Source organism: Homo sapiens, chromosome 13, assembly GCF_000001405.40.
Source record: "Homo sapiens chromosome 13, GRCh38.p14 Primary Assembly".
In the NCBI taxonomy this organism is placed as follows: Eukaryota; Metazoa; Chordata; class Mammalia; order Primates; family Hominidae; genus Homo; species Homo sapiens.
This window is the reverse complement of record NC_000013.11, coordinates 82,343,526-82,415,614: the sequence shown is the minus strand read 5'-3', so window position 1 is coordinate 82,415,614 and position 72,089 is coordinate 82,343,526. Positions and strand designations below refer to the sequence as shown.

At 34.3% G+C, this 72,089-nt stretch overlaps 1 long non-coding RNA gene across 1 annotated transcript, besides 1 other annotated feature; it reads left to right on the top strand.

The window, feature by feature from the left end:
• Nucleotides 254-454: a silencer, noted in NCBI's record as "peak2090 fragment used in MPRA reporter construct". NCBI's record gives its function as "represses an SCP1 promoter by STARR-seq MPRAs in K562 erythroleukemia cells {active_cell/tissue: K562}" and the evidence as "EXISTENCE:reporter gene assay evidence [ECO:0000049][PMID:32103011]".
• On the top strand, nucleotides 18,907-58,577 carry LOC105370285 (uncharacterized). The gene is made up of 4 exons (XR_001750062.1): nucleotides 18,907-18,930; nucleotides 29,430-29,522; nucleotides 43,923-44,000; nucleotides 58,474-58,577. It is a non-coding gene; the product is annotated as an uncharacterized LOC105370285 (long non-coding RNA).
• Nucleotides 58,578-72,089: the final 13,512 nt, after the last annotated feature.

The following is a 72,089-nucleotide window of genomic DNA, read 5'->3' as shown; positions in this document are numbered from 1 at the left end:
GACCATCTCCACACCACTTCAGCCTTTCCTCTTAGACTGTCTCCAAAAGTGCCTTTTGTTTAAATGTTTAAAGAAAAATGTTTAAAGAAAAATATACTACAGTTTTTTTTAAATTTTTATTTTTTATAAAGACAAGATCTCACTATTTTGCTCAAGCTGATCACAAACTCCTGGCCTGGAGCAACCCTCTTCTTTCTACAGTACTTAGTTTCAAATTGTTTTCTTGCATTTTTTCCAAACGCCCTTTCCTTTTACTTTCTTATTGATCTGATCCTTCAGGCCTTGTTTATACTTTGAGCTGTTTCCACTGTGGCAGGAGTCTTATCTTTGTGAGAATGGACTCTAGGTGAAGTCTTACAGCTTCTTCTCAATGCTATGGAGGCTCTGCTTTCTCTGTTCATCCATCACCTTTTGCCAGGATGAAATAAATAATACATGGAATGAAATAAATTGTGACTTTTAGTTTTTTCTGACATCTATGTATGTTTTAATTTTTCTCTGTATCTCTCTGTATTCTTGTTAGAAAGAGTGTATAGGAGACTTGGATGCGAACTGCCATTATTGGGCTCACACCAAAGGACGACTGCGGGAGGCCAGTTATGGCACCCTAAAATATACATTTGAAGCTTATTTACAGCACATTATATTGAGAAACTACAGACACAGGAGTAGCTCTGAAAAGCTGTCCTTTCACAAAGAGAATGAACTTGTGTAAAGAAAATCTAGGTAAGTAACCGTATCTGTATCAGAAAGAAGTTTGCTCCAGACAACTTTTATTACCGGATAGACTTTTTATCTGTATAACAAGATTAACTTTATTCCCCATACATTTCCTCTCCTTCTTGACCCCATAACTTGTCTCCACTCTGACCCCTCAGAAGCCCAAATCCCCTTTTCCTTCCTGCAACTTAGGATACTACATAAGCTTCAATCATCTGGTTGTTCTTTGAGTCTCATATTCTGTGGGACTATCAGGGGTACTTAGGAAATTAATTGTGGGTTTTCTCCTGTTGATCTGTCTTATGTCAATTTAATTTGTAGATCAGCCAAAGAACCTAGGAGGTTGGAGGAAAGAAATTTTTCTCTTGCCTACACCATCATCCTCTAGAATTGATTCCACTCACGAAGACTGAAATGGATCCATGCTTGGAGAAATTAATTGTGTGAGAGAAGTTGTAACGAGCAGAGTTTGCCAGCTGACCATAACAATAGAATAGAATCTGCTCTGAAAATAAATGTTGCTATCACCCACTGCTCATCACTGTGAGTAAAAAGGATATCAAGTAGTTGAATATAATGACCTATTATTGAGAAAATTGTTGTTTTTCAGATATCTACATGGGCCACACATCGTTCAGGCCTATGAAAGTGGAGCCCTCTAGCTAACTCTAGCCACAAGTGACAAGAAGTGGACATACATGAACATTTAAGAAGACAATGAGAAGTAAAAGTAAATATTTCAGGAAAAATAATTTTAAAATTCAAAATCAAATCAATAAGAAAAAAATTATAATAAATACTTGGCTCACATATGTATAGTTCAATTCTTAACTATGTTAGCTAAAATATATATCTTCATAACTGGTAGACTATATCCACTGCACAAGTGAGACTAATTCCAATAATGTAAGCAAGTTTCAGTATTGGAAATCATATTTACTATATTAATAGAGCCGAGGAGGAATAGCATATACCTATTAACAAACTCTGAAAAAAAAATTTTATAAGATTCCAATCCTTTTCTAAGTAAATGTCTCAGTTAATCAGAATTAAATTATTATTTTTCTAACATTCCACAGAACAAAATCTCAACAATGGAGTCATATATTTTTCTCTGCTGTGTTTAAGAAAAGAAAGCATATAAATTGTGATTCTTAATATTAAGTACTATATTGAAGCAGTAGTCAATGCATTTAGTTAAGACCAGCTATTGGAGTAATAAGGCTTAGAAAAGGAGGCAGAACTATCTCTGTTCACTTATGACAAAACAGAATGTTCAGGAAAAAAAAGACAAAATCAATAAGTAAAATATTAAATACCATAAGAACATTCATTAAGGTAATAGGATGTAAAATCTACATACAGAAATGAATCATATGTATGTATACAAATGATGTGGTAAGACATAAAATAAGGCACATAACAAAATGTGAAAGTCTTAGCAATAAAATGAAGTAGAAAGTGCAAAGTCTACACACCTAAAACTTTAAAGTACTTATGAGACACACCAAAGTACATTTGAATGATGGGAAATTCATACCAGGTGCAACAACATAGAGATGTCTCTTTTTCCAAGATTAATTTATACATTAAATTAAATCTGAACAAAATCTCAAATTATTTCTTTCTAAAGCTATCCAAGTTAGCTAAAGAATTTATATACAAGTGATAGCTATGAGTAGCCAAAAAAAAAAAACTGAAAAATAACAATAGAGTGGGGGTCAGCCTCTTGAGATACTAAAGCATACTAGAAAGTATTTGGATTACATGATATTACAATACACCACATGTACAATAGAAATAAAGGTGTCTAATGCATAAAGTAAAACTGACTGAAATGTCAGCGTAACCGAATAAATGAATATGGAGAAAAGAAGACCTGATAAATTCAGCTTGCATCACTGGAGTCGATAGAGAAGCCAGAGGTCAAAGGGTGAGTACTAGAATCCACATGTGGCAACTGTCACCACACAGAGAAAGTCAAAGACACTCTGGAAACTGCCATATCTTATTGTCACCAACACGGAGAGGTCTGTGAAGCTGCTATATCTGGCCACCACATCAGTTCAAGAATAAACACGTTTAACTTTGGCCTTCCAAAGTTCATTCAGAGTTCCTCTCATTTAACAACTCTAAACCAAAAAGAGGAACATCAAAAAGATTCTAATAAACATGTTAGCAAAATTATAAGGGATTGTTTCTAGTGTAAAGTTGACAGCAGAAAATCCACCAAAGTAGATAGTTATGTGAAAGAGTGAGGCATTAGCTTATGAATATGTATGTGTGTGCCTACATGGACATACATATGTGTGCACACTGTGTACGTTTGTGCGCATACACACTAATGGATCAGAAAATAGTCCAGTATATAGAGAAACTTTCTATATATTAATGAAAAGCATCTAAAAGTATCAGGTAACAAAGTGGAATTTAAAAATAATGTTGAAAAAAGGATACTGGCTTTAAAAAATTCCATCAAGTAATCTTCAATTGAATATTAGTTAAAAATTTTAAAAGAAATTGCAAAGGAAAAAAATTACAAAGTAAAGAAAGAGATTTTGTTTAAATGAAATTCAATGTCAATAAAGTATTTATAACTTTTCCATATAAAGGCTAAAAGTACTGATATGGCAACAACACTCCAATCAGACTCAAAATGCAAAGGAAAAATTAGTAAATGTTTTTCACTAATATCACTAAAAATAATACCTGTAGGGATCAAAACATAAAAGACCAATAACTCAATAAAAATTGACCAAAATTTATGAACAGATTAGTTCAGAGATAAATGAAAGCAGCTATTAGCATATTTAATCTCACGCATAATTATATAAATCCAAATTATTATTACCTTTAGGTAATATTTCATTTATAATATCTACAAATTTCTATATGTTTGACAATGTGCCATTGTTATCAGCCTACAGAAAAACAAAACACTGATACTAAAACATGCCATATCATCAAAGTGCATTGCTCTGCAGCTATTTAAAAGATACAGAATTAAAGATAACTCTATATTTTGAAAATAAAATGAAATCAATAATTTATTGTTAGTAAGCACAACAAAATAGAAAATATTTTCTATAGCTTTGCTTTAAGAAAGTCTGTGTGTGTGTGTGTGTGTGTGTGTGTATAATTAGTTTCTTCGGGGTGCTGTAACCTGTCTGTAAAAACGTGGCTTAAAACAGAATTTTTTTTTCATATTCTGGAGGCCAGAAGTTTAAAATTCAATTGTTGGCAGGGCTAGTCTCCCTTCAAAAGCCGTAAGTATTAATCATTTCTTGTTTCTTTCACCTTCTGGAAGCCCGTGGCATTTCTTGGCTTGTGGCAGTATGTCTCCAGTCTCTGTCTCTCTCTTCACGTGTGTCTTCAGATAGGCTTCTTCTCTGTGCTCCTGTGTCTCAAATCTCCCTCTCCTGTCTCATAAAAGGACAACAGTCATAGGAATCAAGGCCTATCCAAAATGCACTATGCTCTTATCTTGAGATCTTTTTTTTTTTTTTTTTTTTGAGACGGAGTCTCGCTCTGTCGCCCAGGCTGGAGTGCAGTGGCACGATCTCGGCTCACTGCAAGCTCTGCCTCCTGGGTTCACGACATTCTCCTGCCTCAGCCTCCCGAGAAGCTGGGACTACAGGCACCCGCCACCACGCCCAGCTAATTTTTTGTATTTTTAGTAGAGACAGGGTTTCACCGCGTTAGCCAGGATGGTCTCGATTTCCCGACCTCGTGATCCACCTGCCTCGGCCTCCCAAAGTGCTGGGATTACAGGCGTGAGCCACCGCGCCCAGCTGGAAATCTTTAAATTAAAGATCTTATGTCTACATAAGGTCACATTCACAGACACCAGATGTTAGGACTTGGACATACATTTTTGGTGAATACAATTCAACTATGTATATGCATACGCCAAGTTAAAATAATGTCAGTTTCTATCTATCCATCTATCTGTCTATCTCTCTATATCTTTATCTATCTATCATTTATCTATCCAACCATTCATCTAAAAAAATCACTTGAAGAGTAAAGGAGAAGCCATTAAAATCAGATATTTTGGGGAGTAGGTTTTAGAAATGAAGTAGGAGACAAGACTTGCAAAAAAATCTACTTGTAGTATAACCACTTACATGAATTTTCATCTAAACCTTGTAAGTTGTTTTTATATTCAAATATAAAATTCACTATACAACAAGTGATAATTAAAATTTAAAGTAAACTAAAACAAATGACACTAACTACATTAAATTGGCTTTATAACTGTAATGAAAAAAGAATAATTTTAAGTAGTTTTATAATACAGTATTTTGACTACATGCCCAATGTGACATAAATTTAATGTGTTCCAAGCTCCTTGCAGAGATTACTGAATCTATATTTGAGTCAGAAAATATGCAGATGGATACATATATATCTTGTGCCAGTAAGGAAAACTAATGTGCACTTTTCAACATAGTAAAAGAAGAAGCTTAAATGTCTCTCAAAGGTCAAATTAGGGGAAATTTTATATTGAAAAAAGTAAGCATTTGAAATACATCAAATGTACAAAAATCCATGAATCTACAATGATACTACAAAAGGAGAAAGAAAAATTGAAAAATCTCACCTTCCAATATTGGAAGTAGATTTTATACCAACTCCTTAATACTGGGAAGTGGTGGGGAGGTATTTCGTCTTTATCTTGTGTTTCTAAGAATTCTACAAGATGATGACAAAATAGTCCCAGATAATGAACAAAAGGTATTCTTTACCAGAAGAATTACAGATAATACATGTGGAAAGATAATGTTTCAATTATAATTTTACTCATAACTTTTGTGAAGGTAAAGCAGAGTTTAAAACAAACAAAAGTTATGTTGTTACATCATTTACAACAACTCTAATTACACTTTCAAATTTCTTTTTCACCTATCTAAAATTTTTAATACTGAAATAAGTTGCAAAATATGTTCAGTGTTTATTTTTTAATCATTCATACGTGGCCCTCAAATGAATTTAATCTGGGATAAGGATGTAAGCCAAAAAACAAACAAAACACCGCTTGACTCACAGAGATAAACCAATGAATCTGAGGTTATCAGAATATGCATGTGGTTTAATGAACTCAAAGAGAATGAAAGTTTAAAATTTAATGGGGTTCTGTGTATCATAATAATAAAGCTGAACATGAGAGCAATATCTTCCAAATTGCTACATCAAAATGGAATATATATATATGAATAGTACTCATTTTTACTTAACAAGAATTATGCTGGCTAGAAAGCATACCCCATGTCATTTATTTTAACATAGTTCAGGTAGTCTTAAAACTTATAAAAGTCAAACAAAGCAAAAAACACTTTTTGTGATATTTAGGAAAATCTTCTTGAAACCTTAGAATCCCATAAACATAAAAGTTTAAATTTTTATAGAAGTGCTCAGAGTAGAATGAATGTCATAAAAGATTAATGAGTTTTTATGCCTTTTCCCAGATGAGCAACTATGGCTAGAAAGAGTGAAAATTATTTTATTTTAAGAGGATATTGGTTTAAATCTTAAGTATGTTTTGGGATGTTTTCTTTGTTAGAATATATAATCAAAATGATCACAGAGTAAATCTCTTAATATATTTAATAGGCCATATGTTAACTTTTACATTTCTATTACCTAATTATGTTTGCAATTCATGATAAAATATATTTTCCTTTAAATTCAATCTTTATGCAACCAATTCTATTTTTTCAGAAATCACTTATATTTGACTATCTTATTAAACATGCAAAGAACAAAAATTGATAAAATTTCTTATGAATTTTTATGAAGGGTTCTGTGTCAATAATTAAGCAATGCCTGAAAGCTTCCGTACTGCCAAAAATTATGGCAATAGAATCCAAGTAAAAAATATGGTGAATAAAATACTGTCATAATTAATGTTTGAATTTTTAAATGAAAATGTCATTGAAAAATATTTAATTTTAAACAGTTTTGTCTTGTTAAGATAGTAAGTCACTGATACAAAATTAACATAGGGAATAGTTTTTTTCTTAAATAATTATTAAAAAAGAAAATATCAGCTTTATTTACCAGTCTGGTATACAAAAAAATGACAATGTTACACATGAAATTTCAAATAAAACTAAGTGGCCAAAAGAATCTGTTGCAAAATTTCTCTCCCAACTCCACTAGGTGCTAACAGATGATATATAATTATTTCAAGATATTTAATACATCTGCCATTTCATGTTAGTGCAATTAAAGGTAACAATACTATAGCCCAAGCAGATGCCTTTCATAGAATTTGATTAATGGCACAAGAAAGAAACTTTGGATGCAAAGTATGCCAAATATGTTTTTATTAAGTAAAAAACAGTGATTCTGTCCTGAGCTAAAAGAACTACTTGATTCAGAAAGAAAAAGGGGAAAAATGAAGTATAACATTTGAATGGATATGAAAACATGTAGAAGGTTCATGGAATTTTATTTATTGTGGTTAAGACAGGTGAGTTGGGGGTACAATTCGGACTTTATAAGATTTTAAAAGGTTTTTTTTAAAGCCTTAGTATTTATAGCATGTTGATAAAAAATAGAATTTGGTTTTTCTCTGTTAAAATGATAACATTTTCTTGGATTATTGGTCTGCTTTTGATAAGAGGTTATGAATGATTTTCCTTTACCTTCTGAGTGATCTGTTTCTAAGTAGAAGTTTCTATGTCATTAGAATAATTTTGTGTACTTTATATTAACTTTATCATATCTTTGGTTATTTAAGAGAACCAAGTCTTCTCATTTTTAAAAGCACTAAAGGATTTTTACAATCATATACGTCTTATATTTACTTTAATTTTTTTGTCACTTTGATTAAATAAAAAACAAAGTATTGTTTTACAACAATACATAATCCTCTATAGCCAAGTGTTCAAACCTGGCAACTTGGAAATTTTGTCTTCCAAAAATGCTAATTGGCCTTATCCAGAGGAAAAGTAAACTTCCTTGTATCTACGTGTCATTCCATGTATATACCATGGAATACTACACGGCCATAAAAAGAGCAAAATCCTGTCTTTTGAAGCAACATGGGTGCAGCTGGAAGCCTTTATCCTAAGCAAGTTAATGTTGGAACAAAAAAACAAATATTGCATATTCTCACTTCTAAGTGTGAGCTAAACGTTGAGTACACGTGGACATAAAGATGGGGACAACAGAGGACTACTAGAAGGGGAAAGAGAGGAAGGAGGTGGTGGTAGTGTTTGAAGCTAGGAATCTATTAAGTCAGACTTCTACTACAGAGCCCTGGCGATAGAGGCTCTATCTTTCTCGACTATTACATTTCAAAAGGATAGCTCCCAAGTATTTGAGATAGGCATTCCTGGGATGTGAGCTGGAAAATGCCTTTATATCTCACAGGAGCAGCAGGAGGAAAGATCATTGCGGTTAGGCTGTCTTAATTCAGTAACAGAAGGAGGTCCGAGACCTAGAGGCAGAGAGAAGCCTCTCCAATATTGAACCAAGCTTTGGGAAGCATTAAGGTCCTCTTGATCTTGATAAACCCTCAGCCCTGTTTGCCCTCCAGTCCTGTGCTGAGTAACACCAACTGTTCCCATATAAAAAGATAACTGGCCAACCCAGAAAAATTCCCTATTTTGCTTGGGCTCTCATAGATTCTAACCTAACCATTCAGACATCTTAAAATATTGCAAGAGACTTATTAATTATACCCGCACTTATCATCAACAGATCAAGGCTGTTTAATCAACCAGTGTTAGAGACTTAGGTTATCTGGAAGTGACATCACTGGGAAACTAATCTTAAAACTCTCTAAAAAGGCCCTTACCTCATCTGCCTTACCACTATTACTGCTGCCAGACTCTAAGAACCAAACCCTGAATTAAATGGAAAAGGCACAAAAGCTACTCTAAATAAATGGCTACCCCAATTAGACACCTTCAACTGAAGCTCTGTCAAGAGTTCCCAGAAGCAGATTGTACTATCAGTAAATAGGTTTACCAAGAAATTTAGTCTTAGTAATTGACATGAAGCAGTCAGCTTCTACCCAAAATGTTGAAACAAAGCTCTCCAGGATTCCCCAACCTAGTTCCTATCCTAACCATATTTATTATTCTGCTTTGCTGCATTCTTTTTCTCTATTTCCTCCTACGTAATTTTTGCTACTCATATAACTTCCCTCGTTGCAGCTTCTCGTTTTTTCATTTCTTTTTTATTTGCATTTCCATTTTTAAAGTTTTTATTGACATTTAGTCAAGCTCACTGATTCTTTCCTAAGCAGCTGTATTCAGTCAGTTGATGAGACCATTAAGTAAATCCTTCACTTTTTGTTACAGGATTTTACATTTCGAACATTTTTTTGTTTCTTTCTTGGATTTTCTGTTTTCTTGCTACCATTGCCCATTTATTCTTACATGTTGACCGCTTTTTTCATTAGAGCTTTTAGCCTATAGTTGTTTAAAGTTCTAGGCTGACAATTCCAAAATCTCTGCCACATCTGAGTCTTGTTCTGATGTTTGCTCAGTAGGTGTTCAAATTTTGTTTTTTGCCTTTTAGTGTGACTTGTAATTTTTGGTTGAAAGCTGGACATGTTTTATTGGGTACAAGGAGCTGAGGTAAAGTGAAGGTTTGTGTTTATCTGGGTAGAGATTAGGCTGTGCTTACCATTTTCTGTAGCTATAAGTTTCAGAGGCTAACATCTTCTCTGGTGACCTTGGTTTTGTTTCCCTTGTTGTCTTTGATGTTCTGTAAACTTATTAAGTAAAGTCTGAGATTTGCAGGTTTTTCTGTCATATTTCCCTGTTATTATTTATACAACAGGTGAACTATTATGGTAGTAAGTTGAGGAGAAAGCAAGGTGTTCTATAATCTTATGATTAGGTCTTAGGGAGCTACTGCCCCTGGACTGTGAACATCATAAGTACTTTTTAAGTCCTTCCACACCCTTAGTTGAGGCAGGAAGGCTAGAGTAGGCTCAAGTTGGGTATTCCCCTTCCCCTATATAAAAGGCTAGTGGGGAATGTGTTGGAGAGCCCAGGATAGGTTGGACTCTGGTAAAATTCTAGTAGGTTAGGATCTGGTGAAATAGGTTTTCTTGAGGGATACAAGTAGAACAGAATGTTCTAGGCATACACTTTAAAATGGCTGTTTTACCCTCTTCCTACTATAAGCACAAGGGGATTTTTCTCCAATATTCATTGTGAGAACCTGATAAAGTTCTTACAGGTAAAACCTACCATAATTTGAATGTTCCTTAAGTCTGTAATCCCAGGAGATTTCCTTTTATATTTCATTTTATTTCTTTTATTTCCTTTTTTATTTTAGGTCAGAGGGTATCTATGCAAGTTTGTCACATGGGCATATTGCATGAAACTGAGGTTTGGGGTATGAATGATCCTGTAACCCAGGTAGTGAACATCGTACTCAACAGGTAGTTTTCATTATTTATTTATTTATTTATTTATTTATTTATTTATTTATTTACTTACTTACTTATTTTTACTTAAATTTACTTTAAGTTCTGTGATACATGAGCAGAATGTGCAGCTACATAGGTATACATGTGCCATGGTCGTTTGCTGCACCTATCAACCCATCATCTAGGTTTTAAACCCCACATGCATTAGGTATTTCTCTTAATGCTATCCCTCCCCTAGCCCCCCACCTCCCAACAGGCTCAGGTGTGTGATGTTCCCCTCCCTGTGTCCACGTGTTCTCATCGTTCAGCTCCCACTTATGAGTGAGAACATGCAGTGTTTGGTTTTCTGTTCCCGTATTAGTTTGCTGAGAATAATGGTTTCCAACTTCATCAATGTCCCAGCAAAGGACATGAACTCATTCTTTTTTATGGCTGCATAGTATTCCATGGTGTATATGTGCCATATTTTCTTTATCTGGTCTATCATTGATGGGCATTTGAGTTGGTTCCAAGTCTTTGCTATTGTAAATAGTGCTGCATTAAACATATGTGTGCATATGTCTCTATTGTAGAATGATTTATAATCCTTTGGATATATACCTAGTAATAGGATTGCTGGGTCGAATAGTATTTATGGTTCTAAATCCTTGAGGCATTTCCACACTGTCTTCCACAATGGTTGAACTAATTTATATTCCCACCAACAGTGTAAAAGCATTCCTTCTTCTCCGCATCCTCTCCAGCATCTGTTGTTTCCTAACTTTTTAATAACTGCCATTCCAACTGGTGTGAGATGGTATCTCATTGTGGTTTTAATTTGCATTTCTCTAATGACCAGTGATGATGAGCCTTTTTTCATATGATTGTTGGCCGCATAAATGTCTTTGAGAAATGTCTGTTCATATCCTTTGCCCACTTTTTGATGCAGTTGTTTGTTTTTTTCTTGTAAATTTGTTTAAGTTCCTTGTAGATTCTGGATATTAGCCCTTTGTCAGGTGGATAGATTGCAAAAATTTTCTCCCATTCTGTAGGTTGCCTGTTCACTCTGATGACACTTTATATTGCTGAGCAGAAGGTCTTTAGTTTAATTAGATCCCATTTGTCAATTTTGGCTTTTGTTGCCATTGATTTTGGTGTCTTAATCATGAAGTCTTTGCCCATGCCTGTGTCTTGAATGGTATTGCCTAGGTTTTCTTCTAGTGTTTTTTATAATTTCAGATTTTATGTTTAAATCTTTAATCCATCTTGAGTATTAATTCCTGTATAAGGTGTAAGGAAGGGGTCCAGTTTCTGTTTTCTGCATATGGCTAGCCAGTTTTCCCAGAACCATTTATTAGATAGGGAATCCTTTCCCCATTACTTGTTTTTGTCAGTTTTGTCAAAGATTAGATGGTTGTAGATGTATAGTGTTATTTCTGAGCCCTCTGTTCTGTTCCATTGGTCTATATATCTGTTTTGGTACCAGTACTATGCTGTTTTGGTTACTGTAGCTTTGTAATATAGGCTGAAGTCAGGTAGTGTGATGCCTCCAGCTTTGTTCTTTTTGCTTAGGATTGTCTTGGCTATATGGGCTCTTTTTTTGTTACATATGAAATTTAAAGTAGTTAAATTTGACTTTCTAGTTCTGTGAAGAAAGTCAGTGGTAGCGTGGTGGGAATAGCATTGAATCTACACATTCCTTTGGGCAGTATGGCCATTTTCATGATATTAATTCTTCCTATCATGAGCATGGAATTTTTTTTTCACTTGTTTGTGTCTCTCTTATTTCCTTGAGCAGTGGTTTGTAGTTCTCCTTGAAGAGGTCCTTCACATCCCTTGTAAGTTGTATTCCTAGGTATTTTTTTCTCTTTGTAGCATTTGTGAATGTGAGTTCACTCATGGTTTGGCTCTCTGCTTCTCTGTTTTTGGTGTATATGAATGCTTGTCATTTTTGCACATTGATTTTGTATCCTGAGACTGCTGAAGTTGCTTATCAGCTTAAGGAGATTTTGGGCTGAGACGATGGGGTTTTCTAAATATACAATAAGGTCATCTGCAAACAGGGACAATTTGACTTCCTTTCATTCTATTTGAATACACTTTATTTGTTTCTCTTGCCTGATTGCCCTGGCTAGAAATTCCAATACTATGTTGAATAAGAGTGGTGAGAGAAGGCATCCTTGTCTTGTCTTGGTTTTCAAAGGGAATGCTTCTAGCTTTTGCCCATTCAGTATGATATTGGCTATGGGTTTGTTATAAATAGCTCTTATTATTTTGAGATATGTTCCATGAATACCTAGTTTATTGAGAGATGTTAGCATGAAGGGGTATTGAATTTTATCAAAGGCCTTTTCTGCATCTATGGAGATAATCATGTGGTTTTTGTCATTGGTTCTGTTTATATGATGGATTACATTTATTGATTTGCCTATGTTGAACCAGCCTTGCATCCTAGGGATAAAGCTGACTTGATTGTGGTGGATACTCTTTTGATGTGCTGCTAGATTCGGTTGGCAGTCTATCCCTTGATAGAGCTTGAGTGCTGTGCTGGGAGAATCTTTTTTGTCAGGATCTGCTGCTTTCTTCAGAGCCAGCAGACAGGAACATTTAAGTCCACTGAACTGCGTCCACAGCCACCCTTTCCCCCAGGTGCCCTGACCTAGGGTGATGGGAGTTTTATCTATAAACACCTGACTGGGGCTGCTGGATTTCTTTCAGAGATGCTCTTCACAGTGAGGAGGAATTTAGGGAGGCAGTCTGGCCACAGCCACTTTGCCGCACTGTGGTGAGTTCTACCCAGTCGAAGCTTCCTGGCCTCCTTCGTACTGTCAGGGAAAAACCTCCTATTCAAGCCTCAGTAATGGCAGATGGCCCTCCCCAAACCAAGCTCAATCGTCCCAGGTTGACTTCAGACTGCTTTGCTGGCAGCGAGAATTTCAAGCCAGTGATTCTTAGCTTGCTGGGCTCCACGGTAGTGGGACCTGCTGAGTGACACCACTTAGCTCCTTAGCTTCAGCCCCCTTTCCAGGGGAATGAACGGTTCTGTCTCACTGGGGTTCCAGGTGCCACTGGAGTATGAAAACAAAAACAAAAACAAACAAACAAGCAAGCAAAAAACTCCTGCCACTAGTTTAGTGTCTGCCCAAACAGCTGCTCAGTTTTGTGCTTGATACCCAGGGCCCTGGCGGTATCAGCACACGACGGAATCTCCTGGTCTGTGGATTGCAAAAACCTCGGGAAAAGCATAATATCTGGGCCGGATAGCACAGTCCCTCATGGCTTCCCTTCTCAATAGATAGTTTTTCAACCTTCACCTCCTCTCTCTTGCCCTCTAGTAGTCCCCAGTATTTTTTCCATTTTTAGTGTTCTCAAAGTTTAGCTCACAGTTAGAAGTGACAATATGCAATATTTGGTTTTCTGTTTCCGTGGTGGCTTGCTTAGGATAAAGGCCTCCAGCTGCATTCATGTTGCTTCAAAGGAGAGGATTTTATTCTTTTATGGCTATGTAGTGTCTCCTGGTGTATAAGAACCACATTTTCTCTATACAACTCACCATTGGTGAGCATCTAGGTTGATTCCTTGCTTTTGCTATTGTGAATAGTGCTGCAATGAACATATAAGTGCATGTCTCTTTTTGTTAGAACAAATTATATTCCTTTAGGTCTATATTCTGTAATTGATTTAATGGATTAAATGGTAGTTCTATTTTAAGTTCTTTGAGATTCTCCAACTGCTTGAAAGAGTGGTTTAAGTGATTTATATTCTCACAAACAGTGTGTAAGCACTCACTTCTCTCTACAGTCTTGCCAACATACTATATTTTTCTATTTTTTAGTAATACCCATTCTGACTGGTGTGAGATGATATCTCATTGTAGTTTTGATTCACATTTCTCTAATGTTCAGTGATGTTGAACATTTTTTAATACATTTGTTGGCCATGTGTATGTTTTCTTTTGAGAAGTATCTGTTCGTGTCCTTTGCTCACACTTTTTAATGGGGCTATTTGTTTCTTGCTTGTTAAACTCCTTGTAGACTCTGGATATTAGGCCTTTGTTGGATTCATAGTTTGTGAATAATTTATTCCATTCTGTATGTTGTCTGTTTGTTCATACTTTCTTTTGCTGTGCAGATGCTCTTTAATTTAATTAGATCCCACTTGTCAATTTTTGTTTTTGTTGCAATTGCCTTTGAGAACTTAGCCAGAACGGTGTTTCCTAGGTTTTCTTCTTGGATTTTTATAGTTTTAGATCTTACATTTAAGTCTTTAAACTATCTTGGTTAATTTTTGAGTATGGTGAAAAGTAGGAGTCTAGTTTCCTTCTTCTGCAGGTGGCTAGCCAGTTATCTCACAACCACTTACTGAATAGGGGGTCATTTTCCCCCTTGCTTATTTTTGTTGACTTTGTCAAAGACTAGATGGTGGCGGGCGTGTGGCTTTATTTCTGGGTTCTCTATTCTATTCAGTTTGTCTATGTGTCTGTTTTTTGTACAAGTACCATGCTGTTTTGATTACTTTAACCTTGTAGTATAGCTTGGTATCGGGTAATGTGATGACTCCAGCTTTGTTCATTAGAATGCCCACTCTCACCACTCCTATTCAACATAGTACTGGAAGTCCTAGCTGGAGCAATTAGGCAAGAGAAAGTAATAAAAGGCATCCAAATTGGAAAAGAAATAGTCTCTTCACTGATTTCATTCCTGAGATACCCTAAAGACTCTGCCAAAAGGTTCCTAGCACTGACAAATGACTTCAATAATGTTTCAGGATACAAAATCAGTGTGCAAAAATCAGAAGCATTTCTATATACAAATAACGTTTAAGCTGAGATCAAAATCAAGAACATAATCCCATTTACCATAGGTACACACACACACATGCAAAAAATCTAGGAATACATTTAACCAAGAAGGTAAAAAATCTCTATAAGGAAAAGTAAAAAACACTGCGGAAAGACATCATGGATGACAAAATCAAATGGAAAAATCATTCCATGCTTGTGGATAGAAAGAATCAATGTCATTTAAATGGGCATACTGCCCAAAGCAATATACAGCTTCAATGCTGTTCCTATCAAACTACCAATGTCATTTTTCACAGAAATAGAAAATTTAAAATTCATATGGAACCAAAAAAAGTGCCTGAATATCCAAAGCAATGTTAATCAAAAAGGAAAAATCCATTAGTTTTTAATTCTCAAATTGCCAAAACTCAGCCTCCTGAAATTAGCTAATTACAGTTTAGGTTGGTATCCATTATCAGTAAGGTTTCTGTTTATGGATTTTGCTCTAGTAAGTTGTGATTCTCTGTATCTGTCTGTTTTTCCAACTTGTGGCAGGCAGCAGTTTGGTCTGTGACCTCAATTTTCTGATGGATCAGAAAGCATTGTTCATTTTAAGTGTGTTGAGCTTTTTCATGTTGTGTTGACAGAATAACTTCCAATCTCCTTACATGCCAGACCAAAAACTGAAAGATGAACTGGGCTTTTTATTACATTTCTTCCTAATCCAAGTTGTTTCCCCTTAACTAATTACTTCATACTTAGGAGAAATCCAGATTCTATGTAGTTCCTTCACCCAACACATAGCACAATCTCATGACACATCTTTTCACTGGTTCTGTTTTCTCTTTCTTTTGGAAGCCTCTAGGTTCCCCCCAAATTTCTATATAACTGTGTCAGAGATAAGAATTTCCTTTTAGGGACTTTTTGGCTTTTCCTCATAAACTTTAAAAGAATCCTCCTCAAGCTCTATACTTTTCAAAAAGGGCTTATATACACTCAAACACAAAAAATCTGTGGGATGATCATTTCCATGAAGCCCAAATAGCTTCCAATAAAACATATTCAACTTGTGGCAGCTCTCCCTGCTATGGGGTGGGTTCTATTGCCTCGCTACTCTTATTACGTCTTAACAAGTGTTTAACCAGACTTCCTTTTTTTTTTTTAACTACTCATTTATCTCTGATTTAAATTTTTCTGGGTGTAGACTACTGAACATGTCTATAGAAACATGTAATAGTTAAAAGCTTAGTCACATAATCTTGGCCCCAGCAGGATGCAGTTATCTTTCTTTCTTGCCCAGTTCTCAGGAACCCTGAGAACAAGAGACTAAAAGTATATTGGGTGGAATAAGCCAAAAAAACTTGAGCACTACTGCTATAACCTGTCACATAAGAACATCATCATGCCAGCAGCTGTTGCTATGTTGTGCATTCAGGAATTTTGCTGAAACTTCTCCATGTGTCATCTCTGATACAGAAAATAACCAGGAGTGTGAACAATCTTACCAAAACTACCAATCATCACCAGAGAACTACAGAAACTCTGTTGATAGATTCTGTACAATGCCATGCCTGGCACTGAAAAAGATTCCTGCTTCCTAAAGAACTACTTTTGTAGTGGTTAGAAGCAAGTGATGGTCATATATTCCTTGAAACCTCTCTGGTGTACAAGCCATCACAAAAACAATTCAACTGAAACCTGGTAAATGCATCAAATTGCCACTGCTGCCCTCATCCCACCATATAAAGATGTTTTTCAACTGGCCCTGTAAATCTCAAACCCTGGTTTTACTCCTTCCATCAATGTTTAATTGTTATTATTTTATTTTATTTCTCACTAAATGCCTGATCTTTAAGACCTTCGAAAGCTGACTTTTATTCTGGTGTAAAGAACAGAGTTTATTTACCTTGAGCTACGGGGGAACTGACCAGATGTTCACAATTATACATTTTTTATCCTTTGCTCTGTCTCTACCAAAGGCTAGTCAGGCTTCTTTCCTTCCTAACATTCTGCTTGCCTCCAAGCCTGAGCAAGCACTCAAATGGGGAACATGCCACTTACCAGGTTACCCTGAAAATTGGATGACTACAGTGAGACACTTTTTCTGTTGGACTTCACTAGTCATTTCCTCTTGCTTGTCCAGCTTTCCCTTTAAAGGGAAAGCTCCTAAACATTTACTTACTCCTCCCTACCCTATAAAAGGAAAGCTTTATCTGTTTGATTATGAGATTCTTGCAGATTTCTGAGATTAGAACATTTTCCCTATTGCAGTAGTCTTTGTAATTAAAATTTCTCCTTTTCTAGTTTTCATTTGTTTTTATTTGAAACAAGTTAAGTCTACTTTTATTTTTTAATAAAAATAGGTGATGAGAGATAACCACTATAACAATGTGAAAACCACCCACTTTTTATATTATTCTGCTAAAACATAGCCTCTAAAGGAATAGAATTGACAAGCTGTGTAAAAAACAAAACTTTTCTGGAAGGACGTTTAGTGACTATCAGACACACTTTTCTTTGCCCAATAATTTAAAAATACTTTGTGCAGATGTAAATTTTCTTTATTAGAGGTTCCATTTCCCCACATTAAAACACAGATCTCATATTACCTTAGCACTAAGGCAAAGCCAACTTCAATCAACCTCAACCAAATGATACTTAAATCATGAAGAAACAACACTAAAAAGAAGTTGCTCAGAGAATCCTTTCTTGAAGTACTAGTTCTCTTTAGGGGCACCATTTGGTAGGGTCCCAAGAGTCACCAGAGTTTGCGGACTCTTCATGCTGCAGCATTAGCTCTGAGTGGTGGTGACAAAGGCATTTTGGCTGGAGAAACTCCTTTCTTGGTTTGGGCAGACAGTATTCTTAGCTTGTCAGCCTGCAGTAATTTATCCTGGAAATTTGGTGAACTAAAATCATATTTTAAATGTATTTTCTGCTAAAGTTAGGCAAAGGATACTTTGCAGATTGCAGCTAGGAATCCTGAGTCCACAGGGTTAAAGCTGTGTAGCGTATGGATGGGAAAAATAAGTAAGTTGATTTTCAAAACTATAGCTAAATAACATTTATTAAGAAGTAGTAAAATTTCAACGGCTGGGGCAGAATAAAAGTTTAAATTAAGAAAATAGAAAACCTCGAAAGAGGAAAGACCAAGGACACATCCCTATGCCAGTGGGTGAAGGAGGTAGGTATTGATCAGAAAAATGACAAAGTACTCTGAATTGAAAAATAAACAGTAGAAAATATTTCTTTTTTTTTAAAAAAAAAAAAAAGAGGTGAAAAAAAAAAAGACAGGCGCAAATAGGAAAGATTCGTGGTTGTGCTTCTGTAACGTCTAAGGTTCTTGCCTAGCCACGCCAAAGAATTGGTGTGGCAGCTGACCATGGCGAGTGATAGAGACACAGACCGAGAGAGAGAAAAAGCTGTAGGCTTTATTGAGCAGAGTTGAAGTACAAAGCTTCCACAGCATGGAAGGGGTCCCAAACGGGTAGCCACTGCTGGTTTTGGGTAATTGCCTTTTAAACTCTTTAAGGAGGGAAATATGTGTGGCAGGAAGTTGTTACCAGAGCGAGAAACAAAGGCAGTAAGTTATTTTGTGACATGTCTTAGATTTTAGGAAAACCGGAATTATAACTTAGGTTTTATCTACTTTATGACCTTGCAGTGGCATGGCAAAGGAGACAGGATCTCACAGGACTTTACAAAGTATGTTCACAAGGAATTGGAATGGGGAGTAGAGATAAGGTCCACTGGTCACAGAAAAACGGGCAGTTAACGTTCCCCAGTTTTGGGGAGGGGGAAGGAAGAGAGGGAGAGAGGATACAGGAAAACTTACAGCAAAATTTTTGCTGTTTATAGATTTCTTGGGGAAGAAAACACATTCACAAATCCTGGTGTTAGGACTATTTTAAGCATATATCTTCAATATTATTCATCCAGGACCAAAGCAGTCCTGATGCACAAAATGAGTGAGTTTCACAGCTTTCTGAGCCCGTACTCGACCCAGGAAGCCCAGCTGGCACCTCCTCTCAATTCTATGTCAGATTGGCCAGTAAGTTACTGCTTTCTGATTTCATTTAAATCTACTTTGCTAATAGTATTAGCAGCTCTATGTAGATAATTAAAAATATTTAAAATGGTTTGATTACTTTTGTTTGAAAAATAACCCAAAAAGGTTCAGAAAATATGATATAAATGAATATAACCCCATTAAAATGTGTTAGCTTATTATGTGAGTAAAGTCAGGACAGGTTGTGCCAGAGTGGGAGAAAAAAAACAATTATGTTTGCATTTTTAAATAAATGAAAACATAGAAAATGATTCTTAACTACTATATAATAGCCTAATGGCATTATTTTACTTTCTTTCTCCTTTTATCCTTTTTTCTTGACTTATTTTATGTACTAACATTTCCTTAGGCTATTTATGCTAATCTTAAGAGCACTAATTATTCAGAATTCTTATCTGACAAATGCACACTCACATACTATTTGTCTTTAGTCTTAGCAACATTTTAATGGTGATAAACAGAAATACTTCCAAGAGTAATTGACTGCCATTTTCGACTGCCATTTTCTAATTATGTTTTATTCTATTACTTGGCTGAAAAGATTTTTACTGATGCATAAAAAATATTCCAAAAGCAAGAGGCACGTTTTTAGTTATTTTATTGTCTTCTGTCAAAGGTTTGGTTTTTGTTTAAATCTACACACTTTGCTATTTTGGTGTCTAAACAAAGCCTTTGTTTCTAAGTAGTTGTAGATGTGATTAACACATTTTTTAAAATATTCACAGGGAAGGATTATGATAGTGAAGTTTTTTAAAAATTCTACTTTATTTTATAAACAGATTTTTATGATGCCCACACTTCATGGCAAGTATAAAGATTTTTTTAAAAGCTAAGTAATGTAAAATTAATTTCAGGTGTTTGAAAACATACCTTTCTTAAGATAATAAACAAAATAAATTAAAGAATGATTTATGTAATGATATAAGAATGTTTGGGACCATTAAAATTAAAATGACGTGTTTTTCATTTGTTTGTTTATGTATTTTTTCCCCATAAAACTAAGTTTAGTTGGATAAATTTTTCCTACTGATTGCTATTTTGAATTGAAACAAATTTTAAATAAGTGAATAGATTTTACAGATATTTATTTACTTGACGGTTAGTTACAAAAAATAATTTTCTTTCAAGTACATTATCCATTAATCACCAACATAAATGTACATTACTTAATCCATAGTCTTAATTCTAGACTAAGCATTAACATTAATATCAATGTTCTAGAGACCAGGTACATTATTTGTTGAAATTCCTAATTGAATATTAAGCTTGGCCTTTTAAAATTCATTTTTAAAAAACATACAAAACAGCATATTCAATACCAGCTGTATTCATGCAATGAGAATGTGATGGAGATCAAGAAAGCCAAAGGTTCTGCTTTCAAGGAGTTTATTTTTTCATGGGAGAAACCAACAAACATGTAAGAAAATAATAAAATTTTAAAGTGACTTCAGTTAGTGATAAATTCTATGAATTAAATTAAAAAATGATATGTAGCAGTAGGAAATAAATATTATTGCTTTGTAACTTGGTAAGTTATTCCTTAACAAGTAGCATCTGAGCTGAAACCTGAGTGAAGTTGTATTCCCAATTAGGTTAAAAGAAACCAAAGGCAAATTACCTTAAAAAAATAATGGGATCCTGGAGAAAAGGTCAACATATTTGCCTATTTTTGCTTTTGTTACCTGTGCTTTTAAAGTCTTACCCAAAAAATCTTTGCCCAGACCAACTTCCTGGAGTGTTTTTCCAACATTTTCTTCTCGTACCTACATGGTGTTGTTGCAGCTTTTTCACTCCCATAGTTCAGCAAGCAGGAGAGAGTGGTGCCCAGCTGCTTCACTTCTTCACTCCTATAGCTCAGCAAGTAGAAGGGCCTGACACCCATTGACTTCTTCACTCCTGTTGTTTGTCAAGTGGGAGGAAAGGTTAGAGCTCTTTTACTCCCACCACCCACAGCTCAGTGAGCAGAAGTGTTACAGCTCTTTTGCTCCCACAGTTTGGTGAATACTGGGTTCTTGTTCCACAACCAAAAGGACTAAGGTACGCAGACACTGAAGAGTGAGTAAGGCAGAGTAGAATATTATTGAGTGGCAGAAAGAAAGCTCTCAGCACAGAGAGGGGACCCAAAAGTGGGTTGTTGTCTCTGAGGCTGAGTGTGGGGTTTTTATGGGCTTAGAATGTGTTTGTCGAGTGGGAGGAAGGGTTAGAGCTCTTTTACTCCCACCACCCACAGCTCAGTGAGCAGAAGTGTTACAGCTCTTTTGCTCCCACAGTTTGGTGAATACTGGGTTCTTGTTCCACAACCAAAAGGACTAAGGTACGCAGACACTGAAGAGTGAGTAAGGCAGAGTAGAATATTATTGAGTGGCAGAAAGAAAGCTCTCAGCACAGAGAGGGGACCCAAAAGTGGGTTGTTGTCTCTGAGGCTGAGTGTGGGGTTTTTATGGGCTTAGAATGTGAGAATGTGTGCTGATTGGTCCATTGATGGTCTTGGAAAAAGCACTATTTGATTAGTTGAAAGGCATCATTCAGAAGGAACCAATTGAGAGAGAGAGTGGGTAAGATGGAAGATGGAAGTTCTCACTCTGGTCGTGGACTCTATCTGGAACTGGCAGCTCAGTTTTCAAACTTTGTATTGTCCTTGGCTTGAAGGTTGGGTTTTGCTAGGGACCCAACCCTGTCTGCCCAGGAATTTGTCTGTCTCCTGCTGCTATCAGTGTCAGGTCTTACATTAAGTTTTAATCCCTTTTGAGTTGATTTTTGCATATGGTAAAAAATAAATACGTAGTTTTATTCTTCTGCATATGGATATCCAGTTTTCCCAGCACCATTTATTAAAGATACTGTCTTTTCCCCAATATATGTTCTCAGCACCTTTGTCAAAAGTGAGTTGGCTGTAAATACATACATTTATTCCTTAGTTTTTGCTGGGGAAGGCATCAGAGCCCGATGGTGGGGAGTGGTTGGCTTGCAGGTAGTAAAAGAATTTACCAACAACAGTAAGGTTTGAAAAAGAAAGTTTTGTTAGATAGAAAGGACACTGCAGCAGAGTGCAGCAGGGTGCTTCAGCAAGAGGGGACTGAGCATGCTACAGTGGATTTTTCTTAGGTGTATTTATGGATCTGAAAGTAAGGAACTTAAGGGTAACTTGGACCATAAAAGTCACATAGGTCATGATAAATGATTGCATTTGTAGACATTTTGGTGCCTTGGTGACAGCAAGGGTTGCACAATGAGTTTTGACAAGTATGCATTCTGGAGATGTGTACAAATTCCAGTTACTTATACATTTTTAGGAAAGAAGCCTAGGACCAGATGCCAGCTTTAGATAATAGGGAAGTCAGATTACTTCTGAATTCCTCAGATAAGGAGTTTTGCCTGTGGATGGTCTGCTTGATGGCCACCAGGTGATGTTGGCTCTCCTTATTTCTCTATCCTGTTCCATTGGTCTATGTGTTACCGGGGAAAGCAGATGTCCCAGTTCTTATCTAACTTTGGATGAAAGATTTCAACCAAGGGGACAGTACAAAGATAAATAATTGTATTGAAAAAGAATATAGTGTAAAGAGCTTATTGTAGGAAAAATAGGTGCGTTTCAAGGGAGGAGTGGGCTGATCCAGCGAGAAAACCATACTGAGGGTCCTGTGCAGGGAGTTTTTATCATGTTGGACTTCAAATTTCCTCCTCTATCTCACATCTCTGCTGCTTTCCTTTGTTTAGTTTTCCTGCACCTGCCTAGTGCCCTCCCCCATGCTTCTGGGACCCTCTGTTACTATTTTGTTGGTGCACAAGTGTGGGCCCGTGTTGGATAAAAATCCTACATAGTGGCTGCATTGCTCATTACTGCCAACCCAGGAAGGTCATATAGCAGTTAAATATGTACTTACTATGCCTATGTATCTCCTTGGAACTTTTGTCTCTGTCCTAATTTGTACTTAGGTGCCAGGATTTTTTCCTTTTTTTTTTTTTTTTTTTTTTTTTAGGACTTTCTTGTTTTCCCTCTTATCAGCATTTACCTAGCTATATTTTCACAGGTTAACTGCAGAGTGAATGATTACTGGGCATCTTAATGGATGTCCTTTCTACCTAGCTATTTCATCAACTCTCTGCTTATATCTAGCATGCCTATGTAGGTGGTCCCTGTTGTGTGAGATTTTCCAGACCTCCCTTTTCTTAGGGGTTCCCCCTCCTGCTTATGTCTGGCTACCTGCCTACTCTAACATATGTGTCTGTTTTTGTGCCAGTACTATGTAATTTTGATTAGAATAGCTTCATTATATAATTTGAATCAGGTGATAAGATGCCTGCAGCATTGTTTTATTGTTGTTGTTGTTTTTTGCTCAGGATGACTTTAGGTATTTAGGTTTTTTAATGGTGTTATCAAGCTTTAGAATTGTTTTATCAATGTCATTTGGTATTTTGGTTGGGATTGCATTGAATCTGGAAATTGATTTGGGTAATGTGGACATTAAAAATATTAATTATTTCAATGCATGAACAGGGGATATATTTCCATTTTTGTGTTCTCTTCAATTTCTTTTATCAATGTTTTATAGTTTTACTTGAACACAAATTTTACTTCTTTAAAATACTTAGCTATTTTTTTTTCTGGCTATTGTAAATGGAAATGCTATCTTCATTTTTTTTAGGTTGAACGCTGTTAGCATATAGAAATATCACTTAATTTTTGTATGTTGATTTTATAACTTGCAATTTTGGTGAATCCATTTATCAGTTCTAACAGTTTTGTGGTGGAGTCTTTAGGTTTTTAAAATATAAGATTATGTTGTCTGCAAATAAGTATAATTTGACTTTATCTTCCAATTTGAATGCTGTTTATTTCTTTCTCCTACCGAATTGCTCTGGCTAGGACCTAAAGAACTATGTACAGTACAAATGGTGAAAATGGCATCCTTGTCTTGTTCTAGATCTTAGTGGAATGGCTTTCACTTATTCCCTGTTCAGTATGATATTATCTGTTTGACATATATGGCCTTTATCACGTTGTAGCATGTTCCTTTGATACCCAGTTCAGTGAGAGTTTTTATCATGAGTAAATGGTGAATTTTATCAAATGTTTTTTTAACATCTATTGAAATGATCATATGGTTTTTGCTCTTGATTCATTTGAGGTGATGTATCAGGTTTATTGATTTGTGTATGTTTCACCATTCTTGCATCTCTGAGATGAATTCCACTTGATCATGGTGAACAATGGTTTTAATATGGTATTGTATTTGGTTTGTTGGTATTTTGTTGAAGATTTTTTTCATTAAACTTCATCAGTGATATTGACATGTAGTTTTGTTTTACTATGGAGTAAAATAACTTTTAGATTTTCCTTCTTTTCAAATTATGAAAATAGTTTAACTGGTATTAGCTCTTTTTTAAATGCACAGACAACAAAAGCAGAAATAGAAAAATGTGATTATATCAAGCTAAAAAGCTTCCACACAACAAAAAATTTTAAAAAAATAACAAAGAGACAACCTACAAAATGGGAGAAAATATTTGTGAAATGTCTATCGGATAAGGCATTAATAATAAGAATATATAAGAAACTTAAACATCTCAGTAGCAAAACCAAACAAAAATAACAAATAATACAATTAAAAAATGGGCAAAATACCTAAATTGACATATGCCATAAGAAGACATACAAATGGTCAACAACTATATTTTTAAAAGCTCAACATCACTAATTATCAGACAAATGCAAATTAAAGCTACAATGAGATATCACCACCACAGTTAAAATGGCTATTATCAAAAATACAAAAAAATAACAAATGATGGCAAGGATGTAGAGAAAGGAAAATACTCTAACACTGTTGGTAGAAATGTAAAGTAGTAAGGCACTATGGAAGTGAGTATAAAGGTTCCTCAGAAAAACTAAAAATAGAACTACAATATGATCCAACAATTCCACTGCTGGTATATATCCAAAAAAAAAGAAGGAAATCAGTATATCAAAGAGATATCTGCAATCCTATGTCTATTGCAGCACTATTCACAATAGCCAAAATAATGTAATTAATGTGTGTCTATTAGTGGGTTAATGGGTAAAGAAAATGTGGAATATTATGTAGCCATAAAGAGAATGAAGTCCTGTCAATTTCAGCAACATCGGTGAAACTGGATATGATTAAATAACCCAGGCATGAAAAGAAAACAATACATGTTTTCCCTCATGTATGGGAGCTAAAAACATGTATTTTGTGACGTTAGAGTATAGAATGTTGATTACCAGAGGCTGGGAAGGGTAAACAGAAAGAGGGAATGAAGACAGGTTGGTTAACAGGTACAAAAATCAGTTAGAAGGAATAAGTTCTAGTATTTGATAATGCAGTAGGAAGACTGTAGTTCACAATAATTTATTATATATTTCAAAATAGATAGAAAAGAAGAATTGCAGTGCTCCCAACACAAAAGATAAATGTTTGAGACAATGGATATCCTAATTATCCTGATTTGATCATGGCACATTATATATATATATATCAAAATATCACATGCACCTCCCAAAATGTAGAACTATATCAATTAAAAAATAACAACACCTCAAAAAGATTAATGAGATAAAGAAACCCAAAATCTGTTTTTTACTTTTTTCTTTTGGGAAATTGATAACTGAGGAGGCATAAAGCTCAGAAGCCAAGTAGAAAGAAAAAAAGACCAGAGACTGTGGCAGTCTCACTGCCTATGGGAGATAGAATTTGGGTTTCAAAGTTACCAAGGCATCCATGTCTTAAGAACATAGTACCACCTTTTTAACCACAGGGAATATGTTTCAAGACCCTCAGTGGATGCCTAAAGCTGCAGACAGTGCCAAAGCCCATAAGTACTATGTTGTTTTTTTTTTTGTACATACCAATGATAAAGTGCAGTGTATTAATTAGACATAGTAAGATATTAACAGGAATAACTAACACAATAGAACATTTATAAAAATATGCCAAAGGCACTACTCATCTGTCTTGGGGGCCATTGTTAAGTAAAATAAGTGTTACTCAAACACAAGCACTGCAATACTGAGACAGTTGATGTGATAACCAAGACAGCTACTAAGTTACTAATGGGTAGGTAGTGTAGACAACAGGGATATACCAGACAAAGGAATGATTAACATCCTGAGCAGAACTAAGTCCTGCAGCTGAGATTTCATTAGACTACTCAGAACGGTGCACAATTTAAAACATGATTTTTTTCTGGAATTTTTAAATGTAGTATCTTTGTACTACGGTTGACTTTTAACTGAAACCATATTAAGCAAAACTGGGGATAGGAGTTATAAAAGAAAATGTGGAATAGATATACAATGAAATATTATGCAGCCTTTAAAAGAATAAATCTGTCACATGCAAAAACATGGATGAGCCAGGAGGGTACAATGCTAATTGAAATAAGCCAATCCCAGAAAGACATATAAATACTAATGATTCCACATGTGAGACATCTAAAATATCAGGTTGGTGCAATAGTCAAACTCAGAGTAGAATGGTTGTTGCCAAAGACTAGGGAGAGGAGAGATGGGGAGTTACTGTTCAATGGGAATGAAGTTTCAGTAAAGCAAGATGAATCTTATAGAGATCTGCTGACCATATTGTACCCATAGTTTAAAATACTGTACTGTACTTTCAAAGTTTTAAGAGGTTATATCTCATGTTAACTGTTCTTACAGCAATAATTTTTAAAAAAGAAAAAGAAAAGAGAGATGGACAGTCTTTGGAGACTTTTTTTTTTTTCGAGACAGAGTCTCATTTGTTTCATTTTTTGAGGCAAAGCCTTACTCTGTCACCCAGGCTGGAGTGTAGTGGCTCAATCTCCGCTCACTGTGGCTTCGACCTCCTAAGTCCAAGCAATCTTCCTGCCTCAAAATGATGAAAGAAAATGATGAATTCAGGGTTCTGTCTCCCAGCTTCAGAAGCAGATACTGAGCCTCAAATCTGCTAAGATTGCCCTGAGTGAGAGTCTTATCTCCTGTAGAGAAAGAACTAGAATTGTAGAAAATCAGACACAAGCTATTATCATGTGAGTGGCTGACCTGCAATGAAAGGTGCATGCACAGCCTTGCCAGGTGTCTACTGTTAAAGTGAGGGCATTGATTGGAAAAGAATGGGACCCTGAAACTTGGAATGGGGATGTGTGGGAGGACCCTTATGAAGCTGGGGACACTGAGTTTATAAACTCTAATGAACTTTTTTTGCCGGAAGGAACAGCTTCCCCATCCCAAGTAGTGGCAGCATCCCCTCCCTGACCCATGCTTCCATCAGCCTTTTCCACCTTTGTCTAAGGAGATAAACACGGCACTGTTTGAGGCAACAGCGATGCCCCCCAACTCTGAGGCACTTACCAGGCAAAATAATGTTGACTCTCCTCAAGAGCCACCCCCAACACCTCTGTTTGCTTCTAGACTTATAACTAGACTAAAGTCCCGGTGGGCCCCTTAGAGGTGAAGTTGAGAGTGTGACCAATGAAGAGGTATGCTACACTCAAAAAGAAGTGCTTGAGTTCTCTAACTTATATAAATAGAAATCTGGAAAAGAGCCGTGGGAATGGATATTAAGGGTATGGGATAATGATTAAAGGAACATTGAGTTGGATCAGGCTGAATTTATTGATTTGGGCCCACTAAGTAGGGACTCTTCATTTAATGTTGCAGATCAAGGAGTTAAAAAAGGTTCTAATAGTTTATTTGCTTGGTTAGCTGAAATATGGATTAGAAGATGGCCCACTGTGAGTGAGCTAAGAATGCCTGCTCTCCCTTGGTTTAATGTAGAGGAAGGGTTCCAAAGGCTTAGGGAGATTGGGAAGATGGAGTGGATTAGTCATTTTAGATCTACTCATCCCAGCTGGGAGGATCCAGAAGCTATTCCCCTGACCAATGCCTTACAAAATAGATCTGTGACAGCAGAACCTGCATCTCTGAATAGCCCTGTAGTTGCTGTTCTCTGTACGTCAGATCTAACAGTGGGAACTGCAGTCACTCAACTACAAAATTTAAATAGAATGGGAATGATTGGATCCTGAGGTGGCAGGGGCCAAGTGGTGGCACTCAACCATCAAAGGCAAGGTGGACGTAGCTACCATAATGGGCAGCAGAGACAAGGCAGCAATCAGAATAGTCTGACTCATGTAGTGCTCTGGCATGGGCTAATTAATCACGGTGTTCCTAGAAGTAAAATTGATAAGAAGCCTACTGCATTCCTACTTAATTTATACAAGGAGAAAACTTCTAGGTCGAATGACAAAAGGCTAATTTGAATTATAAAAACAGAGAATCACTGTCCCTCAATCAATTTGCAGACTTGAGCCAGTTTACAGACCCAGAACCCCTTGAATAAAGAAGAGGCCAAATCCTATTGAGAAAGGACCCCACTACATTACTGACAATTTATGCAGTGAAACTTTCTCTAATCATTCCCCCAAAGAGACCTCTGGCCTTTTACCAGGGTTACTGTGCACTGTGCCCACCAACGGGTGACCTCAGGAGAGGAGGATTTTAATAGTCAAGTGGATAGGATGACCCGTTCTGTGGATACCACTCAGCCTCTTTCCCCAGCCACCCCTGTCATTGCCCAATGTGCCCATGAACAAAGTGGGGGTGGCAGGGATGGAGATTATGTGTGGGCTCAGCAACATGAACTTCCATTCGCCAAGGCTGACCTGGTTACAGTCACTGCTGAGTGCCCAATTTGCCAGCAGCAGAGACCAACACTGAGCCCTCAATATGGCACCATTCCCCAGGGTGATCAGCCAGCTACCTGGTGGCAGATTGACTATATTGGACCTCTTCCACCATGGAAAGGGCAGAGGTTTGTCCTCGCTGGAATAGACACTTGGTAAGGGTGAAATCTAACTATTTAAACATAATTTTTACAAATTTATTAATGCACCTGCCTTCTTCACCCTCAAACTTGTCCCTTTAACCTTGTGTTCTAAAGAATATATTTGAGTTTTTCAATTAACTTTGAATTATTAGAAATAAGTTTAAAAATATCTTTACACAGCATTCCGGTGATAACTTTAACATATAAATCAGGAGATGTTATCCTCTGCTCAACATGCTCAAATGGCCTCTCACATTGCTCAGCGTAAAACCTAAAGTTCTAAGATGGCCCAGCCCCCAACTTCTGTGAGCACCCTTCCTTTGTCCTCTTTGGTCTCATCTTCATCTAATCATTTCCTTACTCCCTTACCTTCAAGCATATCAGCCTAGTTATACTTCACAAACTTTGCAACTGTCTCTTGCAAATATAGTTCCTTCTGCTGGAAAGCTTATTCCCCCAGAAAACTAGTTGCCTGGTTTACTTGCCTTTTTCCAGTTTTGCTCAACTGTTACCATCTCAATGAGGCCATCTCCGATTATACTAATCAATGCCATCACATAACACTCTCTATTTATTTCTCTGCTTCACCTCATAGTTTTCATTTTATCCTACATATATTGCTTATTTACTTCTATGTTGCCCATATCCATGCAGGTGTCAAAAATGAAATTAAGTGAGGAACAATTTAAAAGTTCATTGTCCAAAGAAAGACCGCTTTGTTAACTGGGAGACCTCAAACTGAACATGGTAAGAAGATCCACTCACAGCAGTGACAGCACAGTTACTAAAGCATAAAGAAGGAAATATTTTGACCTTTTTCATGATTGGCTGTTATATAGTAACATTCTTTTTAAGTCAAGCAGAGCTGTTTAAGCTGATTTGTCTATGGTTGATTGGTTTAATTTGACTAAATCATGCTGGCAGAAATGTAACACTTACATTTTGTGTTTTATTATGATTAGAGATAGCATTTCAAGGAAATCAGGATGACATGTTTTGGGTATGTGGCAATGTGTAGCTGGTATTGGGGTGTATCTTAACTGTAGCCTCCATTTTTATTTTTCTTTAACAAATATAATCTTTTGAAATTAGAAAATTCTGGCCAGGCACAGTGACTCATGCCTGTAATCCCAGCACTTTGGGAGGCTGAGGCAGGCGGATCACCTGAGGTCAAGAGTTTGAGACCAGCCTGGCCAACATGGTGAAACCCCATCTCTATTAAAAATACAAAAAATTAGCCGGGCGTGCTGGTGGGTGCCTATAATCCCAGCTATTCCAGAGGCTGAGGCAGGAGAATCGCTTGAACCCGGGAGGCCACGGTTGCAGTGAGCCGAGATCATGCCACTGCACTCTAGCCTGGACAACAAGAGTGAAATTCTGTCTCAGAAAAGAAAGAAAGAAAGAAATTGGAAATATCTGTCTTATTTATGCACTGTTGTGTTTTACCAATGAGAAGAGGGCTGGAGTTCAGGGACAGTCAATAAATATTGACAAGTGTATGACTGATTTCAGGTCGTGTTGAGATACACTAAAATTTGCAATATGAATTTTTAACAATTGCTTAATAACTTTATTTAAATACCCTGGACATGTGGTTCACGCTTGTACTTTCAGCACCTTGGGAGGTGGAGGTGGGAGAATCTCTTGAGCCCAGGAGTTACAAGCTGCAGTGAGCTTTGATCATGTCACTGTGCTCCAGCCAGGGTGACAGAGTGAGACCTTCTCAAACAAACAAACAAACAAACAAAAACTTTATGAAAATATAACATGCTAAAGTTTTTTCAGTGCTGTTGTTTTGGTTTTCTTGTTAAAAGGGGTGAGGTTTTAAAACAATACAAAATCTATGTGAGTCTTAGGATGACAATTTGCTAACTCTAATGTAGACAGTCTAAAATTCCATTTAAAGTTCAATTAGAAAAACAATTCTCAGAAACGAAGTCCAAAAGAAGTCATAAATTGAATAAATATCTGAGAAGTTAATAAGTTAATAAAATAAGTATCACCAAAATAAGCCCCAGACTTTTATGTAACAAGGTAAATTTGATCAAATTTTCAGGAAGAGTTAAGTCTAATGTCATTTAATTCATTTGAGGTAATGTAGTGATATATAATTACATAAAATTCAGAAATATATTTATTGAAACCTTAAACAATTAACAACCATACTAAAAAAAACTACAGAATTCCATTATGAATACATATCTACTAAAATATGACAACTAATATATAATACACTAAAAAAATTATTCCAAGGATATCGTTTCAGAATATTAATAAAATTAAATAAATTACTATGTAAGAGAAAGACTAGAAAGTTTTTTCAAAGATAAAAAAGATATTGAATATAGTTTAACGTTGATTATTACTAAGAATAATATTAGATTGGTGCAAAAGTAAGTGTGATTTACACCATTAATTTTTATTTATTTTTTTTATTTGAGACAGAGTCTCACTCTGTTGCCTAGGCTGGAGTGCAATGGCTCAATCTCTGCTCACTGCAACCTCTGCCTCCCGGGTTCAAGCAATTCTCATGCCTCAGCCTCTCGAGTAGCTGGGATTACAGGCACCTGTCATTAAGCCCGGCTAATTTTCATATTTTTGTAGAGATGGGCTTTCACCATGTTGGCCAGGCTGGTCACGAACTCCTGACCTCAAGTGATCTGCCTGCCTCGGCCTCCCAAAGTGCTGGGATTACAGGCGTGAGCCACCGTGCCTGGCCCTACACCATTACTTTTAATGGCAAAAACCACCATTACTTTTGCACCAACCTAATACCAATTATAAAGTAGAAATGAATTAATGCCTCTATATCATGATTATCAATTTGGTTTACTTGGTTGCAAAATTTATAATCTACATTTGACCAAGTTAAGTAAAAAATAAATATGTTGAAACTAAACAGTATTTGATAATACTGGAGAGAATAGAGATCAATCCTTGGAAGCAAAACAAGAAACATTTTAGGAATTAAGGCAACTTGGGGCAGTGTAGTCCACAAGGACATCTTCTACTGCATTCACTTTATTGTATCACGCCATTTGAGATCAGCATCTTAAGAAAGATGAGGTCATTAGTTTAGCTTCAGTCATGAATATCTCACTTGGAGAGAGTAAAGCAGAGCATCTTTATTATAATCTTACTAGTACTTCAAACTTTGGTGAAAAGGTAGTTTCTCAAATTGAAATTTGTATGTCCTGAAAAGATTAAAAAAAATACTACAAACTTTCTATAGTCTATGTCAATTCATTGTAATATGTACACACACACACACACACACACACACACACGCACACCACTTTCTAACCAATTTGGACAAATTCTTAAATTTTCCTTCCTAAGTAGAATATCCCATAAAAGCCCCAAATATATTTTTAAAAATTTCCAAAATGCTTTAATACCATCTCCAACATCAGCTAGGTCATCATTTCAGTTTCATGTTTCAGATATCTGGCTCTGATGACCATTTTGGCTCTAGTTTGGTATTTTCTCTGCAATCATCCTTTCTAAATCTTGACATACACTATAATTTTGATTACCATTATCACATTTTATACATAAGAGCAAGGGGATAAAATAATCAATAGAAAGAAATTATTTGAAATAGGTAAATTTATATGGCACAAAAAATAAAATATGGTTTAATACCTCAATTTATTTCTGTAACTAATCATAAGGGTTTTATTGACATTTATGACTTTTCTTTCCCTACCACCCATTCTACACATTCTTTGCTATCAGCGAGTTGCCTAATAGTGTGACTTAAATCTTATAATTAAGGAACAGAGACTTTTGGTTTTGCTTTGGTTTTCTGAGGCCTATATGGAGGTTTACAAGGATTTTATTATTTTAAACCATATGGACAAGTACAAGAGGTACTACAGAGAATCCCCAGGGTTCTATACATACTCCTGGTTTCCACTGCACCTTTGTCCAGCGGTCACCTTATTTTCCCTCAACGGTCAAGATCAATTACCCCAGTAATAAAGTGAACTATTTTTGTTAGTTTGTTCAGTTGCACAAGGAACCCCAGATAAACCCCAGCTTGTGATCCAGTGGTGACAGCTAAACCTTCAATTCAGCAGAACCCAGAATCACCAGGAAGAGAACATACCCTCCCGCAAAACATTCAGTTTATTATGGAAAATCGAATCTCAAATTCCACCCATTCACTTTCAAATTAGTTGCTACAAGTGACTCATGAACAATCCTGTTTAAAAATTCTCAGACCTATCAGGTCTATTTACTTATAATGCTTTTGAACACAATACCTCAAGATTTATGCTGTTTCATTACCATGTTATAATTTGGTTAAGTTATAACAAGGGAATAGAGTAGAGGCAAGTGTTATGGTTTAGTCTGCGTAACTTAATGAGAGTATTTGCTCCTTTAATGCATGCATATTATTATGCCTCATATAAGAAAAAAATATATCTAATTGAACCTTTTCTTTGTAATGGTTTTGGATATAGAAGATGAAGTCAGTTCTGTGTATTGCTCTGAGGCAACAGAGTAAGCCTGCCCCTAATGTTTATAATAAGAAGTAAATAGAATTAGACTCTGTCACTGTGATAATTTTGATTATTTCAGATAGAGGAGATTCTACTGTATGAGAAGCAAGGTCCATATAACTACCATTTATGTCTTTTTTCCTTTTAAAAACAGAGGGAATCAAATCATGAGAGGGGTTTCACAAAGTCTCTTAAGAGTAGGGTTTTACTAGGAAAGAAAATTTTAAAAAAATAATATTTTCTCAAAACATAATAATAAATAATATTTTCTGAATTATATTCAATATTCTATTGGATGTCACCCAAAAAAGCCTGCTTCTCATGCTGCTGTGAAGAGATATCCAAGATGGGGTGATTTATCAAGAAAAGAGGTTTAATTGATTCACAGTTCCAAGGAGCTGGGGAGACGTCAGTAAACTTAACAATCATGGTAGAAGACACCTCTTCACCGAGCAGCAGGAGAGAGAATGAATGCCAGCAGAGGAGATGCCAGATGCTAATAAAACCTTCAGATCTCATGAGAACTCACTCAGTATCACCATAACAACATGGGGGAAACTGACCCCATGATTCACTCATTTCTCACCAGGTCCTTCCCATGACATATGGAGATTATGAGAACTACAGTTCAAGATGAGATTTGGGTGAGGACACAGCCAAACCATATCAGAGCATTTTAACAAATGTTTTTCTCTCATTCCTTTGGTCACTTATATAAAGTATCCATCATCACCAAGTAAATGAAGCCTAACTGAATATTGAACAAAAATTTTATACACTAGTTATATATTATGCCTATGGAAGAAAATTATATATTCTTGTTTATGGTACAGAAAACAAAAAAACTGGACAGATTAACACCTCAATTTTGCAAGATATTGTCTAATAGTTTTCATCATAAATTAGCCTTCAACAGTGCATCTGACCTACTTTAAGATAAATTTCTTTTTATAATAGATGGTATAGAAAGATGTGAAATTCTTAGGTTTTAGCTAATTTCTTACTGTTTACACAGTAAATTATGGTATTCAAAGAAATAATGGAATATTGTGATGTTGTATAAGACATTTAGTAAATCAGTGGAGGCTGGTGCTAGAAAAGGTCTTGTGAATAGTAAACTGAAATGAAAACCCTCATATTTCAGTGAGGACAATTATTGCATATCCAACATTCTGCAATCGATAAAATTAGCCTGTCTCTAATGAACTGGCATGGTTTCCATTGGTTTAACAAAGATACCCTGGGAATACAGACAAGATTCTCCATGCCCAGAAAAAGTGAAAGATGAGAAAGTTAGAGAGTAAATCTGAAGGAGTAAGCTGAGGACATCTAAAACACATCTATGGCTTTCTATTTATTTTTATTTTACTATATTTTTCTACTATTTTCTTATTTTATTCCTTTCCTGGCTCTTTCTGCATTAATCAAATTTAGTTGGTCTCACTTTTTCTCTATAGTTATTTGCTCCAATTTTGAGAGTAGTTAACTTTTAACTCCTTCAAAAAACATGTTTACCTTTTAATGATCACTCACACTTCCCTTTGGTAAACCAAGTGAAGATGAAGAGTAGATAAATTAGCACTCATCCAATCCACCTTCAAGGGACCCAAATTACACGTATGTAAATGGAAAATCTGACAGTACAATTTCTTTGAGAGAACATATTTTTTAAAAAATAATAAGTAGTTTTATCTGGTTGAAGTAATTGTTGTACCTGAGTGAGTTAGAGAAAACTCACACTTTGAGATGAATTAAGAGTCCGTTTATTTAGCCGGTGGCCAAGAGATGACTAACGCTCAAAATTCTCTCGACCCTGAAGAAGGGGCTAGATTTTCTTTTATACTTTGGTTTAGAAGAGAGAAGCAGGGTCTAGTTAAAACAATTTTACAGAAATAAAGTAGGCAAAAAGTTAAAAGGATAGATGGTTACAGGAAAGCAAACAGTTCCAGGTGCAGGGGCTTTAAGACTATTACAAGGTGATAGACTCGGGGCTTTGGGCATTATCAATCAGACGAATTCCTGGGAATTGTGGATATTGCTCGCCACAGTATCTTATCAGTTAATTGCATTCTTGGATGTGCTGGGAGTCAGCTTGCACAAGTTAAGTCCTTGAGGAAGGGGCTGCCAGTGAAAGAGCCAAGATGGAGTCTGTCCGGCTCTCTTAGCTAAGGGATAGTCAATTCAGGTGGAAACAAGGCTGGGTGATTAAAGGAAAGGGAGAGTCTGAAAACAGGGTTAGTAAAAATGAGGTTGGGCATTACATAATGAAGTGATGAAGGCAAGGTTGCTAGAGATAAGATAATTAAATAGCTGAAATACTTACTTGAAAAGACACGTTTTCCTTATTCATATATCATTACATGGACATGTAAGTTGATTTAACATTATGGCTATTGTGAATTCTACTGCAATATGCATGGATATACAGATGTGTCTTCAACATACTGATTTCAGTTCTTTGGCTATACACCCAGTAATGGGATTGCTGAATCATATGGTAGTTTTATTTTTAGTGTTTTGAAGAAACATCATACTGTTTTCCGTAATGACTGTACTAATGTACATTCCTAACAACGATGAATAGGTGATCTCTATTTTTCTGTATTCTTATGAGCATTTTAAATCTTTTGTCTTTTCTTAATATTAGCCATTCTAATTGAAATGAAGTGAGGATTATTGAAATAAGGCCTTAACAGAACAGGCCACAAAATCAAAAATAGACAAATGGGATTACATCAAGCTAAAAAGCTTCTGAATGTCAAAGAAAACAATCAATAAAATGAAGACACGACCTAAATAATGTGAGAAAGTACTTGCAAACTAAGCATCTGTCATTGGGTTAATTTCCAGAATATATAAGAAACTCAAACAACTCAATAGCAACAAAACAATCTGATTTTAAAATGGGCAAAAGAACTAAATAGACATTTCTCAAAAGAAGACATGCAAATTTTCAATGTACATAAGAAAAAAATGCTCAACATCGTTAATCATCAGAGAAATGCAAATCATAACCACAATGAGCTAATTTGATATTTCAACAGAATCCCTGAGAGTCAAGTATGAAGTATAGACATCATATTCACTTTAAAGAAAAATAAACTTAGAGATTGTCTGAGGCAAGCTTGGACTGCTATAACAAAATACCATAGAAGGGCTGACTTAAAAACAGATTTTATTTCTCACAGTTCTGGAGGCTGGAAGTCTGAGGTCAGGGTGCCAGCATGGTTGGGTTCAGGTGAGGTCTTTCTGGCATGTATATGGCCAACTTCATGCTGCATCCTTATATGGCATAGAGGGAGAGCTCTGGTTGCTACTCTTTTTCTTATAAAGAAACTAATCCCATCATGGGGGCCCCATCATCATGACCTCATCTAAACTTAATTAGCTCTCAAAGGCCCCATCTCCAATCACCATCACTTTGGGGGTTTGGAGTTTAATAAATGGATTTGGGGGAGGACATAAATATTCTGTCTAAAACAAATAGGCTAAATCACTTTTATTTACTTTTTGAAGTCTTGCTTGTGTATTCAAGAAAGCATAGTTTTACATTCTTTAGTTCCAAATTTACTATGCTATTTAGTGATCTTTCATGCAATGTTGATATTATCAAATGTAATATTCTAGAAAATTAAGTCTGTCAAGTGGAATTTACTGCCAATATTTGTTTCTACACACACCCAATAGTAGGATACCTTATGTTAAAAATTATAATTCTTCAATACTCAATAGTAGGATACCATATATTAACAATTATAATTCTTCAATATTTTTAATTTTTAGTTGTCTGTTTCTTTTAATATACTTGGGCATTTTTAGAAGTTAATAATCTAAATAAAATCCATGTATTAATTTGAACATTTATTAAATATAACCCATATACCTTACTAACAATTTACTGTGACCAAATCTGATTTTTACTCTAAAAAAAAATAAGTAGATAGCTAGGGAGACAAAATACTAGGAAAACATGGTTAAAATTGTGACCTGATATTCAGTCATTCAACAATGAAGCATTAAGTTATAAGCAAAATGCCATACAGAATGGCGTATTAGTCCTTTCTCACTTTGCTAATAAAGACATACCTGAGACTGTGGAATTTATAAAGAAAAGAGGTTTAATTGACTCACAGTTCAGTATGGCTGAGGAGGCCTCAGGAAACATTCATCATGGTGGAAGGGAAAGCAAACACGTCCTTCTTTGCAGCAGCAAGGAGAAGTGCTGAGAAAAAAGAGGGAAAAGATCCTCATAAAACTATAAGATCTCGTGAGAACTCAATCATTATCATGAGAACAGCATGGAGGTAACTGCTGCATGATTCAATTACCTCCCACATGGTCCTGTCCATGACATGTGGAGATTATGGGAACTACAGTTCCAGATGAGATTTGGGTGGGGACACAACCAAACCATATCAGCTGGTAAAGTGAAATGGTGTTGCTGAGCCTGCTCACTAAACATCTGAAATATATCAACTAAAATTTTGTCGAATTACAAAGGAATTAAGTGAAGAGGTTAAAGAGACTGCTAGCTATACCTAAATTGTTACAAATAAATTTCCATATCACAGTGAAATATATACAATAAAATTTAGGCCATATTTTTTTTTTCCTGCAGAAGTCTTCTATAATCTAATGGGATAAACACAAACATAAGAAGACAATTTTAAGGAAAATAGTTTATTATCTTGATTTTATAAAAGGATTTCCTGCTGAAATCACACATAATAAATTATGTTATATGTTTTAAGAGGCTTCAAGTACTCTTTGTGTGTCTGAATAAAGCTTGAAATAAAAATTATTGAGATTATGTTGAAAGCTATGTTATGTTCAGTGACTCTCAGATGCTGTTCTGCTCTGACCTGAGTGTTGTAACAAATGCAGGTCCAATTATTATTATATCTCCATGTAATTGATTTTGTACATAATGTAATTTCCTCCATTTCCTATTTAGCTGGATTTTATTTTCATAAGATATTTTAGAATCAAATAATTCAATTAAAGCTCCTTATTGGTAAACAGAACTAATAGGGACTGTTCTATTAAGAAAAATTTACATACTAGCGAGAAAAACTTCCAAAATGATTACAGAGCATTGAGAAGACAAGGCATTGTGAAGTTTCCTTTTATAATAGAATTACTATATTAAATAGAACCTATTATATACACTGAATCACCAATTCATTTTAAAAGTAAATTGGATCTGACAGTAGTATGAAGAATCCATACTACTGTCATACATAAATAGTATCATACATAAATAGTTTTCTTTCAAATGAGGGTCTTAAGGGAAAAATCAATATCTGTGGTATTCTTGGAAATTTAAAAATTATTAACCTTAAAATAATGACCTATTCAAAGAAACAATAAAATAAGTTAATATTCACATGGAATTAGGCTAATTTTACATCATAGATTATTATATTTTTCTTCCTAGATTTGGTAACTCTGAAATATTGCCTGTTTTAAAAGGAATTAAAAATATTTTCATCTACATTCTGAGGCTTTCATTTTCATTACAACATTGCTTGGCAATTCAGTCTTTAGCAATGGGAGAGAAATTAGAAAAAAAGACCAACAAGGTAAATATACATTATTTTTATAAGTCAGTTGTATAAGGTTGGTTATTACCCTGACATTGCTAATATTCATTAATACATAACCTTATTAAATTGAAGAACAGTAAATTGACAAATTCCTCAAAGGTATCTATCAAGTTTTAGCCTAAATAATTTTTATATGGCTGTACTAAACACTGAAATGTGTCTTCAGTGGAGATTCTCACATTACACTTAAAAAGGTAATTTTAAAATAAGTTGTCATAATAAATTATTTTTTTGTAACTAATGGAACCAGTTGATTCCAATTAAATTACTCCGGCTCTTTCACCAAAACTCATTCGCCCTTCAAAAATGTGTTATTTAAAGCCCTTCAATATTAGTTGATAATAGTGTTAAGTTGCGACACATGTCCTGATTTTAAAATAGAATAGTGTCACTAGAGCCAATTCCTTTTTTCTTTCTTTATTATTTATTTATTTATTTATTTATTCATCTATTTATTGAGATAAGGTCTGGCTCTGTCACCCAGGCTGGAGTGCAGTGGCCCAATCTTGGCTCACTGCAACCTCAGGCTTTTGGGCTCACAGCATCCTCCCACCTTAACCTCCCAAGTAGCAGGGACTACAGGCTGTGCTGCCACATCAGCTAACTTTTGTTTGTTTGTTTGTTGTTGTTTTTTTTTTTAATAGACAGGGTCTCACTTTTTTCCAGGCTGCTGGTCATGAACTCCTGAGCTCAAGCTGTCCACCCACTTTGGCCACTCAAAGTGCTGAGATTACAGGCATGAGCTGCTGCACTCAGCCAGTAGATTTGTGTTCCAAAATCACAAAAATAGTTTCCATATTTAGGGTTGCTGCAATTAATGTAAATTTTAACCTGAATAATAAAGTGTTTGGTGATTTTTATACATATTGAAATATAGCATATGATAATTTAATTAAAAAGGCCCAGCTCTACTACTTCACCGTGGAAGTTTTGGACATTATTCATATTACATATTGAAAATAGGTAACAGTTAAGATCCTGGAAGTCTGTGACACCTGGATCTACTGGGCAAAACATTTAAGTAATATAAAGTGTTAAATAATCTAATAAACGCTCTTTGATACAATTTTTACAAACTTTCTCTAGTAAATATTATCTTGTAAGTAAACTATAGTCCTTGAAGTCTAGTTTATTACTCAATTTGAGTTGGGATCCTTTTATAAAAATCATCTAGATTCTCACAAAAGTTAACTAGTTTTCTAATAAAATAGGTACAGAAGGCATTAGCATAACACTATGAAATTTTAGGTACTGTTGTGATCGACATTCATGTTGACTCAGACACTTTTCTCTATCCATTAGTGTATTGTTAAATAGAGATTAAAACATACAATGAGCTGTTGTTAAGGAAAAAAATATATAAGCATGCTATTTTTTCCTCATGATTAAAGAATTCAGCTGCTAAACCAAGAAGAAACAAAAAATATCACTCAAGATACATTTTAGAAATTATAAATGCCATAAACTTTCAATGAGTGTAATATATGGACACAACTTAATAAGAAGATTCTTTTAGTTTGCAGACCAATACAAAAAAAAGAAAGGAAAAAACGATGATTTCTTGATTGCAATTCACAGGAGGCATTTTTCCTAGCGTTCTAATTGTTATCCTTTGTCTGCATAGTAAGTGATTTCATTAACTCTGAAATAGCATACTATTCAAAAGTAGCTCCTAAGGCTCTGAATTTATTGATGATTTCCTTCCAAAACTGTTATGACTCACTTGAAAGAGAGTGTTTTGTTCATACAGAATATTGAGTCAAAAAAAATTTTGGAGTATGTTAACATAAGATCTTGATGAGTGTTGCAATATATTGATGACTGTGACAATTACCACCTAAAATTTTCTTTAGTTACATACATTAAAATCTGTTTGCCAAAAAGAAATGAAGTTTCTTGACTAAGACTGCAAATAGAAAATCTGAGATTTTTAGACATCATTGTCATTGATGTTACCTCTGTTTATAAGAAGATACTAAGCTAATAATGTTTCATTTTTTAAAAAGTGAGTTCTGTTTTTCTTCATTTGTAGATGAGAAAATATTGGGATATGTTCTTTGAGAAAAATGTGTCTTTATTGCAACATAGATCACATATTAAAATATAATATGATTGAAGTTACCATAAAATAAACAATCATTTTGATATATATTTTAGAATGCTATTTTAATAAAGAAATTACTAAAAGCATATCAAGTAAAATTATTATATATCTATATCTTGAAATAATATATATATATAATAGAGACAGAGTCTTGCCATGTTGGTCCTGAACTCCTGAGCTCAAGCAATCCTCCCACCTCAGCCTCCTAAAGAGCTGGGATTACAGGAGTGAGCCACCACACCTGGCCTTATTTGGATATATTGATTGTAAGGCACATGTATAAAATAAAAAGGCTTGAAATAAATAAATAATGTTAGATATTTTTAAACTAAAAATAATTTATACAATTTTTCGTCATAAACTTGAAAAACAGTGCATATTATCAGTTTTTAAGGAAATACAATTTGCCAAAATTGATACAAAGAATAAGATAATAAACAAGAATAATGTAATATTGCTAGAGAATACATTAATATAAAAACTTTTAAAAAATTACTTAAAAACATTGCCAAGTATTCAATTATAAAAGAATATACTTTCTTGCCTTTCAAATTGTTAAAAGTTTCAGTGCTACATGTGATCTAATATATTTCATGTGCTATTTGCCATCCATGTTTCTTCTTTAGTAACAATGTTCATTTTTTTTCTGTTCCACTTTCACTGACGTTCTAAAGTTAGTTGACTATTTCTTATTATTGATTTATAATACTTTGCGTATCCTGGGTAAAAGTGCATATCAGATGTATTAGTCCATTTTCACACTGCTGATAGAGACATACCTGAGACTGAGTAATTTATACAGAAATAGAGGTTTAATGGACTCACAGTTCCAAGTGGCTGGGGAGGCCTCACAATCATAGTGGAAGGCGAAAGGCACATCTTACATGGCAGCAGAAAAGAGAGAAAATAAGAGTCAAGTGAAAGGGGTTTCCCCTTATAAAACCATTCCCCTTATAAAACTTATTCACTACCATGAGAACAGTGTGGGGGAAACCACCTCCATGATTCTTTTATCTCCCACTGGATCCCTCCCACAACACATTGGAATTATGGGAGCTACAATTCAAGATGAGATTTTGGTGAGGATATAGTCAAACCATGTCATCAGATATGTAATTTCTAAATTTTTTTCCCAACCAGTGGTTTGTCTTTACACTGCCTTAAACATGTCTTTCAGAGAAGAGCAGTTCTTAACTTGGGTGAAGTCCAGTTTATCAATTTTGTTTTTATAGATTGTGCTTTTTGGATTTTTACTTAAGAAATCATTGTTAACCCCAATGTAACAAAAATTTTCTCCTTTCTTCTAGAAGTTTTATAGTTTAAGGTTTTACATTGAGGTGTCTACTTCACTTGAATTAGTATTCGTATACATTAAAAGAAATGGATAGAGATAATTTGTCTTCTTTCTTTTTTTATTTGCATGTGGCTCTCTAAGTTTTCTAGTGGTATATGTTGAAAAGACTATTCTTTCTCCTTTCAGTTGCTTCTGTACCTTCATTTATATATCTATATATATTCTACTGAATCTGCTTCTCTGGAGAATTCTGACTACAGATTTTGCTATCAGAAGTAGTTCCAGAGGAAGAGAACTTTATTTTCTTTTTAATTTATTTGTTTTATGAGACAGGGTCTTCCTCTGTTGCCCAGACTGAAGTGCAGTGGAATGAACACAGCTCAATGCAGCTTTGTCCTCCCAGGATCATGTGATTTTCCCACCTCAGCGTCCCCCAGCACCACCCCAGTAGCTGGGACTATAGGCACACACCACCATGCCTGGCTAATTTCTGTATTTTTTGTAGAGACTTGGTTTCTCTATGTTGTCCAGGCTAGCCTTCAATTCCTCAAGGTATCCCTTGACTCAAATTCCCAAAGTGCCAGGAATACAGACATGAGCCCCTGTGCCCAGCTGGAATAGAAGTTTAAAGATAAATTTTTAGAATTGGCTTTGGGGTTTCTGCAGCTGGCTCTCTAATCTGATTAAATTTGAAGACACTACAAGATTCTATTCCACTAGGAAAGAGAACTGGCATAAACTGTTTATACAGATACACAAAATATTTGCATTATACTCCTAATCAATCTCTTTCAAGAGGCAGGAAGTTAAGTAACTCTGTTTCTGGCACTTTCATACATTTTGGGAAAACTAAGAAATATAATGACGTTGGTTAATTGTTCCTAATGTCACAGGATCAAGTGCTGAGAAAAGAATGAACTAACGGATGTGAATTTTCAATATGTACTACATGCATCGTGTAAGAGTTTTGTGAACCTGAATATCGCAACAGGTCTCAGTTAATTTACAATGTTTATTTTGCCAAGGTTGAGGATGTGTGCCCATGACACAGCCTCAGGAGGTCCTAACAACATGTGCCCAAGGTGGTAAGAGCACAGTTTGGTTTTATACATTTTAGGGAAATATGAGACATCAATCAATATATGTAAGAAGAACATTGGTTCGGTCCAGAAAGGGAGGACAACTCAAAACAGGGGAAAGGCTTCCAGGTCATAGATAGATAAGAGACAAATGGTTGCATTCTTTTGAGTTTCTGATTAGCCTCTCCAAAAGAGAGGTCCTCTCACAGTACAAGGTCATCTGTAGTACCCCAAAGCCAAAGAAGCCAGGTCATGCAATACAGGAAAACAGACCTTTAGACCTATGAAGAATTTGCCCATGACTCTTGCAACTCCAAAAAGAAAACACATCACCCCTAAAAGGGTGAGTGGTGCCTTTGTTCTGGATTCTTTAAAGGGTTTTGAGTCAGTAGAAGCCTTTTCTAGATTTTATGGTACTGCAGATGGCCAAGGAGGAAGAAGTTATTGGGTGTAAGAAAAGTAAATGAAAGAACATTTGATTTTTGAGACTGAAAGCAAGCATAGACACCAAGCACATACTTTTTGTTTTTGATTGTTTGTTTTTCCTCTTTTCCAGATGCGAGGAATTTTAACCAAATTAAAGAGGCTTTGTTAACCATAATTTGGAATTGTCATATAGATTTAATCAAGTCAGGTAATGTTGGTCAAATCTAGTGGGAGAAAGACTAGAAAAAACAACAACAAATAAAACTCCAACAATATGATCACTGAGTGCTCTGATGATAAGAAGAAATTAGGACCAGCTGGTTGTTAAACTTTAGCCAACACAAAACCCTAACTCAGCCACTTACCGAGGGGTGGGTCTCAGACTGAAGACTGCTCTCTACCATCCTAGAAGCAGGAGAAAACTTCAACTCGTCTTCCTTGCTGGGAGCAAGCTCAAAATCCATAAAGAAGTTACCTTGCTTTCCATCATCATGAAGCAGGAAATCTTGCCTTCCTTGTTGGAAGCAAGTAAATCTCCAAAAACAAAGGGAGTTGTACAGCAAAATAAATTTTAGATCTCGATGAAATTTTGGGAGTTCAGGGATTCTCTCGAGGGTGTGTTCCCAGACCTCAGCAAATTGTTCTATTGGTTTTGGCCATAAAGTTAGCTTATGCTGGTACCAAGCACCAGTAGAAAATTTGTCAAAGGTCAGGGGTACCTCTATTCAGAATCTTTCCGTGGTTACCAAAATATGAACTCTGAATGTCTGAGACAGGTCTCAGTTAATTTAGAAATGTTTATTTTGCCAAGGTTGAGGATGTGTGCCCATGACATAGCCTCAGGAGGTCCTGACATGTGCCCAAGGTTGTCAGAGCACAGTTTGGTTTTATACATATTACAGAAACATGAGACATCAATCAACATATATAAGATAAACATTGGTTCAGTCCAGAAAGGCAGGACAACTCAAAGTGGTGAGGGGCTTCCAAGTCACAGGTAGATAAGACAAATGATTGCATTCTTTTGAATTCCTGATTAGACTCTCCAAATGCATAATAAGATATGCATTTATCTTAGCAGAGAGGTGACTTTGAATAGAATGAGAGGCAGGTTTGCCCTAAGCAGTTCCCAACTTGACTTTTCCCTTTAGCTTGTGATTTGGGGGCCCCAATGTTTATTTTTCTTTCATAGATTTTAGGTGTGCCCTGAAGAAAAGCCCTTTCTTATAATCCCAGTATTAACATTGCTGAAAATCAAGCACATGAACTCATACAGTGATTGACTGAATTACTATGCAAGTTGAACTCTCATCCTCTAAGAATGTGGTTAGAGGATCACTTTCTATTAAAGTGAGGTCATTGAAAGGGAAACAACAAGATCCTGTAAGTTGAGATGGAGGTGTATGGAAAGACAATGCAGCTGGGGACATCGAGCCCCTAAATTCTGATGAGATTTTTTTGTTTGTTTGGGTTTTTTGCTAGTCAAAAAGGTCTCCTTACCCCCCAATAACAGCAGCCTCCTCACCCTCATTTATGTAATAGTTAGGGTTCTCCAGAGAAACAGTACCAAAAGGATATATGTAATACATAGGAGGAGATTTGTCATGGGAATTGGTGAATGTGATTATGAGTGAGGCTCAGTAGTTCCACAATATGCCCTTTGCAAGCTGGAACACTGGGAAAGCCAGTTGTGTACTTCAATCCAAGTTTGAAGGCTTGAGAACGAGGAGCTCAAGATGCCCAAGGACAAGAGAAAGTGGATGTCTCAATTAAAGAAGAGAGTGGATTCACATTTCCTCCCCCTTTTGTTTCTATTCGGGGGATCCCATAATGGTAAGGGTGGATCTACTTTACTCTGCCCACTGATTCAAATGCTAATCTCTTCTGGAAACATCAAAAATAGACACACCCAGAAAAAACGTTCTACAAGGTATCTTGGTATCACTTTACCCAGTCAAGCTGACACACAAAAGTAACCATCAGAAAATATATGGATGGCTTATATGTAGTCTCTCTTTTTTATTCTATTGATCTCTTCTATATGCCAATATCACAACATTTTTACTATTTCAGCTTTAAAATTGGCTTCAATATCACATAGTCAGTTCCCTAACATGAATCTTTTTTTTTCAAAGTTGTTTTGATTGTTCTATATTCTATTCTGTGTATTTTTATGAATTTTGAAGACTTTAAATCAGTTATGCAATTTCTACAAAAAAAAAATCCCCTGTAATTTTTATTGAAATGGCTTTAAATCTATAAGTTAGTTTGGGGAAAATTGATATGTTAACAATATGGAATCTTTTGATTATGAGAACAGTATATCTTTTGCATTATTTACGTCAGTGTTTTCAGCAATGTTTTGTGGTTTTCAGACTAAATTCTTGCACATCCTTTGTCAGATTTATCTTTGAGTATTTTATATTTTTGATACGATTGTAAATCAATTTTTGAAATTCTAGTACTGAATTCTTCACTGGTAGCTTATAGAAATACAACTGATTTTTGAATTTTGAATTTATCCTGCTAACTTGCCAAACTCACTTTTTGGTTATTTTAACTTTTTTGAAGATTTTATTTAATTTTCTGTAAAAATGATAAAGTCATCTAATCAAAGACTTTCACTTCTTCCTTTAGAATTTGTATGCCTTGACTCCTTTTTCTTCACTGATTGCACCACTAGATAGTATTTCTAGTAAAATGATGAGTAGAAGTAATGGAAGAGGATATTCTTGCCATGTTTCTGATACTAGCATGAAATAATTCAATTTTTCATGTTTAAGTGTGATGTCACTGGCAGACTTTTCATAGATGTTAATAATAAGTTTGAAGAAGAACACTTCTGTTCCTCCTTTGCTGAAGGTTTTTATAAGGAGCAGACAGACTTTAACAAGTATTGGCCAAGATGCATAAAATTGGAAGGCTCAAATATTGCTAGTGGAAAAATAGAATAGCACAGCCATTTTTAACAATACTATGGCAGTTTCTTAATCAGTTAAAAATAGACTTACCATATGGCTGAGAGTCCACTCCTGTGTATCTCTCCAAGAAAATGAATACATCCATACACATTTATACAATAGTGTTCACATCAGCATGATTTATAATAGGCAAAGTGGAAGCAAGTTAAATATTTATCAACTGATGAATGGATGAACAAAATATGGCATATTCTTGCTATGAAATATCATTTGGCAGTAGAAAGGAATGAAGAACTGATATATATAACAACATGGATGAACTTCAAAAACATTTTGCTCAGTGAAACAAAGATAGACAAAAAGCATATATAGTATTATTTCATTTTTTTGAAATATCCCAGAAAAGCCAATGCTGAGAAGAGAAAATAAACTAGTGTTTTCCTAGGACTGGAAGTAGAAATAGAGAGTGACTGAAAGTGGGCACAAGCTTTTTTTTAGGATTATGGAAATGTTTCAAAATTAGCTTGTGGTGATGGTTTTTCTACTCTAAGTATACTAAAATTCTTTATGGTACACATTTAAAGGAGGTACACATTATTTTTATGGCTTATAAATTATATGTTAAAAGTGTTAAAAATATGAGGCTACTAACATAGGTCAGGTGATTTGAAAATGTAGACGATATAAAGGCAAAAAAATAGCATTTTCTTCTATATGTTTACAATATAGTATATAGTGACAGATATTTAAGCAAAGAAGTATATTTAAATGCTTATGGGGCATAATAATCTTATTTATAATTTATAAGTTGATAAAAAAGTAATATTTCTGTATTTAATAATATATTTATATGAATTCCATTTTGAAAATTTAACTTTTTTATGAATTATAGGTATTTAATCATTATTTTCTGGATGATAGGTATAAAGGGAAGGAAAATTAGAAGGTGAAGATTGAGTAGTTGTATTCAGATATTACCAAATGGATATTTAACCAAAACTAAATAAAAAGTAATATTTACTTGTCTATTGCTATAGTCTGAATATTTGAGTCTCCCCTAAATTTATATGGTAAAACCTAAACCACAATGTGATGGTTTTAGGAGTAGAGGGCCTTTTTAGTAGGTGATTATGTCACGAGAGTGGAACCCTCATGAATGTGATTAGTGCATTTATAAGAGGCTGAAGAGACCAGAGTTTTCCTTTCCATTACTTGAGGACACATAAGAAGTTGCCATCTATGAACTAGGAAGGTAACCCTCACCAGACCCTGAATTTGCTGGTATTTTTTTCCTGGACTTTCCAGTCAGGAAATGTGATAAATAAATTTCTGTTGTTTACAATCTACCCAGTTTATGGTATTTGTATTTTAAATACAGCCAAATGGACTAAGACATCCATATTGCTCAATTATTATAGTAGGTAAAGAGCTTTTCAGACTCATGACATAGTAAAGTCTTTCAAATAACATTCTGGTTTATCCAGATGCATTGAAGTGAGAACTTGTAAACAACACTTTGTGGGAGAATTTCTTTTTAACCACATGATAGAATTTCTTGGTCTAAAATGTGACTCAATTTGTGTTCTGCAGTAAATTAGAGTCTGAACACAAATTTAGCATACTAATAGTTTTCTGTGTTGGTATTTAGACTCTCCTAAGCTCTAAGTGTAAATGCATGTAAATTAGACAAATTAATTCTTTCCAACTAATTGCCCCGCAATACTTAAGTAAGTCACCACATAATGCATCATTTGTTTATCTATATGACAAAATAATTATAACAAACATATGCCACAAATTATTTATTAATTAATCCATTTGCTCACTTGTGCATTTGTCTGTTCATTCATTTATTCATTTTTTCATTCATCTATTTATTTGATGTAACTAGTGTTTACAGTATTCTAAACACTTGCATTTTTATAACATTGATAATATTCATCTTTTAAAAAGGGTCACTTGATACTAATGTTAACTACTAAAATAAGGTAAAATTTAAATCTTAGCTAGCACAGTACCTTAATAAAAATATAATAATTTCAGGCTTGGCGCGGTGGCTCACGCCTGTAATCCCAGCACTTTGGGAGGCCAAGGGGGGGCGGCTCACGAGCTCAGGAGATCAAGACCCTTCTGGCTAATGCGGTGAAACTCCATCTCTACTAAAAATACAAAAAATTAGCTGGGCGTGGTGGCACGCACCTGTAGTCCCAGCTACTCTGGAGGCTTCCCGGGAAGCAGAGGTTGCAGTGAGCCAAGATTGCACCACTGCACTCCAGCCTGGGTGACAGAGGGAGACACTGTCTCAAAAAATAAAAATAAAAATAAAAATAATAATTTATTTGAGTGATTATTATCTGATACATTTTTATAGCATATTGAAAAGACATCATTTCTACTAATAAGGTGTGGGTTTTAATACTTTCTGATTTAAAAGCAATAATGCCAAATTTTTTATTTGCTGTAACACCCACTAAATTTTTATTACTTTTTAAAAACTACTATATACACACACCAATACATATGTAACCATATACATATCTACTTATATATTAAACTATATCTAGAGAGAGAGAGAGAATAAACTTTTCTCACAGAGCATCCATAATAGTTTCCTTCAAAACATATCATGTCATTTACTCCGTCTGCTCAAAAAGCACCAATGGCTTCCCATTGCTATCAGAGTAAAATCCAGATGAGCTAGTTATATAGATGGGATCATCTTCTACCATGCTCCTACTTGCTCAGGTCTTTCCAGATTCACTGACCTACTTGATACATCTCAAAACAATGCATATGATCAGGGCCTTTGCACTTCTTGATCTCTCTGATAGAAATGCTCCACAAATATCTGTATGGCTCACTCTGGACTTTCCTGACAATTCTGAATGAATTAATTAAAATAAGTTCAGCTTATCTCCCCTTTCCTCTTAAAATTTTCTGGATTATGCTTATCGTATGTTTGTTTTTTGTATCTGCATGTATGATATAACATAGATACTTGTGCATATTGGTCGGTGGTCTATAAGCAGAAGCTTTATTACTATATTATTACAGGAGAGTCAGTTATCAGGCTAAAAATGCAATCAGGTTTTCAGCTTTTAGCCTGGGAAATACTACAATAAAAAAAAGTCAGATGACTCAGGGTTATATACATATCAGATAATGTTACACAAAATCATGAAATGCCATGAGTATTTGCTAAGACAGAATTTTTCTGGATAATTGAACTATTTCTTGATAAACTATTTTATTGGAAATTTTGTTGTTATCACATACCTTCCATTGGCAAACACTCTGCTTTTCATGTTTCTGTATAGAGTGATTGTCATCTAAATGGGAGTGCATCCACTCCCATACTATTTACAGATAATTGTCCCTTTATAGCTGGATAAAAATTATATGAAAATTATCCTGCTCTATTTAATATAACTGATTCAAAACTGTATGTTTGAAGAGGGATTATTCTGTTTGTCTGCATAAGAATGAATGGCATGCTGTATTACAGAAAAAGAAAGAGAAATAGAAGAAAAAACCCACTAGGGTACATTATTAGTTTTATAATTACATTTAAAGAGTTTTTGGGGGCCCTAGCTTATGGACCCTATTGGTATAACTTTACAACAATCTGAATTTTTATTATATTGGTTTAATGTACTTATCTGGATTTGAAAGAACAAGGCGCTTGGGTAATTAAAACACATAGTCTCCTTGAGCTGCTAGCAGATAGCAAAGTGCTATTTGATTTTGTGTGACTATTTTCTATTTGGCTTTCAATTTCACTAAAAGGACCTCACAGTGTCTGCACTGGAATGAAGGCAATTATTATATGGGTCTTTGAAATAAATTGGAGTGTTTTCTTCAATTTATTTATCCTTAAGATTGGTATTGGTATCCTCATTGTCTTAAACCCAAGTTTCTGTTCTCTATGCCTAATAATTTTGTCATTGTAGTTCTAGAATAAACTTTCTCTATAATATATAAAGTTATCTTATATGATTTCATATACTATTTTAAGACTCCTGCTGTGATTTATCCAGGAAATATGTATTTTTTTGAATTCTTCCAATATGTTAAAAGCCCATTTGTTATAGTACCAATCAATCCTTTCTTCAATAAGTTGAGGTAAAGAGAAGTGGCAGATTGTAATAGATCCTCCTTTCTGGAGTGATTTTGCTGACATTGCCTATTTATGAACAGTGCAGCAACTCCATTAGTAGTATAGTAAAGAACCATCAAGTTTGTCAGGTTGAAAAAAAAATGTCCTTTTCACTTGAGCTGAAATGTTCTACAATTGCTCTGTTCCTTTTTTTTTTTTTTTTTTTTTTTTTTAGGAGTGCCTTTCTCTGTACACACAAATGGGGCTTCTGTTTTAAGACTAAATGGCCCAGTTCTCTATGGACACTGTGTTTGCTCAGTTGGGCTGTCTTATTCCACATCGATGTATCTGAGAAACCCAACTCAGTCTAGACCCAGCAAGACAGACTGGACAGAGTACTGATAAAAGACATGACTTAACTCATATAAAGTGGCCATGAGCTCTAATTCAGTAATTGGATTGATTTAAGAAAATGTCTATGGATTGTGTCAGTTTTCAAAACATTGTAATAGCCTGTATTTCTAGAGATGTGAATATGACTAGAGAAACTATGAAAACTCCTGGATTACTTTTAATTCAATATGAATTATTTTAACTGGACTTTCAAATCGTTTTTAAGTATTTAAAAATATTATATGTAATATAGGCTTAAACCCAGCTTGTGTATGTGTAAATTATTTTATACAGTTATAGAAAGGGTCTCGAATTGTGGGTGACTAATTCTCATTAGTGTAGATGTCTTTATTGATGTTTTGTGTAATGTATTCAGGTGGGAAAGTAAAAAGCAATATGTGCTTGCTAATAAGTTGAGCAGGACGATACTTTGGGCACTATCTATTCTGGAAATGTGATGGCTAAAAAATTACTTTTTAGAAATTTCATTGTGAAACAACCAATAGTATTGTACTATATCAGGGCACCAAGGTTATTTATACACAGGAAAACTACTTAGCTACCTCATTTGATAAAGAGATGAAATATTTGAGCTTTATCTAACTCACCAGAAGTTATAGATAAAATGGGTCCTAGGGGAAATTAACACAAAGAGAAGAATGAATCCAGTCATTTCCTTATTTATTCAAATAAGAGCAAATTTTTCAGTCAGGAACCAATAATATTGATAAGACCAATTCATACTGAATATCACTACTTATTCAGCAATCAGTTTGGTAAGACTTTTAGTCAATCCCACATCACTTGAAATAAATGTAGTTTTTCTCATTAACCACAGTTAATTGTCTTATAATTTTATTTATTTATTGCTGAGTTGTAAAAGAGTCTTAGTCCTCAAAAACCAATTTATGGAGAAAAATATGCAGTTCATTTAGCAATAGCATAAGTTACAGGGAACCACTTTCAAATCTCAGCTTTAAGAGGAGAGCATTCTTCTCCAGATAAGGCAGCTTTGGGGATGTTTCTGGAAGTACTTGGCATACATATTTGGTTTGCAGCATCATTATGTGTACTTGACATAATTGAACAGTTATAATCATAGAGTATAGTTATTTTTATCAACAAAATTTCTAAATATGAGCTTTAAGGTCTTCATGAAGTTGTAGAGAGCATAGCCTAGAAAATTTGGTAGGGTCAGTTTTAGGAGTTAGCTGGCAGAATTGCTGTATGTGTTTGGGTAAATGCTCATCATCTCTAACATTCTGCTGCCTTTAAGATCAGGCTACTATAAAGGAGTCTGATAATATTTTGATTTTCCAGGAATAACACAATTAATAGATCTTATAATGCTTATTAAAATAGAGAACTTTTTACTTTGAAAAAGACAATGAACTTATGACCTTTATAGATTTGATATGTTTCAGCTAGTTGTAACCTCATTTTATACTTAAGCTGATATATCACAATAAGTGATATTCAACTAAACCTAAATAAGTTAATAAATAGAGTAATCATAATTTAAATAAATCTTTTAAAAAACTGACAGTTTTGCCTTTTGTTTTTATCTGATAAAAATTAATATAATGTCTGTTACAACTAACACACAATAATAAAAGTGCAAAAAGAACAACAAACTTTAGTGTATGTCATTCAAGATATGTTTCTTTTTTTCATTATTTATTTTTTAGAGACAGAGTCTCGCTCTGTCACCCAGGCTGGACTTCAGTGGCGTGATCTTGGCTCACATCAGCCTTTGCCTCCCAGGTTCAAGCAATTCACCTACCTCAGCCTCCTGAGTAGCTGGGACTACATGCATGCGCCACCACATCCGGCTATTTTTTTTAGTTTTAGTAGAGACGGGGTTTCACCATGTTGGCCAGGGTGGTCTCAAACTCTTGACCTCAAGTGATCCGCCCTCCTCGGCCTCTCAAAATGGTGGGATTACAGGCATGAGCCACTGTGCCTGGCCCAAGAAATGTTTCTTTTAATACAAACTATTTTATATTAGAATATGAATGGAGTACCTAACAAATGTGAGTGTGTTTGTATTATCACTTTTTAAAATAAAGTATTCATATGAGCAGAAAAGGCTTACATGAGTAATAAGATTTTATATTGTAACTGGCTTTTCAAAAATAAGTGGAATTAAATAGAATTTGTCTATTAAAGTCAGAAGAGGTGAGCCTGACAGAGGGTATGGGGGCTGGGGATAGCTTGCTTGTTTTAAGTTTGCTGACAGGATTTTTGAGTACATCTAGTACTGATTCTTATTTTAGTTAATAGCCAAAAATTATCTTAATATTATAAATTTAAAAATCTCTTTGATTTGGAAACAAAATATTAATTCTGAGTTAGTGAAAGATCTCTTTGTGCTAGGTTTATATTTTTATTATTACTTATCAATTGACATTAATGACAAATATATTTAGAATAACTAGTGAAATTATTTTCCATCATATTTATTTTTTCATAAATTAGAGAACACACAATAAAGCATTTCGGCTAGTGGAATAAAAAATAATCACATAATTTTGAATTTATTCCCTGGAATATTTCAGTTATAGTCATGTACAGGACCTTTACTGTAGAAAATGCACATATATAATAATTTTAGTGACAATTACATGGCCTTATTTACTTACCAAAGGAGGATATTTTTAGTATTGGAAAACTTGTTGCTGAGACAGATTAGTGAGACTACAGGGACATTTCTTATTTTTGTAGAGATAGATTAACTTATTTAAAAAGCTGGTAAATTTCAGATAAGTGTCCCAAGTAAAACATTTGAAAATTAAGTTTGTTTTAATAAAAGCCTCCAAATAATTTAGAAACTGAGAGCCGTATTTCACTTTATTTATACATATGACCATATTGAAAGTTTGGTACATGAGACAAACAACCTGAATAAGTTTTAGTTATTTTTAGAATTATAATAATAAATTGATTGAATTACAGGAAATGGCTTGACTTTGTATTTTACGTTTTAATCCGCATTAGGCTTTGGGTATTAATTGAACTTTATTCATTAGAATGCATTGATTTTATTGATCTGCTTTAATTGTTTTTACTATTATTTTACCATTTGTTAATAGTGAAACTATGTGTGACTTACGAATAAGTGGTGGGAGAGTATGAAATGCATTAAACAGAAATCTGCTTCAGGATGATCTAAACAATTTAAATGAAACATACAGCTAATGATTGCTCTTTGTTTTAGTTTAAATTTTTGGACTTGACTCTAAGGCAGCATCCAGGTCATAAGACATAGCTTTGGGTTAAACCTGTGTGATGGGTTAAATGTGGCTACAAATTGTTTGACACTCTTGCCATCAACAGGCAGGGTATATTTTCTGTTTTGTTTGAAACAAAATTTTACCACAGAATAGATTTATATTTACAGAAAAGTTGCACAGACAATGCAGTGAGTTCCTATATACCTGCACCAATTTTTTATTTTTGACATCTCACATTAATGTGTTATATTTGTCATAATTAATAAAGCAATATTAATGCATTTTTAAATTGAAGTCCATACATTTTTAGATTTCTAAAGTTGTTTTACTTTTTTGGTTCCAAAATCTCACTCGGGATACCACATTATATTTAGCAGTCCTGTCTCCCTAGAATCTTCTTAGCTGTGACAGTTTCATGGACTCTCCTAGTTTTTGATGATCTTGACAGTTTGAAATGTACTGACCAGTTATTTGATAGAGTATTTCTCAATTAAGATTTATTTGATGTTTGTCTCATGACTAGATTTATAGGATGTGGAGAAGTCTGCGAAGTTAAAATATAATTTTCATTATATCCTATCAAGGGTACATATTATCAATTCTTGATTATTTGGCTGGGGTGTTTTCCATCAATTTCCCTGCAGATTAATTACCCAAATTTCCAATTTTTTAATTGTACTTCTTAGAAGACCATCACTAAGAAAAGGATATGTTTAAAGAGTGAGGAATTACAATCTATCTCTTTGAGGTGGAGTTTCTATATATAGTATTTGGAATTGTTCTGCATGGAAAAATTGCCTATTGTCCTGTATTTATTTATATATTGTATCCAGTTATTTATATCATAGACTCATCTCTTCTATGTATATAAATATATATATGTATATATAAATCAATGAGATGAGCCTATAATGACATATATATATATATATACACACACACACACACACACACATAGTATATTTTGGAGTTTAATCTCAAAGTAATTTAGTTTGTTGCTCAAATTGTTCTAGTCTTGGCAGTTGGTATCTCTTTCATTTGGCTCCTGTGTCTCTGTTTATGACATAATCCATCCCCACAGTGTTTCCTTGAGTATTATCTTTCTTTCTGAGACTGCAAGGTGTGCCCAGATCACCTTATATATTTCATGTCTCAGTCCTAGTATCAGACATTTCTCCAATGACCTTGATTTTCTTTATTGAGGAGTGGTATTAGAAACCATCTGCTAAGTGTGAGGTGTGCTTGTTGCCCTTGGGGTGTCAATGCTTTTATACCCATCAGCTGACAGAACAATGTATGTATACTATTCCATCTCCACATATCTATAAATATATTACATGTTGCCATCAGCATCTATATTAAGCTAAACATGAGTTCATACTGATGTCTCCACCTCTAATCCATTACTACATAGATCATTTTAACCTCCTCCATTTGCTGATCTATAACACACACCACTTCGACAGTGAGAATCCTGATTGCACTATCCACCACTTATTATTTCGTTGTTCAATTTCAGTATGCATGTGTAGTGATTCCAGAGTTATTAACATCATATCTTTGTAGGGGACAACTTTATCAACTATTTTATAATTATTATATGCAATTCTTTTTGCCTTTGGTTTTACAAACCCCATTCACTTCCAAACTACCAGGTTAGTACATTTTCCCCAACTCCTTTCAGTAACAACATTAAATAATTATAACACTAAATGCAATTGAAAATGCAGAGAAAACATATCACTTATACATTGCTGGTGGGAATGTAAAATGGTACCACAACTCAGGAAAATGATTTGCTCATTTATATTAATATTAAACATATGACAACTATAAGACAAAGCAATTGTACACTTAGGTATTTATCTCTGAAATATAAAAAATATATATTCACACAAAACCTGTTTATGCATGCTAATAGGAAAAATTTTATTTTAAAATACGATTTTTTTAAATAGAAGTCTTCCAGAAAATATATCAAATGTAAGATTTCTAAACTTTACATAAACTACAGAAATAGTCAAATTTGATTAATTAAAAAGTAAGCCACATATTACTTATAAAACATTCACCCACTTACAATATTAAGATACAGAAATATTAAAAGGAAAGGTATAGAAAAAGATTTACCATACAAACATTACCCCCCAAAAGCAGGGATGGCTAACTTAATATCAGACAAGTATTAATGCCAAACAAATGGCAGAGATATATCATAATGGTTAAAATATTAATTCTATGATACGATATAACAATTCTAAATTTTTCTATACCTGATAGAATTATTTTCCAAAAATATGAAGATTTGACAGAACTAAATGCTGAGGTAGAAAAATCCACAATTAAGATTTTAATAAGCCTTCTCAGTAACTGATAAGCAAACAGAGAAATCATTAAAAATATAGAAATTAACAGTTCAATGTTGGTGTATTTGAAACACATTAGAACATCATATCCAATTTATACAAATTATAGTCTTTCCAAGTACATGTTGAAATTAACATGCTCCACTGTAAAGCATATAGCAACAAACATCAAAGATCTGAAATAATTTGAATGTATATTCTTTGAACATGTGGATTCACTAAAATGTAATATTATAAACCTAACTGGAAAGTCTCCAAATGCTTAGAAATTGAGGTACTCGTATATGTAACTCATGGACAAGGAGGAAATCACAATATGAGTCAGAAAATGGTTTCAATGGAATTATTATGAGTAACAAAACAATAAATATTGTGGGTTGTAGATACTGCAGTGACTAGATGATGTTTCTTGATAGCAAAAAATGGAAATTAATTTCAGTGTTATTTATTCATAAGATGAATAAATTGAGATACATTCAAATAATAGATATGACAGCAATGAAAATGAATGAAAAACATGTTTACATGATATCACAGATGAATACCATAAACATGGGATTGAGGGAAAAAGCCAGACACTCCAGAATTCTAGTGGTATTTTATTCTACGTATATTAAGTGTAAAAAGGAAAAACTAGATTTTGATGGTAGAGATTAGCAGTCTTCCTTACAGGTGTACTGTCTAGGGGGAGCAAAAGGAGCATTTAAAAATGCTGGAAATGCTCTATGTTTTGATGTGGTGGTGTGACATGGTAAAAATATGTGAAAATTCATACATATGTGAAAATTCAACAAGCCTTATGTTTAAGATTTATGTAGTTTACGCTGTGTAAATTCTACCTCGAGAAAAAATAAGGCATGCTACTTTTTCATACAGTATTTCATCTATCCATTTGACAAAATCCAATGTTGATAAGACTCTCTGTGAGACTAAGGAAACGCTAAGTCTGATGTATTACTGTTGAGAGTCTACATTGGTGCAAACGTCCTGGAGAGAAAATTGGCAGTATATATCAAAATTACACATGTATATATATAGTTTCCCCTGCAATTTTATGTCTGGAAATTTATCTTCTGGATGTTTTCACACATGTGAAATGACATATGTACTATTTTATTAATTTTAGCTTTGTTTGAAACAGAAAAATAATATCGGCAACTCAAATTACCAGCAATGGATAACTGGTTAAATAAATCATAGTATATCAACAAATATAATAAAATGTATGGCAAAATGAAAAGAATGAGGAAACACTATGAAAGATACTGAATTTTCTCCAAGAAATAGTGTTAGTCAAGAAACTGTGGGAAACAGAGTATCTCATTTTCTGTTTTTTATATAAAAAAAGACTAGAGACAAAAATTTATTTCTAGATTTACTTCTACAAATATTAATTAATACTGGAAGGATATACAAGAATTTGTTATTAATGAAGGGTGGTTTTTAAATTTATGGAATATTTTTAGGCATGTGAATAAATTCCATATTCAGATGTATTTTATACAAAAACATAGGAAACTATCCAGGACACAGTCACTACTTTCAAACACAGCAAAAATATGTTAAAAGGCCTGGCTCTAGTATACAGTAGAAATAATGTGGCGAGGGGTTGACATCTCCACTTAACATAAACAGATGATAACATTTTCTCCTTTTGAATCTCCAAGCACAGATTCAGAATTCCTTTCATCATGGAAACATCGATTTACACTAAACAATATAGGAATGAAAATATTGTACATTACTGATACAGTTAAAAGAGATGTCTGCAGACTAGCTGTGGTACGTATTTGTTTGCTCTCTTTTCTAGTATTCTTAATGTTAGATTTTGTAAGTTATCCTCCTTCTCCTTCCAGACAGCTGATCACAGTTTGTTCCTTGCCATAGCAGGTAGTAGAAGCAGAAGTCAACCCTTTAACGTTTGGGCCTCCGGTTTATGGTGACAGAGGAAAAAGAGATGTCAGTTTTGTTTTTTGTTTTTTTTTAACTGAATGTTGCCACCTACTGATCAAGACTTACTTTTGTAAGGCCTGCTTCTACATAATTTAGCATAGTGAAGAATAGTCATGCAAAAAGCCATATAAAGATTAAGATATATAATTAGTTCTGTAATTATTATTTTTAGTAATAATAATTAGAATGTACTTCAATAAAAATAATTAAAATTATTTTTATTTTATTAATTTATACCTCAATAAAAATAATTTTAATTATTTTTATTGAGGTATAAATTGCAAACAATACATAAACCCTGAGTGCACAGACATTACATAACCACCACCTGAAAATCAACATATAGAAAATTTTAATAATCTCAAAAAGGTTTTCAAGTCTCTTTCAAGTCAAGCTCTATTCTGAGTAACTACACTCTGATTTTTATTACATCACTTAATTTGTCGCCCAATTTTCTTGAGATAAGGCTGATTCTTTTAGGGTTGTATCTGCAATCATAGCAGAGAGGCAGACAGAGATAATAAAAAATAAAGAGTTTCATTATAAATATGTTTAAAAATAAAAAAAGTTCCCATCTTTACAAGAAAAATGTGCACAAGCAGCAAATTAATGACTTACGTGAAATCATCAGAGAACTGAGTTCACAGGACAGATAGTCATTTTAAAACCTGGAGAGAGGCCAACATAGAACCTGAGCATTTGTTTTCCTGGGTAAATGACAGTCAGACTATATATGAGCCAGACAAGACATTAAACTAGAAATTGTGAGGAACTGCTGAAGGATGGGTGTAGGCTAGAGTGAGGGTGGGGAGCTCCTGGGAGATGCAGTCCTAGGGAGATGGTTACCTTTTCGCAAACTATTCCTCTAGAACCCCACATAAAAGATAGGAGAAAATTCAGAAAAGGGATTCCCATGGTGCTAGCAAAAGGGTAGGAAAGGCAGCCACTGCCAAAACCTATTCCATATTCCTAAATGTGCAGGTTGGGAACTCTGCCCTGATTTATCTGCCTAGTTTCTCCTAAGAAGAAAAATAGCTTAAATTGCAGGGTGGGGGTCCTTAGGGACATACACAGAAAACAATGGTGGATTATCTCCTGCAGCTAAGGAACAAGAATATTTGCAGGGTTCATGGTGAGGGTACTCTAATATTTCAGTCGGGGTAATCATAACTGAGCATCATCACAAAGGGGAGACTCAAAGCATAGATGTAAGACACAAACAAGAAAGGTAGAGGAATTTGAAGGTTTGGATGGCCCCTGGCAAGAAACTTTAATACTGTCCGACACAGTGGCTCATGCCTGTAATCCCAGCAATTTGGGAGGCTGAGTCTGGCCGATTGCTTGAGCCCAGGAATTCAAGACGAGCCTTGGTAACATGGAGAAACCCCTTCTCTATAAAAAATACCAAAATTAGCCTGGCATGGTGGCATGCGCCTGTAGTCCTAGCTACTCAGGAGGCTGAGGTGGGAGGATCTCCTGAGCCAGTGAGATGGAGGCTGCAGAGAGCCAAGATCACACCACTGCACTCCAGCCTGGACAACAGGAATGAGGCTCTGCTTCCAAAAAGAAAAAGAAACTTTAATACTGGTAACCATTAGTAATATTGAAAGTCAAACACAGCTTAACTCCTGGCTAGATTAACATGAATTTTCAGAGTAAAGGTCTATTTACCTCAAAATCTACTAGCCTGTGAAGTATGTCTGGCTTTCAGCAACAGCAGCAACAAAAATGGAAAGCACAAGGAAAGACAGGGGAGAAGGAATCCTTAGAGATTCTGAAGAGAAAAGGAATCATTAGAACCAAGCTCTGATAGGCTACAGATGTTGAAATCATCAGACAGGGGAATTTTAAAAAGCTGAGTAGTGTGTTAAAGGTTTTAATGTAAAAGGTAGACAATATGTGAGACCAGATGGATAATGTCAGTAGAGATATGGAAATTATATGAGAAAATTAAAGAGTCGCTAAAAAAAAAAATACCAGAAATGAAGAACGCGTTTGATGAGTTTATCACCAGATTCCACACGGCCAAGAAATAAACTCAGTGAACTTATATATGTCAATAGAAATTAACCAAACTAAAATACAAAGAGAAAAATAAATTTTAAAAATCCAGAGGATTCAAAAACTGAGGGAAAAGACCAAATAATGTGAAATACATGTAATAGAAATGTCAAAAGATTAGAATGAGTATAGGCAGAAGAAATATTTGAAGAAATAATGTCCTAAATATTTTCAGAATTAGCAACAGAAAATAAGCCACAGACCTAAGAAAAGTCAAGAAACATCAATCAAGACAAATACCAAAAAATAAAAATAAAAAATACGCACCAAATAAACAACAATAACAACAACACACCCAAGAATATAATATTGAAACTGCGGAAAAGCAAATACGAAGAGAGAATCTTGAAGGTAGACAGAGAAATCAAGTACATTACTTAACACAGAAACAGCAATAGTAATTACAACAGGTTTTACATCAGAAATCACACAACTAAGATGACACAAGATTGAAATGTTTTAAGTGTTGAAAGGGAAGTTTGTTAACCCCAAATTCTACATTCTTCAAAAGTGAAGAACAGACTCTCCTACAAAAGATCTGACATACAGCCAACATGTACAAAAAAGTCAAATTCCACATATCAGCGAGATCATATGGTGTATGCTTTCTGTGCCTGGTTTATTTGACTTAACATAATGTTCTTCAGGTTCCTCCACATTGTGGCAAATGACAGAACTTCATTCCGTTTTATGACTCAACAGTATTTCATTTTACATGTATGTTTGTGTATACACACACACACACACACAACGTTCTCTTTATACATCCATAGATGTGTAGTTAGGCTGATTCTTTATCTTGGCTATGGTGAATAGCACTGCAATGGGAGTGCAGATGTCTCTTCAACATATTAATTTTCTTTCCACTGGATGTATACCGAGTAATGAGATTGTTGGATCATATGGTAATTCTGTTTTTTAATTTTTTGAGGAAGATCCATCCTGTTTTCCATAATGGTTTTATTAATTTACGTTCCCACCAACAGTGAGGTCTCTTCTCCACATCCTCACCAGCATACATTATTATTTGTCATTTTGATAATAGTTATTTTAACTGGGGTGAGGTGATATCTCATTTTAATTTTGATTCAAATTTTTCTGATTATTGGTAATATTGAGTATTTTGTCATATATCTGTTGGCCATTTACATGTGTTTATTGGATAAATGTCTTTTTAGGTCTTTTGCCCATTTTTAAATCAGATAATTTGTTTTCATATGTGGAATCTAAAAAACTTGGTTTCACAGTTGTAGAGAGTTGAATAGTGGTTACTCGAGGCTTGAAGAGTCAGGGGAGCTGGGAGCTGGGAGAGATTGATCAACAGGTACAAAGTTATATTTAGACAGCAAGGATAAGTTCTTCTGCACGATTACACAGTAGAGTGGCTATAGCAAATGATGTAGTGTATATTTCAAGATAGCTAGTAGGAAAAATTTTGAGTGTGTTCACCACAAAAAGTGGTAAATATTTAAAATGATAAATATGGTAATTACCCCAATTTGATCATTATACAATGTATACATGCATTGAGACATCACACCATGCTACATAAATATTACAATCATTATGTATCAGTTAAAAAAAATTAAGTAATAAAAAATTTAAATGAAGTATTCAAGAAGAAGAAAAATGACATAAAGAAACTTATAAACAAAGAATGGAAAGGCATCAGAAAATAAATCAAGGAAGGTAAAATATAATCTTTAATATTTTAATACATAATTGATTTAAGGGATAATATACAGTTAAAGCAATGAATTGGGTGCTTATAGTATATATAAAAGTGAAATTAATGGTAGCAATTTCACAAAGAGGAAAAAAATTGGAACAATTCCATTATATTTGTGCTAAACATAACGTGACCTGATACTATTTGAAGGAAGAAATACAATATTTAAAAATATAGTAGACCCCACAACAGCCATTAAAAATGCATTAATAGGTGAAATAAAGAGCAATCATAAAAATGTTCAATTAAAACAAGAGAAGGCTGAAAAAGAGGAAAAGAAGATAAAAAATACACCATATAGAAAACAGCAATCAGATGGCATATTTTAATACAATCATATCAATAATCACTTAAAACTTGAATAATATAAACACTCAAAAAACAGAGATTGTCATTTGGGTTTAAAGGAAAACAAGTATGTGCTATATAGAAGAAACATACTATAAATACGAGGATTCAGAAAGGTTAAAAGTAAAGAGATGGAGAAACATATTATGCTAACACTAATAAAGAGAAAACTGAAGTACTCATATTAATTTGAATAAGGAATAATGTCAGGGATAACAAGGGCAAGGGATATTACATGAAGCGGTCAATATTCAGAGCAGTGATAGCAATGCTAGATGTACAATATAACTAACAACCGAGATTAAAAATACACCATGTAAAAACTTATAGAACTGAAAGGAGAAATAGGTTCACATTATAGTTGGAAACTTTAAAATTTTAATTGCAGACTTTAAGACACCTCTTTTAGTAATTGAAAGGTCAGGTAGAAATTAAGTTAGGATATATAAGCTGAAAACCACAATCAATGAATTTGATCTAGTTGACATTTATACACTATTCCACCTGACAACAGTAGAATACAAATTTCTCTGCTGCACATGGGACATTCACCAAGACACATCATATTATGGGCCATAAAACAAACCTTGATAAATTTCAATCATAGAAAACATAAAATTTATTGTCAAGCAATTATATAATTAAACTGGAAATAAATAACAAAAAAATTGTTGAAGATGTACCACACATATTGAAATTAAACAATTTATATCTAAATTACCTATGGATAAAAAAAATCTCCAGGGAAATATAAAAATATTTTGAGTTAATGAAAATGAAAATACAAATTATCAAATCTTGTCAGATGTAGCTAAATCAGTTCTGAGAGAGATGCAGTATTAAATGTATGTTTTGGAAAAAAAGAAAAATCTAAAATCAATAACTTAAGCCTCTAACTTAGGAAAGTAGAGAAAGAACAAATTAAACCTAAAGCAAACAAAAGGTAGCAAATAATAAAAATTAAAGCATAAATTAATAAAATTGAAAACAATAAAACAGAGAGGATCAACAAAACCAAAATCTAATTATTTTTGAAACTCTCAAAGATGTTAGCGGGGATAACTGAGGTGAAAAATAAAAAACATAAAATACCAATATCAGAAATGAGAGAGGGTTCACCACTACTGATCTCATACCCATTAAAGATAATAAAGGTATGCTATGAACAACTATCTCTGCATAAATTTGGTAATTTAAATGAAATTGAACAATTCCACAGAAGACCCGACTATCAAAATTCACTTTGGTGCTCACACCACAAAGTTGTTCCCAGTGAGCCGTGCCCTAAAATATTTTAGCGTGGATGAGCCCATGAGTTTTTATCTAGGTTATAGAATGTGGCAAAAGTGAGGGGATTTTGACGTTTCAGTGACAGTCCCAAATCAGTTGATTTTGAGTTAATCATAAAGGAGACTACTGTGGGTGGGCCTGACTCAATCAAGTGAAAATCTTAAAGAGAGGCTGAGTTCCTTCCTAAGAACAGAGCCTCTCTCCTGTTGTCCTTGAAGAAGCAAGCCACTTGAATTCTACATCGGTAAGAAAATAAATACAACCAGCAATCTGAGTTTACATAGTACAAAGAAAATTCAGTAAATAGTCTAATCAACAAATGCTGCAGGAACAATTGGATGCCTATATTTAAATATATGTATGTGTATATATATGTGTGCGTGCGTGTGTGTGTATATATATATCCTTCAAACCACTTAAAAAATTGAATAAAAATTATCACAAACTTAAATGTAAAACATAAAAATATAAAATATTAAAAAGAAAGCAGAGCATCTGTGTGATCTTAGCTCCATAGTCAGTTTTTGGACATGACATTAAAATATAATACATTAAAAATACTACATTGAACTTTATCACTATTAAAAAACGGTTTTATAAGAGACATGTTTAAGAGAACGGAAAAAAAAGCCAATGATCCAGAGAAAATATTTGTGAATACATATATCTGATAAAGGACTTTTATTCTGAACATATAAAGAAGTCTTTAAATTCAAAAACAAGAAAACATTAATCTAATGAAAATTATACAAAATAACTAGACAATTCACTAAAGAAGACATACAGTAGGCAAATAAACACATGCAAAGACATTAAAGAGTAATTGATCATTAGATAAAGACATTTGTCTTTAAGGCTATAATGTGATACTAGCAAAAACTGCTTAGAATTTTCTTTTTTAAAAAAGGAAACAAAGGAAAGAAAAGCTATGTTAAGTATTGGTGATTGTGTGGAGAAACAGAAGCTCTCATTCATTGCTGTTCAAAATGCAAAACAGCACACTCAGAAATAAAAATGGACAGTTTTGTATAAAGTTAAAAATGTATCATGCTGGAGTCTATAAGACGACTCTAAGTTTTGGTGATTCACCACCAGAAAAACTCACAGAACTCAAAAGTTGTTATACTCGTATTTTCAATTTATTGCAGAAAAGGATACAAAGCAAAACAGAAAATGGAAAAGTTGCATGGGATGAAATCCAATGGAAACTAGTTGCAAGTGAAGTCAAATAGGATACAGGTAATGCCTCCAACAACATGCAAAGTATTATTTATCATATCAAGGAAGTTTTCCTGAGCCTAGCAGTCCAGGGTTTTTACTGGGGTTCACATTTGCAGGTAGTGCTTGAGTGACAGACTGCAGTTAATGAAGCTCTAGGCCCCCAGAAGGACAGGAGGTGTTCACCATAAATCACATTGCACAAACTATTTAGAGAAATTGGTATAGCATGGTTCAAGTCCCAAATGTACTAATAACTCTTATAATTTGGAGTATTCCAAAATGTAGGTTTTAGAGGAGAACAAAAGACAGGCCCTTCTTGAGAGTTGCACAAGATTTGAGCAACTGAGGTCTACTGAGCTAACTTACTCCTGTATATATGCTTCCCACACAATTCAGCAACTTCACTGTTAGGCAATTATTAAAATGACTTTAAAAATGATGTCAACAAGGAATCCTGTATGTGAATGCTTATAACAGCTTTATTCATAATCATCAAAAACTGGAATCAAACAAGTGTCCTTATATACATGTCCTTGAATAGATAATGAAATTATAGTATATCTATAAAATAAAAACCTATCTAGTGATAAAATGGAACAAGCTATTCATTCACACAACCTTAAATATATTTTGTGAAGGCAAACAAACCAGACTCAGAATGCTACATATTGTATAATTCTATTTGTATTATATAATATAAGTCAAAACTGTATGGATGAAAAACAGATCCATGGTTGCCAGGTATTCTGAGAGTGAAAAGTGGAGGACCAAGAATCCTCACAGGGTTTTATTACAGTGATGGAAGTATGGTATTTGAATGATGGATACTGACTTCTTCATGTTTTTGCCAAATCCCTTATACAGAGAACTTTTTAATATGCAAGTTAAAAAAAGCTCAACCAAGTTATTGGAGCATCCCAGAATAGAATGAAAACAATGATAAAATAACCTTATCACTGGATTTTTAAAACTGACACACAAAAATTGCACATATTTATGGGGCGCAATATTTTGATACACATATACATTGTTCAATGATCAAATCAAAATAATTGAACATAACAAATGCATGACATAATGTCACTGAAGAATATGGTGAAAAATGAAACTAACTAAAGTAACTTTAGAAAACAACAACAAAAAAGACCTACATGTAAACAGTTTATTCTGGGTGGTATTTCGTTGTTGTTGTTGTTGTTGTTGTTGTTGTTGAGACGGAGTCTTGCTCTGTCGCCCAGACTGGAGTGCAGTGGCACGGTCTCGGCTCACTGCAAGCTCCGCCGCCCGGGTTCACGCCATTCTCCTGCCTCAGCCTCCCCAGTAGCTGGGACTACAGGCGCCCGCCACCACGCCCGGCTACTTTTGTTTTGTATTTTTAGTAGAGACGGGGTTTCACCATGTTAACCAGGATGGTGTCGATCTCGTGACCTCGTGATCCGCCTGCCTCGGCCTCCCAAAGTGCTGGGATTACAGGCGTGAGCCACCGTGCCGGCCTCTGGGTGGTATGTCTTTATTCCTACATGGCGTAACTTAGCAATTCTGAAACCATTACATGTATACCCAGTTTGAAAAAATAAGCAAATAAATTTTAGATGATGAGAATCAGGTTTCTTATTGCCTTAGAAAGAAGTTACAAAAAGCTAGGCAGAAAAACTAGAATGAGTCTAGTATTACTTAATTATAATCAAAATTGTGAGTATAAAGTCTCATTCATACACCCACACACACACACACACACACACACACTCACATACATACAGATGTGTAGCGTTGAAATAATTATTGAGACAATTAACTTTGGGTACGTAGCTGATGCTAGAGTTAAGGTATCGAAAATATATGATGAGTGTGGAACACACTGTAGTGTCAGAAAGTGAGGAATTTGTCCTTCAAACAAATTTGAAAAAGGGTAGATTTAAAAGATACAAGACCCAATATGAATCTGAGAGTGCTCACATGGCCAAAGTACAAACAAATACCTTAACAACATAAGTAATAATATTATTGAGTTATAACCAAAGAATGAGTATCTATAAGTCCATAGTATAAAATGAAATTATTGAACAAATAAATAAAATGAGGTAAATGTATTATTTCCTAAAGGAAGGAGACCAAGTCTCCCTCTGTTGGCTCTTTCTCTGGAATAGACTCAGAAAATGAAGTATCAGCTATAAACCTATTCCATAAGTATTCTAGTCCTATTTGTTGATATGGTTTAGAAGAATGTATAATGCTTAATTGTTTTCTTAACTATTTGTAAAACATTTAATTAACACACTGAATCATTTATAAGGACGTACTCATGCAAATGCATATTTAAATTTAGTCCTTTGTTGGGGACCCTAATGTTTGGGTCATGGGGGGATATCTCTCATGAATAGATTAATGCCCCCCAAGGGGAGGAGATGAGTGAGTTCCTGTTCTATTAGTTCCACAGAGCTAACTGTGTTGTTAAAAAGAGTCTGATACTTCCCTTCTCTCTCTCTCGCTTCTTTTCTTGCCATGTGGTCTCTGCTCATGGCGACTCCCCTTTGCCTTCTGCCATGAGTGGAAGCAGCCTGAGGCCCTCCAAAAGCAGATGCCAGAGCCATGCTTCTTGTATAGCCTGCTGAACTGTGAGCCAAATAAACTTCTTTATAAATTAAAAAAGAAATGTAGTCCCTTGTTTAGTATTTGTGGTAAAAATAGATAATATATATCTATATGCATCAATATAATTATGTGTATGTACATATGTGTGGTACATATGTGTGTGTATAATTTTTTTAAGAAAGAGAAGCATCAAATTAAAATTGAGATTGCAGGAAATATACCTTTACTTACTGCTCATATAAAAATCATAAACAGCTGTAATATAAAAATATCTTAGAGCTTCCTTAGGCATAATTTTCTTAGGTATCAGTGTCACCCTTGAGGATTGTTGAGGAGGACTAAATTTTCCATCTTTGAAACAGGGATTTGTTAGAGAACATGGGTATGAAAAATGCAGAAAGAAATGTGTTGCATTTGTAAGCTAGTGTTTTCCTGCCATGTTTAAACTTATACACAAATGAACTTGCTTCATTATGAATAGTCTCAGATTGAAATATGATTTCACATTTGCCATAAAATTTAGGCTTATTTCCATACTTCTATTAGACCTATGCCTTCTTATGTGATAAAATTTTAGTGTTGACTATATTATTTCTCCTATTTCAGCATTTTATTCATTCTTCTGTGCAAAAACTCCTGGAACACAAATAAGGTCGTAGATTATAAGGTTACAATTGTGTAAAATTCAGATTATAATAAACTGATGTTTAATATTAGTCCTACAATTTTTATCATGCGTATTATACCTTACTAGTAAAATTCCACACATATAAATCATTTTTCTTGAAGTTGGTTGAACAATAATGTTCAATACAATGTAACATGGTAGGCATAAATATTTAAAGACTAGGAATAGAAAGGGTAGAATACTGACTAAATGGAAATAACGATGTTTTAGGGGAACACAATTCAACCCACAACACTCAAATATCGGCCTGACTTCCCCTTTTATATCCTTCAGTCTCCACTCAAATTTTACATTATCATAGTGGTCATTCCTAATGATCCCTCATAAGATAATAATCCTCTACATACTATGCCTTTGATCCTATTTATTTTTTTTAGGGTATTAATCTTTAGCTAACAAAGTATATATTTTTGTTTCTGCTTATTAAACTACTTTTGTTTGTCCTCAGTAAATAGTTTCATAAGGATATGTTGCCAGTTTTACTGACTATTCTGTCTCTAACAACTAGAGCAGTGTATAGGAAATAGTAGGTATCCAACAAACATTTGTGGAATTGTTGCATAAATGAAACCAGATTAAGTGGAAGTCAATTGCTGATGAATTCAAATGTCTCATAGTTTTAACTTATCTTTATAATAAAACTACACGAATTAAAGCTTTAATGTAGTAATAATAGTTTAAAATAATAAACAGGGCACTATTTTAATAATTTAACTACTTTGTTGAATAATATTAAAAACATTTCAGTATGTTTCTTTGACTAGGAGGAAAGTTTAGACATTGTTTTTCTAAAGTTCTTTTGTAGGAGAACTAGCTTAGCGTTCCAGCTGTTATTTTTATGAATTTATCTTATTTCATAGCCACATTTTAAATCCTGTCTTAACTTTAATTTGTTCTTTTGAATAATATATATATATTTTATTTTTGACATATTGGCTTCTTCTCTTTGGGCCACTGGGAGCATTTCTATTTTAATCATGTTTTCTTTTTTGTATGGTGCCCAGATGTGATGACAAAAACCATGCAGAACAGATACACTTGACTTAGCATGCACTGTATTTTATTTGTTATAGCCAAAGGGCTTTCTTTCTAAAAAGAATTAAAATGTTCAGTAAAAGATTTATAAATCAGCTTTTGATGTTGCTAATTCAAAATCAAGCAGGACATTTGCCATGCATTTAACTAATGTATCAGTGAGGCATAATTATAAATTGTGGATACTATGCAAAACTATTTCTTAGCATAATAGCTGAGTAAGTGTAAATTAGAGACACATGGTTTTTACGTGCTATTTATACCTTTTGTAAATATTTGCTCTTTGAAAATAAGTGGCTTTTTTGCTACTCATTTTTGTTTGCTATACATTTTTTCAGCATCTTTATATCAATATTTCCTCATAGGAGGGATTAATCAGGTTTACTGCAGATGTCCAAATTAATTGTTATTGCTCTTCCTTAATTTAATAAGAAGTCTAAAATATGCTTCATTGTTAAAGAGTGGTTTCATATTATTAGAAAATGTATACTTTTGAATACTGTGTGCAGAATTGACTTTATTAGTTGTTAATCACTATGTGTAGAATAACATTTCATGGAAAATAGGAGGTATAAAAGTTCTTATGTATATTTGTGTGGGGATATGTGCATGTGTGTGTGTGTGTGCATGTGTGTGTATAAATCAAACCAAACAGGGTATTCTATTTTGTTGCATTTCTCAGTTTTAGTGGATATAAAGTGTGCAGAATGGAATTAGTTTGTTATTACTAAAAGGGAGCTGGCATATGGCAATAGTGTTCATAACAGTGTTCATTTGTAGGATCATTTATAAGTCAATAAGGCAGCTTTGTTGACCTTGGTTGAGTTGATTACACATAGGAATTTGGTCAGCTGTCAGCTGGGATTTGGAGGTTGGCCTCTTCCAGAACTAGAAAATACAACAATGAAATAAAATGGATGAAAATCCAACCGTATGATCTGCTTTTCTTTTAAATATGTTTCAACTTTAAGTAATATCTTTGCTCCTGCACCTGAGCATAGGTTATTAGAGGCAGCCAGGCAACTTCTTGAATGCTTTGTTGCTTAAAAATTTCTTCCACCAGATACCCTAAATCATCACTGTGAAACTTAAACTTCCACATATTTCTAGGATGTGAACAGAATGAAGCCAAACTCTTTGCTAAGGTGTAACACATGTGACCTTTGCTGCAGTTCCCAAGGAGTTCCTCATTTTCAGCAGAGACCCTGACAGCCTGGACTTCACTGTCCATATCACTATAAGCATTGTGGTCACAACCATTTATCCAGTCTTGAAGAAGTTCCAAACTTTCCCTCAACTTTCTGTCTTCTTTTGAGGCCCTCTAAACACTTCCAACCTCTGCTCATTACCCAGTTCCAAAGCTGCGTCTACATTTTCAGATATGTTTGCAGCAATACCAGAAGGGAGTAGATGAAAACATTAAGTTGTACAACTTAAACATATACACTTTTGTAAATAATATAAAAACAAAGAACCTATGTGACTGCTATACAATGTGGGTATTGCCTCAAGGAAAATCGGAGGGCTACCAGAAGAATTAAGAAAATATATAAATGTTAAAAAAGCCAGCCTGGATAAATTAGGCTGCCTAAAGCAAATCGTAGCCAATCATTTAAATATTTGATAAATTAGCTAATGAAATACAACATTATTTGTATTTAATAAAGATCTTTTTTACATTTAGCCATCCATTTTAAGTAAAAAGAGCTTTTCTTACTATAAAAGCTATATCACTCAAGTATTTTTTATGTCAAAAGCTGGTGAAATTTAACACACCAGCAGACACAGCCACAAAAATGACTGTTTATTACTTATAAAAGATTTTCTCCAAAAATTATTTACATTAAAGTCGCATATTTTATATATTTTATGAACTATTATGTATAAGAGCAAGAAAAAATAAACATTAAATTAAAATAGCAATAATATTAATTTTTATTGCTATGAACATACAAATTACATCATTTCTCTTAACAGGTCAAAGACAGGTATAGTATGAAATTGGAAAAGACAAGATTTGAACTTTAGAAAATTTGAAGTTTTAAGAGGATAAGTTGTGAAAAACTAGAAGACTAAAGATATAGAAAATAAGGATTCAGATAAATGTAAGGCAAAACAGAAGAGTAAATTCTATGTAGGATTTACTGCATAAGAGTAAATTCTATGTAGAGTTCACAGAAGCCCCAGATGTTGCAGAAGATGGTTTCAAGGTTTGAGGAGTGATGCAAATGCTCTGGAAAGTTATCATAGAATGAGGCTAGTAGAAGTGTAATTGTGGTTGACAATTATGAACCACTGATGCTTTTAGTCAGAATGCGGTGTTGAGTAGACAGTAATAAACAAATAAGTTGAAAGGGGAAAATGTAGATGA